We start from the raw sequence: 72089 nt of genomic DNA, 5'->3' as shown, positions 1-72089 counted from the left end.
ACAGTAAACCTGATGTGAAGCATCGGAATTTAAAACTGGACTCACAGGAGTGGTTCAAATCATAGACAGTTAGAGGGTCAGTCCTCTTGTACTTAAATCGGCATTGTGCCTTTTGAATTTAATTCCGATGCAATATCTGCGTTTCATCGTCAATAATAAGGTGCAAGGTATACAGTGAACCTGAAGTGAAGCATCGGAATCTAAAACTAAACTCACAGGAGAGGTTCAAATCACAGAGAGTTAGAGTGTCAGTCCTCTTGTACTTAAGTCGGCATTCTGCCTTCTGAACTAAATTCCGATGCCATTTCTGTGATCCATCGTCAATAAGAATGTGCAAGGTATACAATAAACCTGAAGTGAAGCATCGGAATCCAAAACTGGACTCACAGGAGAGGTTCAAATCATAGAAAGAGAGAGTGACAGTCCTCTTTTACTTAAGTCGGCATCGTGCCTTTTGTATTAAATTTGGATGCAATTTCTGTGTTTCATCGTCAATAAGAAGATCCAAGGGATACAGTAAACCTGAAGTGAAGCATCGGAAACTAAATCTGGACTCACAGGAGAGGTTCAAATCATAGATAGTTAGAGTGTCAGTCCTCTTGTCCTTATGTCAGCATTGTGCCTTTTGAATTTAATTCCGATGCAATTTCTGTGTTTCATAGTCAATAAGAAGGTGCAAGGTATACAGTAAACCTGAAGAGAAGCTCCGGAATCTAAAACTGGACTCACAGGAGAGGTTCAAATCATAGAAAGAGAGAGTGTCAGTCCTCTTTTACTTAAGTCGGACTTTTGTATTAAATTCGGATGCAATTTCTGTGTTTCATCGTAAATAAGAAGGCCTAAGGGATACAGTAAACCTGAAGTGAAGCATCGGAATCTTGAACAGGACTCACAGGAGAGGTTCAAATCATAGATAGGGAGAGTATCAGTCCTCTTGTACATAAGTCGGCATTGTGCCTTTAGTATTAGATTCCGATGCAATTTCTGTGTTTCATCGTCAATAAGAAGGTGCAAGATATACAGTAAACCTGAAGTGAAGCAACGGAATCTAAAACTGGACACACAGGAGAGGTTCAAATCATAGAGAGTTAGAGTGTCAGTCCTCTTGTACTTAAGTCGGCATTGTGCCTTTTGAATTTATTTCCGATGCAATTTCTGTGTTTCATCGTCAATAAGACGGTGTAAGGTATACAGTGAAGCTGAAGTGCAGCATCGGAATCCAAAATTGGACTCACAGGAGAGGTTCAAATCATAGAAAGAGAGAGTGACAGTCGTCTTTTACTTAAGTCGGCATTGTGCCTTTAGTATTAAATTCCGATGCAATTTCTGTGTTTCATCGTCAATAAGAAGGTGCAAGGTATACAGTAAACCTGAAGTGAAGCATCGGAATCCAAAACTGGACACACAGGAGAGGTTCAAATCATAGAGAGTTAGAGTGTCAGTCCTCTTGTACTTAAGTCGGCATTGTGCCTTTTGAATATAATTCCGATGCAATTCTTGCGTTTCATCGTCAATGAGACGGTGTAAGGTATACAGTGAACCTGAAGTGAAGCATCGGAATATAAAACTGGACTCACAGGAGAGGTTCAAATCATAGAGAGTTAGAGTGTCAGTCCTCTTGTACTTAAGTCGGCATTGTGCCTTTTGAATTTAATTCCGATCCAATTTCTGTGTTTCATCGTCAATAAGAAGATGCAAGGTATACAGTAAACCTGAAGTGAAGCATCGGAATCCGAAACTGGACCCACAGGAGAGGTTCAAATCATAGAAAGTGAGAGTGTCAGTCCTATTATACTCAAGTCGGCATTGTGCCTTTTGTATTACATTTGGATGCAATTTCTGTGTTTCATCGTCAATTAGAAGGTCCAAGGGATACAGTAAACCTGATGTGAAGCATCGGAATTTAAAACTGGACTCACAGGAGTGGTTCAAATCATAGACAGTTAGAGGGTCAGTCCTCTTGTACTTAAATCGGCATTGTGCCTTTTGAATTTAATTCCGATGCAATATCTGCGTTTCATCGTCAATAATAAGGTGCAAGGTATACAGTGAACCTGAAGTGAAGCATCGGAATCTAAAACTAAACTCACAGGAGAGGTTCAAATCACAGAGAGTTAGAGTGTCAGTCCTCTTGTACTTAAGTCGGCATTCTGCCTTCTGAACTAAATTCCGATGCTATTTCTGTGATCCATCGTCAATAAGAATGTGCAAGGTATACAATAAACCTGAAGTGAAGCATCGGAATCCAAAACTGGACTCACAGGAGAGGTTCAAATCATAGAAAGAGAGAGTGACAGTCCTCTTTTACTTAAGTCGGCATTGTGCCTTTTGTATTAAATTCGGATGAAATTTCTGTGTTTCATCGTCAATAAGAAGGTCCAACGTATACAGTAAACATGAAGTAAAGCATCGGAATCTGAAACTGGACTCACAGGAGAGGATCAAATCATAGAATGGGAGAGTGTCAGTCCTCTCGTACTTCAGTCGGAATTGTGTCTCTTGTATTAAATTCGAATGCAATTTCTGTGTTTCATCGTCAATAAGAAGATCCAAGGGATACAGTAAACCTGAAGTGAAGCATCGGAAACTAAATCTGGACTCACAGGAGAGGTTCAAATCATAGAAAGAGAGAGTGTCAGTCCTCTTTTACTTAAGTCGGCCTTTTGTATTTAATTAGGGATGCAATTTCTATGTTTCATCGTCAATAAGAAGGCCTAAGGGACACAGTAAACCTGAAGTGAAGCATCGGAATCTAAAACTGGTCTCACAGGAGAGGTTAAAATCGTAGAAAGTTAGAGGGTCAGTCCTCTTGTACATAAGTCGGCATTGTGCCTTTTGTATCAAATTCGGATGCAATTTCTGTGTTTCATCGTAAATAAGAAGGTGCAAGTTATACAGTAAACCTGAAGTGAAGCATCGGAATCTAAAACTGGACTCACAGGAGAGGTTCAAATCATAGAAAGTGAGAGTGTCAGTCCTCTTTCACTTAAGTCGGACTTTTGTATTAAATTCGGATGCAATTTCTGTGTTTCATCGTCAATAAGAAGGCCTAAGGGATACAGTAAAGCTGAAGTGAAGCATCGGAATCTTGAACTGAACTCACATTAGAGGTTCAAATCATAGAAAGGGAGAATATCAGTCCTCTTGTACATAAGTCGGCTTTGTGCATTTTGTATTAAATTCGGATGCAATTTTTGTGTTTCATCGTCAATAAGAAGGTACAAGTTATACAGTAAACCTGAAGTGCACTATCGGAATCTAAAACTGGACTCACTGGAGAGGTTCAAATCATAGAAAGTGAGAGTGTCAGTCCTCTTGTACTTAAGTCGGCATTGTGTCTTTTGAATTACTTCCGATGCAATTTCTGTGTTTCATCGTCAATAAGAAGGTGCAAGGTTTACAGTAAACCTGAAGTGAAGCATCGGAATCTAAAACTGGATTCACAGTAGAGGTTCAAATCATAGAGAGTTAGAGTGTCAGTCCTCTTGTACTTAAGTCGGCATTGTGCCTTCTGAATTTAATGCCGATGCAATTTCTGTGTTTCATCGTCAATAAGAAGGTGTAAGGTATACAGTGAACCTGAAGTGAAGCATCGGAATATAAAACTGGACTCACAGGAGAGGTTCAAATCATAGAAAGTGAGAGTGTCAGTCCTGTTGTACTTAAGTCGGCATCGTGCCTTTTGTATTAAATTTGGATGCAATTTCTGTGTTTCATCGTCAATAAGAAGATCCAAGGGATACAGTAAACCTGAAGTGAAGCATCGGAAACTAAATCTGGACTCACAGGAGAGGTTCAAATCATAGATAGTTAGAGTGTCAGTCCTCTTGTCCTTATGTCAGCATTGTGCCTTTTGAATTTAATTCCGATGCAATTTCTGTGTTTCATAGTCAATAAGAAGGTGCAAGGTATACAGTAAACCTGAAGAGAAGCTCCGGAATCTAAAACTGGACTCACAGGAGAGGTTCAAATCATAGAAAGAGAGAGTGTCAGTCCTCTTTTACTTAAGTCGGACTTTTGTATTAAATTCGGATGCAATTTCTGTGTTTCATCGTAAATAAGAAGGCCTAAGGGATACAGTAAACCTGAAGTGAAGCATCGGAATCTTGAACAGGACTCACAGGAGAGGTTCAAATCATAGATAGGGAGAGTATCAGTCCTCTTGTACATAAGTCGGCATTGTGCCTTTAGTATTAGATTCCGATGCAATTTCTGTGTTTCATCGTCAATAAGAAGGTGCAAGATATACAGTAAACCTGAAGTGAAGCATCGGAATCTGATACTGGACTCACAGGAGAGGATCAAATCATAGAATGGGAGAGTGTCAGTCCTCTTGTACTTCAGTCGGCATTGTGCCACTTGTATTAAATTCGAAGACAATTTCTGTGTTTCATCGTCAATAAGAAGATCCAAGGGATACAGTAAACCTAAAGTGAAGCATCGGAAACTAAATCTGGACTCACAGGAGAGGTTCAAATCATAGATAGTTAGAGTGTCAGTCCTCTTGTCCTTAAGTCGGCATTGTGCCTTTTGAATTTAATTCCGATGCATTTTCTGTGTTTCATCGTCAATAAGTAAGTGCAAGGTATACAGTAAATCTGACGAGAAGCATAGAAATCTAAAACTGGACTCACAGGAGAGGTTCAAATCATAGATATAGAGAGTGTCAGTCCTCTTTTACTTAAGTCGGCCATTTGTATTAAATTCGGATGCAATTTCTGTGTTTCATCGTCAATAAGAAGGTGCAAGGTATAAAGTAAACCTGAAGTGAAGCATCGGAATCTAAAACTGGACTCACAGGAGAGGTTCAAATCATAGAAAGAGAGAGTGTCAGTCCTCTTTTACTTAAGTCGGACTTTTGTATTAAATTCGGATGCAATTTCTGTGTTTCATCGTCAATAAGAAGGCCTAAGGGATTCAGTAAACCTGAAGTTAAGCATCGGAATCTTGAACTGGACTCACAGGAGAGGTTCAAATCATTTAAGGGAGAGTGTCAGGCCTCTTGTACATAAGTTGGCATTGTGCATTTTGTATTAAATTCGGATGCAATTTCTGTGTTTCATCGTCAATAAGAAGGTGCAAGATATACAGTAAACCTGAAGTGAAGCAACGGAATCTAAAACTGGACTCACAGGAGAGGTTCAAATCATAGAAAGAGGGAGTGAAAGTCCACTTTTACTTAAGTCGGCATTGTGCCTTTTGTATTAAATTCGTATGAAATTTCTGTGTTTCATCGTCAATAAGAAGGTCCAAGGTATACAGTAGACCTGAAGTGAGGCATCGGAATCTGAAACGGGACTCACAGGAGATGATCAAATCATGGAATGGGAGAGTGTCAGTCCTCTTGTACTTAAGTCGGCATTGTTCCTTTTGTATTAAATTCGGATGCAATTTCTGTGTTTCATCGTCAACAAGAAGGTGCAAGGTATACAGTAAACCTGAAGTGAAGCATCGGAATCTAAAACTGGACTCACAGGAGACGTTCAAATCATAGAAAGTGAGAGTGTCAGTCCTCTTGTATTTAAGTCGGCATTGTGTCTTTTGAATTACTTCCGATGCAATTGCTGTGTTTCATCGTCAATAATAAGGTGCAAGGTATACAGTAAACCTGAAGTGAAGCATCGGTATCTAAAACTGGATTCACAGTAGTGGTTCAAATCATAGAGAGTTAGAGTGTCAGTCCTCTTGTACTTAAGTCGGCATTGTGCCTTCTGAATTTAATTCCGATGCAATTTCTGTGTTTCATCGTCAATAAGAAGGTGCAAGGTATACTGTAAATCTGAACTGAAGCATCGGAATCTACAACTGGACTCACAGGAGAGGTTCAAATCATAGAAAGAGAGTTTCGGTCCTCTTTTACTTAAGTCGGCATTGTGCCTCTTGTATTTAATTCAGATGCAATTTCTGTATTTCATCGTCAATAAGAAGGTCCAAGGGATACAGTAAACCTGAAGTGAAGCATCGGAATCTAAAACTGGACTCACTGGAGAGGTTCAAATCATAGAAAGTGAGAGTGTCAGTCCTCTTGTTCTTAAGTCGGCATTGTGACTTTTGAATTTAATTCCGATGCAATTTCTGTGTTTCATCGTCAATAAGAAGGTGCTAGGTATACAGTAAACCTGAAGTGAAGCATCGGAATTAAAAACTAAACACGCAGGAGAGGTTCAAATCATAGAAAAAGAGGGTGTCGGTACTCTTTTACTTCAGTCGGCATTGTGCCTTTTGTATTAAATTCGGATGCAATTGCTGTGTTTCATCGTCAATAAGAAGGTCCAAGGGATACAGTAAACCTGAAGTGAAGCATCGGAATCTAAAACTGGACTCACAGGAGAGGTTGAAATCATAGAAAGTGAGACTGTCTGTCCTCTTGTACTTAAGTCGGCATTGTGCTTTTTGTATTAAATTCCGGTGCAATTTCAGTGTTTCATCATCAATAAGAAGGTGCAAGGTAAACAGTAAACCTGAAGTGAAGCATCGGAATCTAAAACTGGACTCACAGGAGACGTTCAAATCGTAGAAAGAGAGTGTGTCAGTACTCTTTTACTTAAGTCGGATTTTGTATTAAATTCGGATGCTATTTCTGTGTTTCATCGTCAATAAGAAGGTCTAAGGGATTTAGTAAACCTGAATTGAAGCATCGGAATCTAGAACTGGAGTCACAGGAGAGGTTCAAATCATAGAAAGGGAGAGTATCAGTACTCTTGTACATAAGTCGGCATTGTGGATTTTGTATTAAATTCGGATGCAATTTCTGTGTTTCATCGTCAATAAGAAGGTGCAAGGTATACAGTAAACCTGAAGTGAAGCATCGGAATCTAAAACTGGACTAACAGGAGACGTTCAAATCATAGAAAGTTAGAGTGTCAGTCCTCTTGTAGATAAGTCGGCATTGTGTCTTTTGAATTACTTCCGATGCAATTTCTGTGTTTCATCGTCAATAATAAGGTGCAAGGTATACAGTAAACCTGAAGTGAAGCATCGGAATCCAAAACTGGACACACAGGAGAGGTTCCAATCATAGAGAGTTAGAGTGTCAGTCCTCTTGTACTTAAGTCGGCTTGTGCCGTTTTAATTTATTTCCGATGCAATTTCTGTGTTTCATCGTCAATAAGACGGTGTAAGGTATACAGTGAACCTGAAGTGAAGCATCGGAATCTAAAATTGGACTCACAGGAGAGGTTCAAATCATAGAAAGAGAGAGTGACAGTCCTCTTTTACTTAAGTCGGCATTGTGCCTTTTGTATTAAATTCGGATGAAATTTCTGTGTTTCATCGTCAATAAGAATGTCCAACGTATACAGTAAACCTGAAGTGAAGCATCGGAATCTGAAACTGGACTCACAGGAGAGGATCAAATCATAGAATGGGAGAGTGTCAGTCCTCTTGTACTTCAGTCGGCATTGTGCCACTTATATTAAATTCGATGGCAATTTCTGTGTTTCATCGTCAATAAGAAGGTGCAAGGTAAACAGTAAACCTGAAGTGAAGCATCGGAATTTAAAACTGGACTCACAGGAGAAGTTCAAATCATAGAAAGTGAGAGTGTCTGTCCTCTTGTACTTAAGTCGGCATCGTGCCTTTTGTATTAAATTCGGATGCAATTTCTGTGTTTCATCGTCAATAAGAAGATCCAAGGGATACAGTAAACCGAAGTGAAGCATCGGAAACTAAATCTGGACTCACAGGAGAGGTTCAAATCATAGAAAGAGAGAGTTTCGGTTCTCTTTTACTTAAGTCGGCATTGTGCCTCTTGTATTAAATTCAGATGCAATTTCTGTATCTCATCGTCAATAAGAAGGTCCAAGGGATACAGTAAACCTGAAGTGAAGCATCGGAATCTAAAACTGGACTCACTGGAGAGGTTCAAATCATAGAAAGTGAGAGTGTCAGTCCTCTTGTTCTTAAGTCGGCATTGTGACTTTTGAATTTAATTCCGTTGCAATTTCTGTGTTTCATCATCAATAAGAAGGTGCTAGGTATACAGTAAACCTGAAGTGAAGCATCGGAATCCAAAACTAAACTCGCAGGAGAGGTTCAAATCATACAAAAAGAGAGTGTCGGTCCTGTTTTACTTAAGTCGGCATTGTGCATTTTGTATTAAATTCGGATGCAATTTCTGTATTTCATCGTCAATAAGAAGGTCCAAGGGATACAGTTAACCTGAAGTAAAGCATCGGAATCTAAAACTGGACTCACAGGAGAGGTTCAAATCATAGAAAGTGAGACTGGCAGTCCTCTTGTACTTAAGTCGGCATTGTGCTTTTTGTATTAAATTCCGATGCAATTTCAGTGTTTCATCGTCAATAAGAAGGTGCAAGGTATACAGTAAACCTGAAGTGAAGCATCGGAATCTAAAACTGGACTCACAGGAGAGGTTCAAATCGTAGAAAGAGAGAGTGTCAGTCCTCTTTTACTTAAGTCGGCTTTTTGTATTAAATTCGGATGCAATTTCTGTGTTTCATCGTCAACAAGAAGGTGCAAGGTATACAGTAAACCTGAAGTGAAGCATCGGAATCTAAAACTGGACTCACAGGAGAACTTCAAATCATGGAGAGTAAGAGTGTCAGTCCTCTTGTACTTAAGTCGGCATTGTGCCTTTTGAATTAACTTCCGATGCAATTTCTTTGTTTAATCGTCAATAAGAAGGTGCAAGGTATACAGTAAACCTGAACTGAAACATCGGAATCTAAAACTGGACTCACAGGAGAAGTTCAAATCATAGAAAGTGAGAGTTTCGGTCCTCTTTTACTTAAGTCGGCATTGTGCCTCTTGTATTAAATTCAGATGCAATTTCTGTATCTCATTGTCAATAAGAAGGTCCAAGGGACACAGTAAACCTGACGTGAAGCATCGGAAACTAAAACTGGACTCACTGGAGAGGTTCAAATCATAGAAAGTGAGAGTGTCAGTCCTCTTGTCCTTAAGTCGGCATTGTGACTTTTGAATTTAATTCCGATGCAATTTCTGTGTTTCATCGTCAATAAGAAGGTGCTAGGTATACAGTAAACCTGAAGTGAAGCATCGGAATCCAAAACTAAACTCGCAGGAGAGGTTCAAATCATAGAAAAAGAGAGTGACATTCCTCTTTTACTTAAGTCGGCATTGTGCCTCTTGTATTAAATTCAGATGCAATTTCTGTATCTCATCGTCAATAAGAAGGTCCAAGGGATACAGTAAACCTTAAGTGAAGCATCGGAATATAAAACTGGACTCACTGGAGAGGTTCAAATCATAGAAAGTGAGAGTGTCAGTCCTCTTGTTCTTACGTCGGCATTGTGACTTTTGAATTTAATTCCGATGCAATTTCTGTGTTTCATCGTCACTAAGAATGTACAAGGTATACTGTAAACCTGAAGTGAACTATCGGAATCTAAAACTGGACTCACAGGAGAGGTTCAATTATAGAAAGTGAGAGTGTCAGTCCTATTGTACTTAAGTCGGCATTGTTCCTTTTGTATTAAATTCGGATGCAATTTCTGTGTTTCATCGTCAATAAGAAGGTGCTAGGTATACAGTAAACCGGAAGTGAAGCATCGGAATCCAAAACCAAACTCGCAGGAGAGGTTCAAATCATAGAAAAAGAGAGTGTCGGTCCTCTTTTACTTAAGTCGGCATTGTGCCTTTTGTATTAAATGCGAATGCAATTTCTGTATTTCATCGTCAATAAGAAGGTCCAAGGGATACAGTAAACCTGAAGTGAAGCATCGGAATCTAAAACTGGACTCACAGGAGAGGTTCAAATCATAGAAAGTGAGACTGTCAGTCCTCTTGTACTTAAGTCGGCATGTGCTTTTTGTATTAAATTCGTATGAAATATCTGTGTTTCATCGTCAAGAAGAAGGTCCAAGGTATACAGTAGACCTGAAGTGAGGCATCGGAATCTGAAACTGGACTCACAGGAGATGATCAAATCATAGAATGGGAGTGTGTCAGTCCTCTTGTACTTAAGTCGGCATTGTGCCTTTTGTACTAAATTCGGATGCAATTTCTGTGTTTCATCGTCAATAATAAGGTGCAAGGTATACAGTTAACCTAAAGTGAAGCATCGGAATCCAAAACTGGACACACTGGAGAGGTTCAAATCATAGAGAGTTAGAGTGTCAGTCCTCTTGTACTTAAGTCGGCATTGTGCCTTTTGAATTTATTTCCGATGCAATTTCTGTGTTTCATCGTCAATAAGATGGTGTAAGGTATACAGTGAACCTGAAGTGAAGCATCGGAATCTAAAATTGGACTCACAGGAGAGGTTCAAATCATAGAAAGAGAGAGTGACAGTCCTCTTTTACTTAAGTCGGCATTGTGCCTTTTGTATTAAATTCGGATGAAATTTCTGTGTTTCATCGTCAATAAGAAGGTCCAACGTATACAGTAAACCTGAAGTGAAGCATCGGAATCTGAAACTGGACTCACAGGAGAGGATCAAATCATAGAATGGGAGAGTGTCAGTCCTCTTGTACTTCAGTCGGCATTGTGCCACTTGTATTAAATTCGAAAGCAATTTCTGTGTTTCATCGTCAATAAGAAGGTGCAAGGTATAAAGTAAACCTGAAGTGAAGCATCGGAATCTAAAACTGGACTCACAGGAGAGGTTCAAATCATAGAAAGAGAGAGTGTCAGTCCTCTTTTACTTAAGTCGGTCTTTTGTATTAAATTAGGATGCAATTTCTGTGTTTCATCGTCAATAAGAAGGCCTAAGGGATACAGTAAACCTGAAGTGAAGCATCGGAATCTTGAACTGGACTCACAGGAGAGGTTCAAATCATTGAAAGGGAGAGTGTCAGTCCTCTTGTACATAAGTCGGCATTGTGCATTTTGTATTAAATTCGGATAATATTTCTGTGTTTCATCGTCAATAAGAAGGTACAAGGTATAAAGTAAACCTGAAGTGCAATATCGGAATCTAAAACTGGACTCACTGGAGAGGTTCAAATCATAGAAAGTGAGGGTGTCAGTCCTCTTGTACTTAAGTCGGCATTGTGAATTTAGTATTAGATTCCGATGCAATTTCTGTGTTTCATCGTCAATAAGAAGGTGCAAGATATACAGTAAACCTGAAGTGAAGCAACGGAATCTAAAAGTGGACTCACAGGAGAGGTTCAAATCATAGAAAGAGGGAGTGAAAGTCCTCTTTTACTTAAGTCGGCATTGTGCCTTTTGTATTAAATTCGAATGAAATTTCTGTGTTTCATCGTCAATAAGAAGGTCCAAGGAATACAGTAGACCTGAAGTAAGGCATCGGAATCTGAAACTGGACTCACAGGAGATGATCAAATCATGGAATGGGAGAGTGTCAGTCCTCTTGTACTTAAGTCGGCATTGTTCCTTTTGTATTAAATTCGGATGCAATTTCTGTGTTTCATCGTCAACAAGAAGGTTCAAGGTATACAGTAAACCTGAAGTGAAGCATCGGAATCTAAAACTGGACTCACAGGAGACGTTCAAATCATAGAAAGTGAGAGTGTCAGTCCTTCTGTACTTAAGTCGGCATTGTGTCTTTTGAATGACTTCCGATGCAATTTCTGTGTTTCATCGTCAATAATAAGGTGCAAGGTATACAGTAAACCTGAAGTGAAGCATCGGAATCTAAAACTGGATTCACAGTAGAGGTTCAAATCATAGAGAGTTAGAGTGTCAGTCCTTTTGTACTTAAGTCGGCATTGTGCCTTTTGAATTTATTTCCGATGCAATATCTGTGTTTCATCGTCAATAAAATGGTGTAAGGTATACAGTGAACCTGAAGTGAAGCATCGGAATCTAAAATTGGACTCACAGGAGAGGTTCAAATCATAGAAAGAGAGAGTGACAGTCCTCTTTTACTTAAGTCGGCATTGTGCCTCTTGTATTAAATTCAGATGCAATTTCTGTATCTCATCGTCAATAAGAAGGTCCAAGGGATACAGTAAACCTGAAGTGAAGCATCGGAATATAAAACTGGACTCACTGGAGAGGTTCAAATCATAGAAAGTGAGAGTGTCAGTCCTCTTGTTCTTAAGTCGGCATTGTGACTTTTGAATTTAATTAATATGCAATTTCTGTGTTTCATCGTCACTAAGAATGTACAAGGTATACTGTAAACCTGAAGTGAACTATCGGAATCTAAAACTGGACTCACAGGAGAATTTCAATTATAGAAAGTGAGAGTGTCAGTCCTATTGTACTTAAGTCGGCATTGTTCCTTTTGTATTAAATTCGGATGCAATTTCTGTGTTTCATCGTCAATAAGTAGGTGCTAGGTATACAGTAAACCGGAAGTGAAGCATCGGAATCCAAAACTAAACTCGCAGGAGAGGTTCAAATCATAGAAAAAGAGAGTGTCGGTCCTCTTTTACTTAAGTCGGCATTGTGCCTTTTGTATTAAATGCGGATGCAATTTCTGTATTTCATCGTCAATAAGAAGGTCCAAGGGATACAGTAAACCTGAAGTGAAGCATCGGAATCTAAAACTGGACTCACAGGAGAGGTTCAAATCATAGAAAGTGAGACTGTCAGTCCTCTTGTACTTAAGTCGGCATGTGCTTTTTGTATTAAATTCCGATGCAATTTCAGTGTTTCATCGTCAATAAGAAGGTGCAAGGTATACAGTAAATCTGAAGTGAAGCATCGGAATCTAAAACTGGACTCACAGGAGAGGTTCAAATCGTAGAAAGAGAGAGTGTCAGTCCTCTTTTACTTAAGTCGGCCTTTTGTATTACATTCGGATGCAATTTCAGTGTTTCATCGTCAATAAGAAGGTCTAAGGGATTTAGTAAACTTGAATTGAAGCATCAGAATCTAAAACTGGATTCACAGGAGAGGTTCAAATCATAGATAGTTAGAGTGTCAGTCCTCTTGTACTTAAGTCGGCATTGTGTCTTTTGAATTTAATTCCGATGCAATTTCTGTGTTTCATCGTTAATAAGAAGGTGCAAGGTATACAGTAAACCTGAAGTGAAGCATCGGAATCTAAAACTGGATTCACAGGAGAGGTTCAAATCATAGATAGTTAGAGTGTCAGTCCTATTGTACTTAAGTCGGCATTGTGCCTTTTGTATTAAATTCGGATGCAATTTCTGTGTTTCATCGTCACTAAGAATGTACAAAGTATACTGTAAACCTGAAGTGAACTATCGGAATCTAAAACTGGACTCACAGGAGAGGTTCAATTATAGAAAGTGAGAGTGTCAGTCCTATTGTACTTAAGTCGGCATTGTGCCTTTTGTATTAAATTCAGATGATATTTCTGTGTTTCATCGTCAATTAGAAGGTCCAAGGGATTCAGTAAACCTGAAGTGAAGCATCGGAATCTAAAACTGGACTCACAGCAGAGGTTCAAATCATAGATAGTTAGAGTGTCAGTCCTCTTGTACTTAAGTCGGCATTGTGTCTTTTGAATTTAATTCCGATGCAATTTCTGTGTTTCATCGTCAATAAGAAGGTGCAAGGTATACAGTAAACCTGAAGTGAAGCATCGGAATCTAAAACTGGATTCACAGGAGAGGTTCAAATCATAGATAGTTCGAGTGTCAGTCCTCTTGTACTTAAGTCGGCATTGTGCCTTCTGAATTTAATTCCGATGCAATTTCTGTGTTTCATCGTCAATAAGAACGTGCAAGGTATACAGTAATCCTGAAGTGAAGCATCGGAATCTAAAACTGGACTCACAGGAGAGGTTCAAATCATAGAAAGAGAGAGTGTCGGTCCTCTTTTACTTAAGTCGGCATTGTGCCTTTTGTATTAAATTCGGATGCAATTTCTGTATTTCATCGTCAATAAGAAGGTCCAAGGGATACAGTAAACCTGAAGTGAAGCATCGAAATCTAAAACTGGACTCACAGGATAGGTTCTAATCATAGAAAGTGAGAGTGTCAGTCCTTTTTTACCTAAGTCATCCTTTTATATTAAATTCGGATGCAATTTCTGTGTTTCATCGTCAATTAGAAGGTCTAAGGGATACAGTAAACCTGAAGTGAAGCATCGGATTCCAGAACTGGACTCACAGGAGAGGTTCAAATCATAGAAAGGGAGAGTGTCAGTCCTCTTGTACTTAAGTCGGCATTGTGCCTTTTGTATTAAATTCGGATGCAATTTCTGTGTTTCATCGTCAACAAGAAGGTGCAAGGTATACAGTAAACCTGAAGTGAAGCATCGGAATCTAAAACTGGACTCACAGGAGAGGTTCAAATCATGGAGAGTACGAGTGTCAGTCCTCTTGTACTTAAGTCGGCATTGTGCCTTTTGAATTTACTTCCGATGCAATATCTGTGTTTCATCGTCAATAAGAAGGTGCAAGGTATACAGTAAACCTGAACTGAAGCATCGGAATCTAAAACTGGACTCACAGGAGAGGTTCAAATCATAGAAAGTGAGAGTGTCGGTCCTCTTTTACTTAAGTCGGCAATGTGCCTTTTGTATTAAATTCGGATGCAATTTCTGTATTTCATCGTCAATAAGAAGGTCCAGGGGATACAGTAAACCTGAAGTGCAGCATCGGAATCTAAAACTGGACTCACAGGAGAGGTTCAAATCATATAAAGTGAGACTGTCAGTCCTCTTGTACTTACGTCGGCATTGTGCTTTTTGTATTAAATTCCAATGCAATTTCTGTGTTTCATCGTCAATAAGAAGGTACAAGGTATACAGTAAACCTGAAGTGAAGCATCGGAATCTAAAACTGGACTCACAGGAGAGGTTCAAATCGTAGAAAGAGACAGTGTCAGTCCTCTTTTACTTAAGTCGGCCTCTTGTATTAAATTCGGATGTAATTTCCGTGTTTCATCGTCAATAAGAAGGTCTAAGGGATTTAGTAAACCTGAAGTGAAGCATCGGAATCTAGAACTGGACTCACAGGAGAGGTTCAAATCATAGAAAGGGAGAGTGTCAGTCCTCTTGTACTTAAGTCGGCATTGTGCCTTTTGAATTTACTTCGGATGCAATTTCTGTGTTTAATCGTCATTAAGAAGGTGCAAGGTATACAGTAAACCTGAAGTGATGCATCGGATTCTAAAACTGGATTCACAGTAGAGGTTCAAATCATAGAGAGTTAGACTGTCAGTCCTCTGGTACTTAAGTCGGCATTGTGCCTTCTGAATTTAATTCCGATGCAATTTCTGTGTTTCATCGTCAGTAAGAAGGTGCAAGGTATACAGTAAACCTGAAGTGAAGCATCGGAATCTAAAACTGGACTCACAGGAGAGGTGCAAATCGTAGAAAGAGAGAGTGTCAGTCCTCTTTTACTTAAGTCGGCATTTTGAATTAAATTCGGATGTAATTTCTGTGTTTAATCGTCAATAAGAAGGTGCAAGGTATACAGTAAACCAGAAGTGATGCATCGGAATCCAAAACTGGACTCACAGGAGAGGTTCAAATCATAGAGAGTTAGAGTGTCAGTTCTCTTGTACTTAAGCCGGCATTGTGCCTTTTGTGTTTAATTCCGATGCAATTTCTGTGGTTCATCGTCTATAAGAAGGTGCAAGGTATACAGTAAACCTGAACTGAAGCATCGGAATCTAAAACTGGACTCACAGGAGAGGTTCAAATCATAGAAAGTGAGAGTGTTGGTCCTCTTTTACTTAAGTCGGCAATGTGCATTTTGTACTAAATTCGGATGCAATTTCTTATTTCATCGTCAATAAGAAGGTCCAAGGGATACAGTAAACCTGAAGTGAAGCATCGGAACCTAAAACTGGACTCACAGGAGAGGTTCAAATCGTAGATAGTTAGAGTGTCAGTCCTCTTGTACTTAAGTCGGCATTGTGCCTTCTGAATTTAATTCCGATGCATATTCTGTGTTTCATCGTCAATAAGAAGGTGCAAGGTATACAGTAAACCCGAAATGAAGCATCGGAATCTAAAACTGGACTCCCAGGAGGGGTTCAAATCATAGAAAGTGAGAGTGTCGGTCCTCTTTTACTTAAGTCGGCATTGTGCCTTTTGTATTAAATTCGGATGCAATTTCTGTATTTCATCGTCAATAAGAAGGTCCAAGGGATACAGTAAACCTGATGTGAAGCATCGGAATCTAAAACTGGACCCACAGCAGAGGTTCAAATCATAGATAGTTACAGTGTCAGTCCTCTTGTACTTAAGTCGGCATTGTGTCTTTTGAATTTAATTCCGATGCAATTTCTGTGATTCATCGTCAATAAGATGGTGCTAGGTATAATGTAAAACTGAAGTGAAGCATCGGATTCTAAAACTGGATTCACAGGAGAGGTTCAAATCATAGATAGTTAGACTGTCAGTCCTCTGGTACTTAAGTCGGCTTTGTGCCTTCTGAATTTAATTCCGATGCAATTTCTGTGTTTCATCGTCAATAAGAAGGTGCAAGGTATACAGTAAACCTGAAGTGAAGCATCGGAAGCTAAAACTGGAATCACAGGAGAGGTGCAAATCGTAGAAAGGGAGAGTGTCAGTCCTCTTTTACTTAAGTCGGCCTTTTGTACTAAATTCGGATGCAATTTCTTATTTCATCGTCAATAAGAAGGTCCAAGGGATACAGTAAACCTGAAGTGAAGCATCGGAACCTAAAACTGGACTCACAGGAGAGGTTCAAATCGTAGATAGTTAGAGTGTCAGTCCTCTTGTACTTAAGTCGGCATTGTGCCTTCTGAATTTAATTCCGATGCATATTCTGTGTTTCATCGTCAATAAGAAGGTGCAAGGTATACAGTAAACCTGAACTGAAGCATCTGAATCTAAAACTGGACTCCCAGGAGGGGTTCAAATCATAGAAAGTGAGAGTGTCGGTCCTCTTTTACTTAAGTCGGCATTGTGCCTTTTGTATTAAATTCGGATGCAATTTCTGTATTTCATCTTCAATAAGAAGGTCCAAGGGATACAGTAAACCTGATGTGAAGCATCGGAATCTAAAACTGGACCCACAGCAGATTTTCAAATCATAGATAGTTACAGTGTCAGTCCTCTTGTACTTAAGTCGGCATTGTGTCTTTTGAATTTAATTCCGATGCAATTTCTGTGATTTATCGTCAATAAGATGGTGCTAGGTATACAGTAAACCTGAAGTGAAGCATCGGATTCTAAAACTGGATTCACAGGAGAGGTTCAAATCATAGAGAGTTAGACTGTCAGTCCTCTGGTACTTAAGTCGGCATTGTGCCCTCTGAATTTAATTCCGATGCAATTTCTGTGTTTCATCGTCAATAAGAAGGTGCAAGGTATACAGTAAACCTGAAGTGAAGCATCGGAATCTAAAACTGGACTCACAGGAGAGGTTCAAATCATAGAAAGAGAGAGTGTCGGTCCTCTTTTACTTAAGTCGGCAATGTGCCTTTTGTATTAAACTCGGATGCAATTTCTGTATTTCATCGTCAATAAGAAGCTCCAAGGGATACAGTAAACCTGAAGTGCAGCAACGGAAACTAAAACTGGACTCACAGGAGAGGTTCAAATCATAGAAAGTGAGACTGTCAGTCCTCTTGTACTTAAGTCGGCATTGTGTTTTTTGTATTAAATTCCAATGCAATTTCTGTGTTTCAACGTCAATAAGAAGGTCCAAGGGATACAGTAAACCTGAAGTGATGCATTGGATTCTAGAACTGGACTCACAGGTGAGGTTCAAATCATAGAAAGGGAGAGTGTCAGTCCTCTTGTACTTAAGTCGGCATTGTGCCTTTTGTATTAAATTCGGATGCAATTTCTGTGTTTCATCGTCAACAAGAAGGTGCAAGGTATACAGTAAACCTGAAGTGAAGCATCGGAATCTAAAACTGGACTCACAGGAGAGGTTCAAATCATGGAGAGTAAGAGTGTCAGTCCTATTGTACTTAAGTCGGCATCGGGCCTTTTGAATTTACTTCGGATGCAATTTCTGTGTTTAATCGTCAATAAGAAGGTGCAAGGTATACAGTAAACCTGAAGTGATGCATCGGAATCCAAAACTGGACTCACAGGAGAGGTTCAAATCATAGAGAGTTAGAGTGTCAGATCTCTTGTACTTAAGTCGGCATTGTGCCTTTTGTATTTAATTCCGATGCAATTTCTGTGTTTCATCGTCAATAAGAAGGTGCAAGGTATACAGTAAACCTGAACTGAAGCATCGGAATCTAAAACTGGACTCACAGGAGAGGTTCAAATCATAGAAAGTGAGAGTGTTGGTCCTCTTTTACTTAAGTCGGCAATGTGCATTTTGTACTAAATTCGATTGCAATTTCTTATTTCATCGTCAATAAGAAGGTCCAAGGGATACAGTAAACCTGAAGTGAAGCATCGGAACCTAAAACTGGACTCACAGGAGAGGTTCAAATCGTAGATAGTTAGAGTGTCAGTCCTCTTGTACTTAAGTCGGCATTGTGCCTTCTGAATTTAATTCCGATGCATATTCTGTGTTTCATCGTCAATAAGAAGGTGCACGGTATACAGTAAACCTGAATTGAAGCATCGGAATCTAAAACTGGACTCCCAGGAGGGGTTCAAATCATAGAAAGTAAGAGTGTCGGTCCTCTTTCACTTAAGTCGGCATTGTGCCTTTTGTATTAAATTCGGATGCAATTTCTGTATTTCATCGTCAATAAGAAGGTCCAAGGGATACAGTAAACCTGATGTGAAGCATCGGAATCTAAAACTGGACCCACAGCAGAGGTTCAAATCATACATAGTTACAGTGTCAGTCCTCTTGTACTTAAGTCGGCATTGTGTCTTTTGAATTTAATTCCGATGCAATTTCTGTGATTCATCGTCAATAAGATGGTGCTAGGTATACAGTAAACCTGAAGTGAAGCATCGGATTCTAAAACTGGATTCACAGGAGAGGTTCAAATCATAGAGAGTTAGACTGTCAGTCCTCTGGTACTTAAGTCGGCATTGTGCCTTCTCAATTTAATTCCGATGCAATTTCTGTGTTTCATCGTCAATAAGAAGGTGCAAGGTATACAGTAAACCTGAAGTGAAGCATCGGAATCTAAAACTGGACTCACAGGAGAGGTTCAAATCATAGAAAGAGAGAGTGTCGGTCCTCTTTTACTTAAGTCTGCAATGTGCCTTTTGTATTAAACTCGGATGCAATTTCTGTGTTTCATCGTCAATAAGAAGGTCTAAGGGATTTAGTAAACCTGAAGTGAAGCATCGGAATCTAGAACTGGACTCACAGGAGAGGTTCAAATCATACAAAGTGAGACTGTCAGTCCTCTTGTACTTAAGTCGGCATTGTGTTTTTTGTATTAAATTCCAATGCAATTTCTGTGTTTCATCGTCAATAAGAAGGTGCAAGGTATACAGTAAACCTGAAGTGAAGAATCGGAATCTAAAACTGGACTCACAGGAGAGGTGCAAATCGTAGAAAGAGAGAGTGTCAGTCCTCTTTTACTTAAGTCGGCCTTTTGTATTAAATTCGGATGTAATTTCTGTGTTTCATCGTCAATAAGAAGGTCTAAGGGATTTAGTAAACCTGAAGTGATGCATCGGAATCCAAAACTGGACTCACAGGAGAGGTTCAAATCATAGAGAGTTAGAGTGTTAGTTCTCTTGTACTTAAGTCGGCATTGTGCCTTTTGTATTTAATTCCGATGCAATTTCTGTGTTTCATCGTCAATAAGAAGGTGCAAGGTATACAGTAAACCTGAACTGAAGCATCGGAATCTAAAACTGGACTCACAGGAGAGGTTCAAATCATAGAAAGTGAGAGTGTCGGTCCTCTTTTACTTAAGTCGGCAGTGTGCATTTTGTACTAAATAGGGATGCAATTTCTTATTTCTTCGTCAATAAGAAGGTCCAAGGGATACAGTAAACCTGAAGTGAAGCATCGGAACCTAAAACTGGACTCACAGGAGAGGTTCAAATCGTAGATAGTTAGAGTGTCAGTCCTCTTGTACTTAAGTCGGCATTGTGCCTTCTGAATTTAATTCCGATGCATATTCTGTGTTTCATCGTCAATAAGAAGGTGCAAGGTATACAGTAAACCTGAACTGAAGCATGGGAATCTAAAACTGGACTCCCAGGAGGGGTTCAAATCATAGAAAGTGAGAGTGTCGGTCCTCTTTTACTTAAGTCGGCATTGTGCCTTTTGTATTAAATTCGGATGCAATTTCTGTATTTCATCGTCAATAAGAAGGTCCAAGGGATACAGTAAACCTGATGTGAAGCATCGGAATCTAAAACTGGACCCACAGCAGAGGTTCAAATCATAGATAGTTACAGTGTCAGTCCTCTTGTACTTAAGTCGGCATTGTGTCTTTTGAATTTAATTCCGATGCAATTTCTGTGATTCATCGTCAATAAGATGGTGCCAGGTATACAAAAAACCTGAAGTGAAGCATCGGATTCTAAAACTGGATTCACAGGAGAGGTTCAAATCATAGAGAGTTAGACTGTCAGTCCTCTGGTACTTAAATCGGCATTGTGCCTTCTGAATTTAATTCCGATGCAATTTCTGTGTTTCATCGTCAATAAGAAGGTGCAAGGTATACAGTAAACCTGAAGTGAAGCATCGGAATCTAAAACTGGACTCACAGGAGAGGTTCAAATCATAGAAAGAGAGAGTGTCGGTCCTCTTTTACTTAAGTCGGCATTGTGCCTTTTGTATTTAATTCCGATGCAATTTCTGTGTTTCATCGTCAATAAGAAGGTCCAAGGGATACAGTAAACCTGAAGTGAAGCATCGGAACCTAAAACTGGACTCACAGGAGAGGTTCAAATCGTAGATAGTTAGAGTGTCAGTCCTCTTGTACTTAAGTCGGCATTGTGCCTTCTGAATTTAATTCCGATGCATATTCTGTGTTTCATCGTCAATAAGAAGGTGCAAGGTATACAGTAAACCTGAACTGAAGCATGGGAATCTAAAACTGGACTCCCAGGAGGGGTTCAAATCATAGAAAGTGAGAGTGTCGGTCCTCTTTTACTTAAGTCGGCATGTGCCTTTTGTATTAAATTCGGATGCAATTTCTGTATTTCATCGTCAATAAGAAGGTCCAAGGGATACAGTAAACCTGATGTGAAGCATCGGAATCTAAAACTGGACCCACAGCAGAGGTTCAAATCATAGATAGTTACAGTGTCAGTCCTCTTCTACTTAAGTCGGCATTGTGCCTTTTGAATTTACTTCGGATGCAATTTCTGTGTTTAATCGTCAATAAGAAGGTGCAAGGCATACAGTAAACCTGAAGTGATGCATCGGAATCCAAAACTGGACTCACAGGAGAGGTTCAAATCATAGAGAGTTAGAGTGTCAGTTCCCTTGTACTTAAGTCGGCATTGTGCCTTTTGTATTTAATTCCGATGCATTTTCTGTGTTTCATCGTCAATAAGAAGGTGCAAGGTATACACTAAACCTGAAGTGAAGCATCGGAATCTAAAACTGGACTCTCAAGAGAGGTTCAAATCATAGAAAGAGAGAGTGTCGGTCCTCTTTTACCTAAGTCGGCATTGTGTATTTTGTGTTAACTTCGGATGCAATTTCTGTATTTCATCGTCAATAAGAAGGTCCAAGGGATACAGTAATCCTGAAGTGGAGCATCAGAATCTAAAACTGGACCCACAGGAGAGGTTCTAATCATAGAAAGTGAGACTGTCAGTCCTCTTGTACTTAAGTCGGCATTGTGCTTTTTGTATTAAATTCCGATGCAAATTCTGTGTTTCATCGTCAATAAGAAGGTGCAAGGTATAAAGTAAACCTGAAGTGAAGCATCGAAGTCTAGAACTGAAGTCACAGGAGAGGTTCAAATCGCCGAAAAAGAGATAGTCAGTCCTCTTTTACTTAAGTCGGCCTTTTGTATTAAATTCGGATGCAATTTCTGTGTTTCATCGTCAATAAGAAGGTCTAAGGGATTTAATAAACCTGAAGTGAAGCATCGTAATCTAGAACTGGACTCAAAGGAGAGGTTCAAATCATAGAAAGGGAGAGTCTCTGTCCTCCTGTACTTAAGTCGGCATTGTGCCTTCTGTATTAAATTCGGATGCAATTTCTGTCTTTTATCGTCAATAAGAAAGTACAAGCTATACAGTAAACCTGAAAAGATCTATCGGAATCTAAAACTGGACTCACAGGAGAGGTTCAAATCATAGAAAGTGAGAGTGTCAGTCCTATTGTACTTAAGTCGGCATTGTGCCTTTTGTATTAAATTGGGATGCAATATCTGTGTTTCAACGTCAATTAGAAGGTCCAAGGGATACAGTAAACCTGAAGTAAAGCATCGGAATCTAAAACTGGACTCACAGGAGAGGTTCAAACCATAGATAGTTAGAGTGTCAGTCCTCTTGTACTTAAGTCGGCATTGTATCTTTTGAATTTAATTACGATGCAATTTCTGTGTTTCATCGTCAATAAGAAGGTAAAGGAATACAGTAAACCTGAAGTGAAGCATCGGAATCTTAAACTGAATTACAGGAAAGGTTCAAATCATAGAGAGTAAGAGTGTCAGTCCTCTTGTACTTAAGTCGGCATTGTGCATTCTGAATTTAATTACGATGCAATTTCTGTGTTTCATCGTCATTAAGAAGGTGCAAGGTATACAGTAACCCTGAAGTGAAGCATCGGAATCTAAAACTGGACTCACAGGAGAGGTTCAAATCATAGAAAGAGAGAGTGTCGGTCCTCTTTTACTTAAGTCGGCATTGTGCCTTTTGTATTTAATTCCGATGCAATTTCTGTGTTTCATCGTCAATAAGAAGGTGCAAGGTATACAGTAAACCTGAACTGAAGCATCGGAATGTAAAACTGGACTCACAGGAGAGGTTCAAATCATAGAAAGTGAGAGTGTTGGTCCTCTTTTACTTAAGTCGGCAATGTGCATTTTGTTCTAAATTCGGATGCAATTTCTTATTTCATCGTCAATAAGAAGGTCCAAGGGATACGGTAAACCTGAAGTTGAAGCATCGGAACCTAAAACTGGACTCACAGGAGAGGTTCAAATCGTAGATATTTAGAGTGTCAGTCCTCTTGTACTTAAGTCGGCATTGTGCCTTCTGAATTTAATTCCGATGCATATTCTGTGTTTCATCGTCAATAAGAAGGTGCAAGGTATACAGTAAACCTGAACTGAAGCATCGGAATCTAAAACTGGACTCCCAGGAGGGGTTCAAATCATAGAAAGTGAGAGTGTCGGTCCTCTTTCACTTAAGTCGGCATTGTGCCTTTTGTATTAAATTCGGATGCAATTTCTGTATTTCATCGTCAATAAGAAGGTCCAAGGGATACAGTAAACCTGATGTGAAGCATCGGAATCTAAAACTGGACCCACAGCAGAGGTTCAAATCATAGATAGTTACAGTGTCAGTCCCCTTGTACTTAAGTCGGCATTGTGTCTTTTGAATTTAATTCCGATGCAATTTCTGTGATTCATCGTCAATAAGATGGTGCTAGGTATACAGTAAACCTGAAGTGAAGCATCGGATTCTAAAACTGGATTCACAGGAGAGGTTCAAATCATAGAGAGTTAGACTGTCAGTCCTCTGGTACTTAAGTCGGCATTGTGCCTTCTGAATTTAATTCCGATGCAATTTCTGTGTTTCATCGTCAATAAGAAGGTGCAAGGTATACAGTAAACCTGAAGTGAAGCATCGGAATCTAAAACTGTACTCACAGGAGAGGTTCAAATCATAGAAAGAGAGAGTGTCGGTCCTCTTTTACTTAAGTCTGCAATGTGCCTTTTGTATTAAACTCGGATGCAATTTCTGTGTTTCATCGTCAATAAGAAGGTCTAAGGGATTTAGTAAACCTGAAGTGAAGCATCGGAATCTAGAACTGGACTCACAGGAGAGGTTCAAATCATAGAAAGTGAGACTGTCAGTCCTCTTGTACTTAAGTCGGCATTGTGTTTTTTGTATTAAATTCCAATGCAATTTCTGTGTTTCATCGTCAATAAGAAGGTGCAAGGTATACAGTAAACCTGAAGTGAAGCATCGGAATCTAAAACTGGACTCACAGGAGAGGTGCAAATCGTAGAAAGAGAGAGTGTCAGTCCTCTTTTACTTAAGTCGGCCTTTTGTATTAAATTCGGATGTAATTTCTGTGTTTCATCGTCAATAAGAAGGTCTAAGGGATTTAGTAAACCTGAAGTGATGCATCGGAATCCAAAACTGGACTCACAGGAGAGGTTCAAATCATAGAGATTTAGAGTGTTAGTTCTCTTGTACTTAAGTCGGCATTGTGCCTTTTGTATTTAATTCCAATGCAATTTCTGTGTTTCATCGTCAATAAGAAGGTGCAAGGTATACAGTAAACCTGAACTGAAGCATCGGAATCTAAAACTGGACTCACAGGAGAGGTTCAAATCATAGAAAGTGAGAGTGTCGGTCCTCTTTTACTTAAGTCGGCAATGTGCATTTTGTACGAAATACGGATGCAATTTCTTATTTCATCGTCAATAAGAAGGTCCAAGGGATACAGTAAACCTGAAGTGAAGCATCGGAACCTAAAACTGGACTCACAGGAGAGGTTCAAATCGTAGATAGTTAGAGTGTCAGTCCTCTTGTACTTAAGTCGGCATTGTGCCTTCTGAATTTAATTCCGATGCATATTCTGTGTTTCATCGTCAATAAGAAGGTGCAAGGTATACAGTAAACCTGAACTGAAGCATGGGAATCTAAAACTGGACTCCCAGGAGGGGTTCAAATCATAGAAAGTGAGAGTGTCGGTCCTTATTTACTTAAGTCGGCATTGTGCCTTTTGTATTAAACTCGGATGCAATTTCTGTATTTCATCGTCAATAAGAAGCTCTAAGGGATACAGTAAACCTGAAGTGCAGCAACGGAAACTAAAACTGGACTCACTGGAGAGGTTCAAATCATAGAAAGTGAGACTGTCAGTCCTCTTGTACTTAAGTCGGCATTGTGTTTTTTGTATTAAATTCCAATGCAATTTCTGTGTTTCATCGTCAATAATAAGGTGCAAGGTATACAGTAAACCTGAAGTGAAGCATAATAATCTAAAACTGGACTCACAGGAGAGGTGCAAATCGTAGAAAGAGAGAGTGTCAGTCATCTTTTACTTAAGTCGGCCTTTTGTATTAAATTCGGATGTAATTTCTGTGTTTCATCGTCAATAAGAAGGTCTATGGGATTTAGTAAACCTGAAGTGAAGCATCGGAATCTAGAACTGGACTCACAGGGGAGGTTCAAATCATAGAAACTGAGAGTGTCAGTCCTCTTGTACTTAAGTCGGCATTGTGTCTTTTGAATTTAATTCCGATGCAATTTCTGTGATTCATCGTCAATAAGATGGTGCTAGGTATACAGTAAAAATGAAGTGAAGCATCGGATTCTAAAACTGGATTCACAGGAGAGGTTCAAATCATAGAGAGTTAGACTGTCAGTCCTCTGGTACTTAAGTCGGCATTGTGCCTTCTGAATTTAATTCCGATGCAATTTCTGTGTTTCATCGTCAATAAGAAGGTGCAAGGTATACAGTAAACCTGAAGTGAAGCATCGGAATCTAAGACTGGACTCACAGGAGGGGTTCAAATCATGGAGAGTAAGAGTGTCAGTCCTCTTGTACTTAAGTCGGCATTGTGCCTTTTGAATTTACTTCGGATGCAATTTCTGTGTTTAATCGTCAATAAGAAGGTGCAAGGCATACAGTAAACCTGAAGTGATGCATCGGAATCCAAAACTGGACTCACAGGAGAGGTTCAATCATAGAGAGTTAGAGTGTCAGTTCTCTTGTACTTAAGTCGGCATTGTGCCTTTTGTATTTAATTCCGATGCATTTTCTGTGTTTCATCGTCAATAAGAAGGTGCAAGGTATAAAGTAAACCTGAAGTGAAGCATCGAAGTCTAAAACTGAAGTCACAGGAGAGGTTCAAATCGCCGAAAAAGAGATAGTCAGTCCTCTTTTACTTAAGTCGGCCTTTTGTATTAAATTCGGATGCAATTTCTGTGTTTCATCGTCAATAAGAAGGTCTAAGGGATTTAGTAAACCTGAAGTGAAGCATCGGAATCTAGAACTGGACTCAAAGGAGAGGTTCAAATCATAGAAAGGGAGAGTGTCTGTCCTCCTGTACTTAAGTCGGCATTGTGCCTTCTGTATTAAATTCGGATGCAATTTCTGTCTTTTATCGTCAATAAGAAAGTACAAGGTATACAGTAAACCTGAAGTGATCTATCGGAATCTAAAACTGGACTCACAGGAGAGGTTCAAATCATAGAGAGTAAGAGTGTCAGTCCTCTTGTACTTAAGTCGGCATTGTGCCTTCTGAATTTAATTACGATGCAATTTCTGTGTTTCATCGTCATTAAGAAGGTGCAAGGTATACAGTAACCCTGAAGTGAAGCATCGGAATCTAAAACTGGACTCACAGGAGAGGTTCAAATCATAGAAAGAGAGAGAGTCGGTCCTCTTTTACTTAAGTCGGCATTGTGCCTTTTGTATTAAATTCGAATGCAGTTTCCGTATTTCAACGTCAATAAGAAGGTCCAAAAGATACAGTAAACCTGAAGTGAAGCATTGGATTCTAGAACTGGACTCACAGGAGAGGTTCAAATCATAGAAAGGGAGAGTGTCAGTCCTCTTGTACTTAAGTCGGCATTGTGCCTTTTGTATTAAATTCGGATGCAATTTCTGTGTTTCATCGTCAACAAGAAGGTGCAAGGTATACAGTAAACCTGAAGTGAAGCATCGGAATCTAAAACTGGACTCACAGGAGAGGTTCAAATCATGGAGAGTAAGAGTGTCAGTCCTCTTGTACTTAAGTCGGCATTGTGCCTTTTGAATTTACTTCGGGTGCAATTTCTGTGTTTAATCGTCAATAAGAAGGTGCAAGGTATAGAGTAAACCTGAAGTGATGCATCGGAATCCAAAACTGGACTCACAGGAGAGGTTCAAATCATAGAGAGTTAGAGTGTCAATTCTCTTGTACTTAAGTCGGCATTGTGCCTTTTGTATTTAATTCCGATGCAATTTCTGTGTTTCATCGTCAATAAGAAGGTGCAAGGTATACAGTAAACCTGAACTGAAGCATCGGAATCTAAAACTGGACTCACAGGAGAGGTTCAAATCATAGAAAGTGAGAGTGTCGGTCCTCTTTTACTTAAGTTGGCAATGTGCATTTTGTACTAAATTCGGATGAAATTTCTTATTTCATCGTCAATAAGAAGGTCCAAGGGATACAGTAAACCTGAAGTGAAGCATCGGAACCTAAAACTGGACTCACAGGAGAGGTTCAAATCGTAGATAGTTAGAGTGTCAGTCTTCTTGTACTTAAGTCGGCATTGTGCATTCTGAATTTAATTCCGATGCATATTCTGTGTTTCATCGTCAATAAGAAGGTGCAAGGTATACAGTAAACCTGAACTGAAGCATCGGAATCTAAAACTGGACTCCCAGGAGGGGTTCAAATCATAGAAAGTGAGAGTGTCGGTCCTCTTTTACTTAAGTCGGCATTGTGCCTTTTGTATTAAATTCGGATGCAATTTCTGTCCTCTTGTACAGTAAACCTGAAGTGAAGCATCGGAACCTAAAACTGGACTCACAGGAGAGGTTCAAATCGTAGATAGTTAGAGTGTCAGTCCTCTTGTACTTAAGTCGGCATTGTGCCTTCTGAATTTAATTCCGATGCATATTCTGTGTTTCATCGTCAATAAGAAGGTGCAAGGTATACAGTAAACCTGAAGTGAAGCATCGGAATCTAAAACTGGACTCCCAGGAGGGGTTCAAATCAAAGAAAGTGTGAGTGTCGGTCCTCTTTTACTTAAGTCGGCATTGTGCCTATTGTATTAAATTCGGATGCAATTTCTGTATTTCATCGTCAATAAGAAGGTCCAAGGGATACAGTAAACCTGATGTGAAGCATCGGAATCTAAAACTGGACCCACAGCAGAGGTTCAAATCATAGATAGTTACAGTGTCAGTCCTCTTGTACTTAAGTCGGCATTGTGTCTTTTGAATTTAATTCCGATGCAATTTCTGTGATTCACCGTCAATAAGATGGTGCTAGGTATACAGTAAACCTGAAGTGAAGCATTGGATTCTAAAACTGGATTCACAGGAGATGTTCAAATCATAGAGAGTTAGACTGTCAGTCCTCTGGTACTTAAGTCGGCATTGTGCCTTCTGAATTTAATTCCGATGCAATTTCTGTGTTTCATCGTCAATAAGAAGGTGCAAGGTATACAGTAAACCTGAAGTGAAGCATCGGAATCTAAAACTGGACTCACAGGAGAGGTTCAAATCATAGAAAGAGAGAGTGTCGGTCCTCTTTTACTTAAGTCGGCAATGTGCCTTTTGTATTAAACTCGGATGCAATTTCTGTATTTCATCGTCAATAAGAAGCTCCAAGGGATACAGTAAACCTGAAGTGCAGCAACGGAATCTAAAACTGGACTCACAGAAGAGGTTCAAATCATAGAAAGTGAGACTGTCAGTCCTCTTGTACTTATGTCGGCATTGTGTTTTTCGAATTAAATTCCAATGCAATTTCTGTGTTTCATCGTCAATAAGAAGGTGCAAGGTATACAGAAAACAGAAGTGAACTATCGGAATCTAAAACTGGACTCACAGGAGAGGTTCAAATCATAGAAAGTGAGAGTGTCAGTACTATTGTACTTAAGTCGGCATTATGCCTTTTGTATTAAATTGGGATGCAATTTCTGTGTTTCATCGTCAATTACAAGGTCCAAGGGATACAGTAAACCTGAAGTAAAGCATCGGAATCTAAAACTGGACTCACAGGAGAGGTGCAAACCATAGATAGTTAGAGTGTCAGTCCTCTTGTACTTAAGTCGGCATTGTGTCTTTTGAATTTAATTACGATGCAATTTCTGTGTTTCATCGTCAATAAGAAGGTGCAAGGTATACAGTAAACCTGAAGTGATGCATCGGAATCTAAAACTGGATTTACAGGAGAGGTTCAAATCATAGAGAGTTAGAGTGTCAGTCCTCTTGTACTTAAGTCGGCATTGTGCCTTCTGAATTTAATTACGATGCAATTTCTGTGTTTCATCGTCATTAAGAAGGTGCAAGGTATACAGTAACCCAGAAGTGAAGCATCGGAATCTAAAACTGGACTCACAGGAGAGGTTCAAATCATAGAAAGAGAGTGTCGGTCCTCTTTTACTTAAGTCGGCATTGTGCCTTTTGCATTAAATTCGAATGCAGTTTCCGTATTTCAACGTCAATAAGAAGGTCCAAAAGATACAGTAAACCTGAAGTGAAGCATTGGATTCTAGAACTGGACTCACAGGAGAGGTTCAAATCATAGAAAGGGAGAGTGTCAGTCCTCTTGTACTTAAGTCGGCATTGTGCCTTTTGTATTAAATTCGGATGCAATTTCTGTGTTTCATCGTCAACAAGAAGGTGCAAGGTATACAGTAAACCTGAAGTGAAGCATCGGAATCTAAAACTGGACTCACAGGAGAGGTTCAAATCATGGAGAGTAAGAGTGTCAGTCCTCTTGCACTTATGTCGGCATTGTGCCTTTTGAATTTACTTCGGATGCACTTTCTTTGTTTAATCGTCAATAAGAAGGTGCAAGGTATACAGTAAACCTGAAGTGATGCATCGGAATCCAAAACTGGACTCACAGGAGAGGTTCAAATCATAGAGAGTTAGTGTGTCAGTCCTCTTGTACTTAAGTCGGCATTGTGCCTTCTGAATTTAATTCCGAAGCATATTCTGTGTTTCATCGTCAATAAGAAGGTGCAAGGTATACAGTTAACCTGAACTGAAGCATCGGAATCAAAAACTGGACTCCCAGGAGGGGTTTAAATCATAGAAAGTGAGAGTGTCGGTCCTCTTTTACTTAAGTCGGCATTGTGCCTTTTGTATTAAATTCGGATGCAATTTCTGTCCTCTTGTACAGTAAACCTGAAGTGAAGCATCGGAACCTAAAACTGGACTTACAGGAGAGGTTCAAATCGTAGATAGTTAGAGTGTCAGTCCTCTTGTACTTAAGTCGGCATTGTGCGTTCTGAATTTAATTCCGATGCATATTCTGTGTTTCATCGTCAATAAGAAGGTGCAAGGTATACAGTAAACCTGAACTGAAGCATCGGAATCTAAAACTGGACTCCCAGGAGGGGTTCAAATCATAGAAAGTGAGAGTGTCGGTCCTCTTTTACTTAAGTCGGCATTGTGCCTTTTGTATTAAATTCGGATGCAATTTCTGTATTTCATCGTCAATAAGAAGGTCCAAGGGATACAGTAAACCTGATGTGAAGCATCGGAATCTAAAACTGGACCCACAGCAGAGGTTCAAATCATAGATAGTTACAGTGTCAGTCCTCTTGTACTTAAGTCGGCATTGTATCTTTTGAATTTAATTCCGATGCAATTTCTGTGATTCATCGTCAATAAGATGGTGCTAGGTATACAGTAAAAATGAAGTGAAGCATCGGATTCTAAAACTGGATTCACAGGAGAGGTTCAAATCATAGAGAGTTAGACTGTCAGTCCTCTGGTACTTAAGTCGGCATTGTGCCTTCTGAATTTAATTCCGATGCAATTTCTGTGTTTCATCGTCAATAAGAAGGTGCAAGGTATACAGTAAACCTGAAGTGAAGCATCGGAATCTAAGACTGGACTCACAGGAGGGGTTCAAATCATGGAGAGTAAGAGTGTCAGTCCTCTTGTACTTAAGTCGGCATTGTGCCTTTTGAATTTACTTCGGATGCAATTTCTGTGTTTAATCGTCAATAAGAAGGTGCAAGGCATACAGTAAACCTGAAGTGATGCATCGGAATCCAAAACTGGACTCACAGGAGAGGTTCAATCATAGAGAGTTAGAGTGTCAGTTCTCTTGTACTTAAGTCGGCATTGTGCCTTTTGTATTTAATTCCGATGCATTTTCTGTGTTTCATCGTCAATAAGAAGGTGCAAGGTATAAAGTAAACCTGAAGTGAAGCATCGAAGTCTAAAACTGAAGTCACAGGAGAGGTTCAAATCGCCGAAAAAGAGATAGTCAGTCCTCTTTTACTTAAGTCGGCCTTTTGTATTAAATTCGGATGCAATTTCTGTGTTTCATCGTCAATAAGAAGGTCTAAGGGATTTAGTAAACCTGAAGTGAAGCATCGGAATCTAGAACTGGACTCAAAGGAGAGGTTCAAATCATAGAAAGGGAGAGTGTCTGTCCTCCTGTACTTAAGTCGGCATTGTGCCTTCTGTATTAAATTCGGATGCAATTTCTGTCTTTTATCGTCAATAAGAAAGTACAAGGTATACAGTAAACCTGAAGTGATCTATCGGAATCTAAAACTGGACTCACAGGAGAGGTTCAAATCATAGAGAGTAAGAGTGTCAGTCCTCTTGTACTTAAGTCGGCATTGTGCCTTCTGAATTTAATTACGATGCAATTTCTGTGTTTCATCGTCATTAAGAAGGTGCAAGGTATACAGTAACCCTGAAGTGAAGCATCGGAATCTAAAACTGGACTCACAGGAGAGGTTCAAATCATAGAAAGAGAGAGAGTCGGTCCTCTTTTACTTAAGTCGGCATTGTGCCTTTTGTATTAAATTCGAATGCAGTTTCCGTATTTCAACGTCAATAAGAAGGTCCAAAAGATACAGTAAACCTGAAGTGAAGCATTGGATTCTAGAACTGGACTCACAGGAGAGGTTCAAATCATAGAAAGGGAGAGTGTCAGTCCTCTTGTACTTAAGTCGGCATTGTGCCTTTTGTATTAAATTCGGATGCAATTTCTGTGTTTCATCGTCAACAAGAAGGTGCAAGGTATACAGTAAACCTGAAGTGAAGCATCGGAATCTAAAACTGGACTCACAGGAGAGGTTCAAATCATGGAGAGTAAGAGTGTCAGTCCTCTTGTACTTAAGTCGGCATTGTGCCTTTTGAATTTACTTCGGATGCAATTTCTGTGTTTAATCGTCAATAAGAAGGTGCAAGGTATAGAGTAAACCTGAAGTGATGCATCGGAATCCAAAACTGGACTCACAGGAGAGGTTCAAATCATAGAGAGTTAGAGTGTCAATTCTCTTGTACTTAAGTCGGCATTGTGCCTTTTGTATTTAATTCCGATGCAATTTCTGTGTTTCATCGTCAATAAGAAGGTGCAAGGTATACAGTAAACCTGAACTGAAGCATCGGAATCTAAAACTGGACTCACAGGAGAGGTTCAAATCATAGAAAGTGAGAGTGTCGGTCCTCTTTTACTTAAGTCGGCAATGTGCATTTTGTACTAAATTCGGATGAAATTTCTTATTTCATCGTCAATAAGAAGGTCCAAGGGATACAGTAAACCTGAAGTGAAGCATCGGAACCTAAAACTGGACTCACAGGAGAGGTTCAAATCGTAGATAGTTAGAGTGTCAGTCTTCTTGTACTTAAGTCGGCATTGTGCATTCTGAATTTAATTCCGATGCATATTCTGTGTTTCATCGTCAATAAGAAGGTGCAAGGTATACAGTAAACCTGAACTGAAGCATCGGAATCTAAAACTGGACTCCCAGGAGGGGTTCAAATCATAGAAAGTGAGAGTGTCGGTCCTCTTTTACTTAAGTCGGCATTGTGCCTTTTGTATTAAATTCGGATGCAATTTCTGTCCTCTTGTACAGTAAACCTGAAGTGAAGCATCGGAACCTAAAACTGGACTCACAGGAGAGGTTCAAATCGTAGATAGTTAGAGTGTCAGTCCTCTTGTACTTAAGTCGGCATTGTGCCTTCTGAATTTAATTCCGATGCATATTCTGTGTTTCATCGTCAATAAGAAGGTGCAAGGTATACAGTAAACCTGAAGTGAAGCATCGGAATCTAAAACTGGACTCCCAGGAGGGGTTCAAATCAAAGAAAGTGTGAGTGTCGGTCCTCTTTTACTTAAGTCGGCATTGTGCCTATTGTATTAAATTCGGATGCAATTTCTGTATTTCATCGTCAATAAGAAGGTCCAAGGGATACAGTAAACCTGATGTGAAGCATCGGAATCTAAAACTGGACCCACAGCAGAGGTTCAAATCATAGATAGTTACAGTGTCAGTCCTCTTGTACTTAAGTCGGCATTGTGTCTTTTGAATTTAATTCCGATGCAATTTCTGTGATTCACCGTCAATAAGATGGTGCTAGGTATACAGTAAACCTGAAGTGAAGCATTGGATTCTAAAACTGGATTCACAGGAGATGTTCAAATCATAGAGAGTTAGACTGTCAGTCCTCTGGTACTTAAGTCGGCATTGTGCCTTCTGAATTTAATTCCGATGCAATTTCTGTGTTTCATCGTCAATAAGAAGGTGCAAGGTATACAGTAAACCTGAAGTGAAGCATCGGAATCTAAAACTGGACTCACAGGAGAGGTTCAAATCATAGAAAGAGAGAGTGTCGGTCCTCTTTTACTTAAGTCGGCAATGTGCCTTTTGTATTAAACTCGGATGCAATTTCTGTATTTCATCGTCAATAAGAAGCTCCAAGGGATACAGTAAACCTGAAGTGCAGCAACGGAATCTAAAACTGGACTCACAGAAGAGGTTCAAATCATAGAAAGTGAGACTGTCAGTCCTCTTGTACTTATGTCGGCATTGTGTTTTTCGAATTAAATTCCAATGCAATTTCTGTGTTTCATCGTCAATAAGAAGGTGCAAGGTATACAGAAAACAGAAGTGAACTATCGGAATCTAAAACTGGACTCACAGGAGAGGTTCAAATCATAGAAAGTGAGAGTGTCAGTACTATTGTACTTAAGTCGGCATTATGCCTTTTGTATTAAATTGGGATGCAATTTCTGTGTTTCATCGTCAATTACAAGGTCCAAGGGATACAGTAAACCTGAAGTAAAGCATCGGAATCTAAAACTGGACTCACAGGAGAGGTGCAAACCATAGATAGTTAGAGTGTCAGTCCTCTTGTACTTAAGTCGGCATTGTGTCTTTTGAATTTAATTACGATGCAATTTCTGTGTTTCATCGTCAATAAGAAGATGCAAGGTATACAGTAAACCTGAAGTGATGCATCGGAATCTAAAACTGGATTTACAGGAGAGGTTCAAATCATAGAGAGTTAGAGTGTCAGTCCTCTTGTACTTAAGTCGGCATTGTGCCTTCTGAATTTAATTACGATGCAATTTCTGTGTTTCATCGTCATTAAGAAGGTGCAAGGTATACAGTAACCCAGAAGTGAAGCATCGGAATCTAAAACTGGACTCACAGGAGAGGTTCAAATCATAGAAAGAGAGAGTGTCGGTCCTCTTTTACTTAAGTCGGCATTGTGCCTTTTGCATTAAATTCGAATGCAGTTTCCGTATTTCAACGTCAATAAGAAGGTCCAAAAGATACAGTAAACCTGAAGTGAAGCATTGGATTCTAGAACTGGACTCACAGGAGAGGTTCAAATCATAGAAAGGGAGAGTGTCAGTCCTCTTGTACTTAAGTCGGCATTGTGCCTTTTGTATTAAATTCGGATGCAATTTCTGTGTTTCATCGTCAACAAGAAGGTGCAAGGTATACAGTAAACCTGAAGTGAAGCATCGGAATCTAAAACTGGACTCACCGGAGAGGTTCAAATCATCTAGAGTAAGAGTGTCAGTCCTCTTGCACTTATGTCGGCATTGTGCCTTTTGAATTTACTTCGGATGCACTTTCTGTGTTTAATCGTCAATAAGAAGGTGCAAGGTATACAGTAAACCTGAAGTGATGCATCGGAATCCAAAACTGGACTCACAGGAGAGGTTCAAATCATAGAGAGTTAGTGTGTCAGTCCTCTTGTACTTAAGTCGGCATTGTGCCTTCTGAATTTAATTCCGAAGCATATTCTGTGTTTCATCGTCAATAAGAAGGTGCAAGGTATACAGTTAACCTGAACTGAAGCATCGGAATCAAAAACTGGACTCCCAGGAGGGGTTTAAATCATAGAAAGTGAGAGTGTCGGTCCTCTTTTACTTAAGTCGGCATTGTGCCTTTTGTATTAAATTCGGATGCAATTTCTGTCCTCTTGTACAGTAAACCTGAAGTGAAGCATCGGAACCTAAAACTGGACTTACAGGAGAGGTTCAAATCGTAGATAGTTAGAGTGTCAGTCCTCTTGTACTTAAGTCGGCATTGTGCGTTCTGAATTTAATTCCGATGCATATTCTGTGTTTCATCGTCAATAAGAAGGTGCAAGGTATACAGTAAACCTGAACTGAAGCATCGGAATCTAAAACTGGACTCCCAGGAGGGGTTCAAATCATAGAAAGTGAGAGTGTCGGTCCTCTTTTACTTAAGTCGGCATTGTGCCTTTTGTATTAAATTCGGATGCAATTTCTGTATTTCATCGTCAATAAGAAGGTCCAAGGGATACAGTAAACCTGATGTGAAGCATCGGAATCTAAAACTGGACCCACAGCAGAGGTTCAAATCATAGATAGTTACAGTGTCAGTCCTCTTGTACTTAAGTCGGCATTGTGTCTTTTGAATTTAATTCCGATGCAATTTCTGTGATTCATCGTCAATAAGATGGTGCTAGGTATACAGTAAAAATGAAGTGAAGCATCGGATTCTAAAACTGGATTCACAGGAGAGGTTCAAATCATAGAGAGTTAGACTGTCAGTCCTCTGGTACTTAAGTCGGCATTGTGCCTTCTGAATTTAATTCCGATGCAATTTCTGTGTTTCATCGTCAATAAGAAGGTGCAAGGTATACAGTAAACCTGAAGTGAAGCATCGGAATCTAAAACTGGACTCACAGGAGAGGTGCAAATCGTAGAAAGAGAGAGTGTCAGTCCTCTTTTACTTAAGTCGGCCTTTTGTATTAAATTCGGATGTAATTTCTGTGTTTCATCGTCAATAAGAAGGTACAAGTTATACAGTAAACCTGAAGTGAACTATCGGAATCTAAAACTCTACTCACAGGAGAGGTTCAAATCATAGAAACTGAGAGTGTCAGTCCTCTTGTACTTAAGTCGGCATTGTGCCTTTTGTATTAAATTCGGATGCAATTTCTGTGTTTCATCGTCAATAAGAAGGTACAAGTTATACAGTAAACCTGAAGTGAACTATCGGAATCTAAAACTCTACTCACAGGAGAGGTTCAAATCATAGAAAGTGAGAGTGTCAGTCCTATTGTACTTAAGTCGGCATTGTGCCTTTTGTATTAAATTGGGATGCAATGTCTGTGTTTCATCGTCAATTAGAAGGTCCAAGGGATTCAGTAAACCTGAAGTGAAGCATCGGAATCCAAATCCGGACTCACAGGAGAGGTTCAAATCATAGATAGTTAGAGTGTCAGTCCACTTGTACTGAAGTCGGCATTGTGTCTTTTGAATTTAATTCCGATGCAATTTATGTGTTTCATCGTCAATAAGATGGTGCAAGGTATACAGTAAACCTGAAGTGAAGCATCGGAATCTAAAACTGGATTCACAGGAGAGGTTCAAATCATAGAGAGTTAGAGTGTCAGACCTCTTGTACTTAAGTCGGCATTGTGCCTTCTGAATTTAATTCCGATGCAATTTCTGTGTTTCATCGTCAATAAGAAGGTGCAAGGTATACAGTAAACCTGAAGTGAAGCATCGGAATCTAAAACTGGACTCACAGGAGAGGTTCAAATCATAGAAAGAGAGAGTGTCGGTCCCCTTTTTCTTAAGTCGGCATTGTGCCTTTTGTATTAAATTCGGATGCAGTTTCTGTAATTCATCGTCAGTAAGAAGGTCCAAGGGATACAGTAAACCTGAAGTGGAGCATCGGAATCTAAAACTGGACGCACAGGAGAGGTTCAAATCATAGTAAGTGAGAGTGTCAGTCCTCTTGTACGTAAGTCGGCATTGTGCCTTTCGTATTAAATTCCGATGCAATTTCTGTGTTTCATCGTGAATAAGAAGGTGCAAGGTATACAGTAAACCTGAAGTGAAGCATCGGAATCTAAAACTGGACTCACAGGAGAGGTTCAAATCATAGAAAGAGAGAGTGTCGGTCCCCTTTTTCTTAAGTCGGCATTGTGCCTTTTGTATTAAATTCGGATGCAGTTTCTGTAATTCATCGTCAGTAAGAAGGTCCAAGGGATACAGTAAACCTGAAGTGGAGCATCGGAATCTAAAACTGGACTCACAGGAGAGGTTCAAATCATAGAAAGAGAGAGTGTCAGTCCTCTTTTACTTAAGTCGGCATTGTGCCTTTTGTATTAAATTCGGAAGCAATTTCTGTATTTCATCGTCAATAAGAAGGTCCAAGGAATACAGTAAACCTGAAGTGAAGCATCGGATTCTAAAACTGGACTCACAGGACAGGTTCAAATCATAGATAGATAGACAGTTTGTCCTCTTGTATTTAAGTCGGCATTGTGCCTTTTGAATCTAATTCCGATACAATTTCTGTGTTTCTTCGTAAATAAGAAGGTGCAAGGTATACGGTAAACCTGAAGTGAAGCATCGTAATCTAAAACTGGACTCACAGGATAGGTTCAAAACATAGAAAGTTAGAGTGTCAGTCCTCTTGTACTTAAGTCGGCATTGTGCCTTTTGAATTTAATTCCGATGCAATTTTTGCGTTTCATCGTCAATAAGACGGTGCAAGGTATACAGTAAACCTGAAGTGAATCATCGGAATCTATAACTGGACTCACAGGAGGGGTTCAAATCATAGAAAGTGAGGGTGTCAGTCCTCTTGTAATTAAGTCGGCATTGTGCCTTTTGTATTAAATTCCGATGCAATATCTGTGTTTCTTCGTAAATAAGAAGGTGCAAGGTAAACGGTAAACCTGAAGTGAAGCATCGGAATCTAAAACTGGACTCACAGGATAGGTTCAAAACATAGAAAGTTAGAGTGTCAGTCCTCTTGTACTTAAGTCGGCATTGTGCCTCATGAATCTAATTCCGATACATTTTTGTGTTTCTTCGTAAATAAGAAGGTGCAAGGTATACGGTAAACCTGAAACGAAGCATCGGAATCTAAAACTGGACTCACAGGATAGGTACAAAACATAGAAAGTTAGAGTGTCAGTCCTCTTGTACTTAAGTCGGCATTGTGCCTTTTGAATTTAATTCCGATGCAATTTTTGTGTTTCATCGTCAATAAGACGGTGCAAGGTATACAGTAAACCTGAAGTGAATCATCGGAATCTATAACTGGACTCACAGGAGGGGTTCAAATCATAGAAAGTGAGGGTGTCAGTCCTCTTGTAATTAAGTCGGCATTGTGCCTTTTGTATTAAATTCCGATGCAATTTCTGTGTTTCTTCGTAAATAAGAAGGTGCAAGGTATACGGTAAACCTGAAGTGAAGCATCGGAATCTAAAACTGGACTCACAGGATAGGTTCAAAACATAGAAAGTTAGAGTGTCAGTCCTCTTGACTTAAGTCGGCATTGTGCCTTTTGAATTTAATTCCGATGCAATTTTTGTGTATCATCGTCAATAAGACGGTGCAAGGTACACAGTAAACGTGAAGTGAATCATCGGAATCTAAAACTGGACTCACAGGAGGGGTTCTAATCATAGAAAGTGAGGGTCTCAGTCCTCTTGTAATTAAGTCGGCATTGCGCCTTTTGTATTAAATTCCGATGCAATTTCTGTGTTTCATCGTCAATAAGAAGGTGCAAGGTATACAGTAAACTTGAAATGAAGCATCGGAATCTAAAACTGGACTCGCAGGAGAGGTTCAAATCATAGAAAGAGAGAGTGAAAGTCCTCTTTTACTGAAGTCGGCATTGTGCCTTTGTATTAAATTCGGATGCAATGTCTGTGTTTCATCGTCAACAAGAAGGTCCAAGGGATACTGTAAACCTGAAGTGACGCATCGGAATCTAAAACTGGACTCACAGGAGGGGTTCAAATAATAGAAAGGGAGAGTGTCAGTCCTCTTGTAATTAAGTCGGCATTGTGCCTTTTGTATTAAATTCCGATGCAATTTCTGTGTTTCTTCGTAAATAAGAAGGTGCAAGGTATACGGTAAACCTGAAGTGAAGCATCGGAATCTAAAACTGGACTCACAGGATAGGTTCAAATCATAGAAAGGGAGAGTGACAGTCCTCTTTTACTTAAGTCGGAATGTGCCTTTAGTATTAAATTCGGATGAAATATCTGTGTTTCATCGTCAATAAGAAGGTCCAAGGTATACAGTAAACCTGAAGTAAAGCATCGGAATCTGAAACTGGACTCACAGGAGAGGATCAAATCATCGAGTGGGGAGTGTCAGTCCTCTTGTATATAAGTCGGCATTGTGCCTTTTGTATTAAATTGGAATGCAATTTCAGTGTTTCATCGTCAATAAGAAGGTGCAAGGTATACAGTAAACCTGAAGTGAAGCTTCGGAATCTAAAACTGGACTCACAGGAGACGTTCAAATCATAGAAAGTGAGAGTGTCAGTCCTCTTCTACTTAAGTCGGCATTGTGCCTTTTGTATTTAATTCGGATGCAATTTCTGTGTTTCATCGTCAATATGAAGGTCCAAGGGATACAGTGAACCTGAAGTGAAGCATTGGAACCTAAAACTGGACTCACAGGAGAGGTTCAAATCGTAGATAGTTAGAGTGTCAGTCCTCTTGCACTTAAGTCATCATTGTGTCTTCTAAATTTAATTCCGATGCAATTTCTGTGTTTCATCGTCAATAAGAAGGTGCAAGGAATACAGTAAACCTTAACAGAAGCATCGGAATCTAGAACTGGATTCACAGGAGTGGTTCAAATCATAGAGAGTTAGAGTGGCAGTCCTCTTGTACTTAAGTCGGCATTGTGCCTTCTGAATTTAATTCCGATGCAATTTCTGTGTTTCATCGTCAATAAGAAGGTGCAAGGTATACAGTAAACCTGAAGTGAGGCATCGGAATCTAAAACTGGTCTCGCAGGAGAGGTTCAAATCATAGAAAGTGAGGGTGTCAGTCCTCTTGTACTTTAGTCGGCATTGTGCCTTTTTATTAAATTACGATGCAAATTTCTGTCTTTCATCGTCAATAAGAAGGTGCAAGGTATTCGGTAAACCTGAAGTGATGCATCGGAAACTAAAACTGGACTCACAGGAGAAGTTTAAATCATAGAAAGTGAGAGTGTCAGTCCTCTTTTACTTAAGTCGACATTGTGCCTTTTCAATTTAATTCCGATGCAGTATCTGTGTTTCATCGTCAATAAGAAGGTGTAAGGTATACAGTAAACCTGAAGTGAAGCAACGCAATCTAAAACAGGACTCACAGGAAAGGTTCAAATCACAGAAAGTGAGAGTGTCAGTCCTCTTATACTTAAGTCGGCATTGTGTTTTTTGAATTTTGTTCCGATGCAATTTCTGTGTATCATCGTCAATAAGAAGGTGCAACGTATACATTAAACCTGAAGTGAAGCATCGGAATCTATAACTGGTCTCACAAGAGAGGTTCATATCATAGAGAGGTAGAGTGTCAGTCCTCTTGTACTAATGTCGGCATTGTGCCTACTGAATTTAATACTGATGCAAATTATGTGTTTCATCGTCAATAAGAAGGTGCAAGGTATACAGTACACCTGAAGTGAAGCATCGGATTCTAAAACTGGACTCACAGGAGAGTTTCAAGTCATAGAAAGAGAGAGTGTCAGTCCTCTTTTACTTAAGTCGGCATTGTGCCTTTTGTATTAAATTCGGATGCAATTTCTGTATTTCATCGTCAATTAGAAGGTCCAAGGGATACAGTAAACCTGAGGTGAAGCATCGGTTTCTAAAACTGGACTCACAGGACAGGTTCAAATCATAGATAGTTAGAGTGTCAGTCCTCTTGTATTTAAGTCGGCATTGTGTCTTTTGAATTTAATTCCAATGCTATTTCTGTGTTTCATCGTAAATAAGACGATGCACGGTATACAGTAAACCTGAAGTGAAGCATCGGAATCCTAAACTGGACTCACAGGAGAGGTTCAAATCATAGAGAGTTAGAGTGTCAGTCCTCTTGTACTTAAGTCGGCATTGTGCCTTATGAATCTAATTCCGATACAATTTCTGTGTTTCATCGTAAATAAGAAGGTGCAAGGTTTACAGTAAACCTGAAGTGAAGCATCGGAATCTAAAACAGGACTCACAGGAGAGGTTCAAATCATAGAAAGTTAGAGTGTCAGTCCTCTTGTACTTAAGTCGGCATTAAGCCTTTTGAATTTAATTCCGATGCAATTTTTGTGTTTTATCGTCAATAAGGCGGTGCAAGGTATACAGCAAACCTGAAGTGAAGCATCGGAATCTAAAACTGGACTCACAGGAGATGTTTAAATCATAGAAAGTGAGAGTGTCAGTCCTCTTGTACTTAAGTCGGCATTGTGCCTTTTGTATTAAATTCCGATGCAATTTCTGTGTTTCATCGTCAATAAGAAGGTGCAAGGTATACAGTAAACCTGAAATGTAGCATCGGAATCTAAAACTGGACTCACAGGAGAGGTTCAAATCATAGACAGAGAGAGTGAAAGTCCTCTTTTACTTAAGTCGGAATTGTGCCTTTGTATTAAATTCGGATGCAATTTCTGTGTTTCATCGTCAATAAGAAGGTCAAAGGGATACAGTAAACCTGAAGTGAAGCATCGGAATCTAAAACTGGACTCACAGGAGAGGCTCATATCATAGAATGATCACATAAAACAAATAGTGGGAAAAGCAGGCGCCAGGTTGAGATTCATAGGAAGAATTCTAAGAAAATGTGACTCATCGACGATAGAAGTACCTTACAAAACCCTTGTTCGTCCGAATCTTGAGTATTGCTCATCAGTATGGGACCCTTACCAGGTTGGATTAATAGAAGAGATAGACATGATCCAGCGAAAAGCAGCGCGATTCGTCATGGGGACATTTAGTCAGCACGAGAGCGTTACGGAGATGCTGAACAAGCTCCAGTGGCGGACACTTCAAGACAGGCGTTACGCAATACGGAGAGGTTTTGTATCGAAATTACGAGAGAGCACATTCCGGGAAGAGATGGGCAACAAATTAATACCGCCCACATATATCTCGCGTAATGATCACAACGAAAAGATCCGAGAAATTAGAGCAAATACGGAGACTTACAAGCAGTCGTTCTTCCCACGCACAATTCGTGAATGGAACAGGGAAGGGGGGATCAGATAGTGGTACAATAAGTACCCTCCGTCACACACCGTAAGATGGCTCGCGGAGTATAGATATAGATGTAGAAAGTGAGAGTGTCAGTCCTCTTGTACTTAAGTCGGCATTGTGCCTTTTGTCTTAAATTCGGATGCAATTTCTGTGTTTCATTGTCAATAAAAAGGCCCAAGGGATACAGTAAACCTGAAGAGAAGCATCGGAATCTAAAACTGGACTCACAGGAGAGGTCCAAATCATAGATAGTTAGAGTGTCAGTCCTCTTGTACTTAAGTCGGCATTGTGTCTTTTGAATTTAATTCCGATTCAATTTCTGTGTTTCATCGTCAGTAAGAAGGTGCAACGTATACAGTAAACCTGAAGTGAAGCACCGGAATCTAAAACTGGACTCAGAGGAGAGGTTCAAATCATAGAAAGAAAGAGTGTCAGTCCGCTTTTACTTAGGTCAGCATTGTGCCTTTTGTATTAAATTCCGATGCAATTTCGGTGTTTCATCGTCAATAAGAAGGTGCAAGGTATACAGTAAACCTGAAGTGAAGCATCGGAATCTAAAACTGGACTCACAGGAGAGGTTCAAATCATAGAAAGTGAGAGGTTCAGTCCCCTTTTACTTAAGTCGGCATGGTGCCCTTTGTATTAAATTCGGATGCAATTTCTGTGTTTCATCGTCAATAAGAAGGTCCAAGGGATACAGTAAACCTGAGGTGATGCATCGGATTCTAAAACTGGACTCACAGGAGAGGTTCAAATCATAGAAAGTGAGAGTGTCAGTCCCCTTGTACTTAAGTCGGCATTGTGCCTTTTGTATTAAATTCCGATGCAACTTCTGTGTTTCATCGTCAATAAGAAGGTCCAAGGGATACAGTAAACAAGAAGAGAAGCATCGGAATCTAAAACTGGACTCACAGGAGAGGTTTAAATCACAGAAAGAGAGAGTGTCAGTCCTCATTTACTTACGACGGCATTCTGCCTTTTGTATTACATTCGGATGCAATTTCTGTGTTTCATCGTCAATAAGAAGGTCCAAGGGATACAGTAAACCTGACGTGAAGCATCGGAATCAAAAACTGGATTCACAGGAGAGGTTCAAATCATAGAAAGGGAAAGTGTCAGTCCTCTTGTACTTAAGTCGGCATTGTGACTTTTGTATTAAATTCGGATGCAGTTTCTGTATTTCATCGTCAATAAGAAGGTCCAGGGGATACACTAAACCTGAAGTGAAGCATCGGAATCTAAAACTGGACTCACAGGAGAGGTTAGAGTCATTGAAAGTGAGAGTGTCAGTCCTCTTGTACTTAAGTCGGCATTGTGCCTTTTGTATTAAATTCGGATGCAATTTCTGTGTTTCATCGTCAATAAGAAGGTGCAAGGTATACAGTAAACCTGAAGTGAAGCATCGGAATATAAAACTGGACTCATAGCAGAGGTTCAAATCATAGAATGAGAGAGTGTGAGTCCCCTTTTACTTAAGACGGCATTGTGCCTTCTGTATTAAATTGGGATGCAATTTCTGTGTTTCATCGTCAATTAGAAGGTCCAAGGGATACAGTAAACCTGAAGTGAAGCATCGGGATCTAAAACTGGACTCACAGGAGAGGTCCAAATCATAGAAAGGGAGAGTGTCAGTCCTCTTGTACTTACGTCAGCATTGTGCTTTTGTATTAAATTCAGATGCAATTTCTGTGTTTCATCGTCAATAAGAAGGTGCAAGGTATACAGTAAACCTGAAGTGAAGCATCGGAATCTATACCTGGACTCACTGGAGAGGTTCAAATCATAGAAAGTGAGAGTGTCAGTCCTCATGTACTTAAGTCGGCATTGTGCCTTTTGTATTACATTCGGATGCAATTTCTGTGTTTCATCCTCAATAAGACGGTGGTAGGTATACAGTAAACTTGAAGTGAAACATCGGAATCTAAAACTGGACTTACTGGAGAGGTTCAAATCATGGAAAGTGAGAGTGTCAGTTCACTTACTTAAGTCGGCATTGTGCCTTTTGTGTTAAATTCGGATGCAATTTCTTTGTTTCATCGTCAATAAGAAGGCCCAAGGGATACAGTAAATCTGAAGTGAAGCATCGGAATCTAAAACTGGACTCACAGGAGAGTTTCAAATCATAGATAGTTAGAGTGTCAGTCCTCTTGTACTTAAGTCGGCATGTGTCTCTTGAATTTAATTCCGACGCAATTTCTGTCTTTCATCGTCAATAAGAAGGTGCAAGGTATACAGTAAACCTGAAGTGAAGCATCGGAATCTATACCTGGACTCAGAGGAGAGGTTCAAATCTTAGAGAGTTAGAGTGTCAATCCTCTTGTACTTAAGTCGGAATTGTGCCTTTTGAATTTAATTCCCATGCAATTTCTGTGTTTCATCGTCAATAAGAAGGTACAAGGTATACAGTAATCCTGAAGTGAAGCATCGGAATCTAAAATTGGACTCACAGGAGAGGTTCAAATCACAGAAAGAGAGAGTGTCAGTCCGCTATTACTTAAGTCAGCATGGTGCCTTTTGTATTAAATTCGGATGCAATTTCTGTGTTTCATCGTCAATAAGAAGGTCCAAGGGATACAGTAAACCTGAAGTGAAGCATCGGATTCCAAAACTGGACTCACAGGAGAGGTTCAAATCATAGAAAGTGAGAGTGTCAGTCCCCTTGTACTTAAGTCGGCATTGTGCCTTTTGTATTAAATTCCGATGCAACTTCTGTGTTTCATCGTCAATAAGAAGGTCCAAGGGATACAGTAAACAAGAAGAGAAGCACCGGAATCTAAAACTGGACTCACAGGAGAGGTTTAATTCATAGAAAGAGAGGGTGTCAGTCCTCATTTACTTACAACGGCATTCTGCCTTTTGTATTACATTCGGATGCAATTTCTGTGTTTCATCGTCAATAAGAAGGTCCAAGGGATACAGTAAACCTGACGTGAAGCATCGGAATCAAAAACTGGATTCACAGGAGAGGTTCAAATCATAGAAAGGGAAAGTGTCAGTCCTCTTGTACTTAAGTCGGCATTGTGACTTTTGTATTAAATTCGGATGCAATTTCTGTATTTCATCGTCAATAAGAAGGTCCAAGGGATACACTAAACCTGAAGTGAAGCATCGGAATCTAAAACTGGACTCACAGGAGAGGTTAGTGTCATTGAAAGTGAGAGTGTCAGTCCTCTTGTACTTAAGTCGGCATTGTGCCTTTTGTATTAAATTCGGATGCAATTTCTGTGTTTCATCGTCAATAAGAAGGTGCAAGGTATACAGTAAACCTGAAGTGAAGCATCGGAATATAAAACTGGACTCATAGGAGAGGTTCAAATCATAGAATGAGAGAGTGTGAGTCCCCTTTTACTTAAGACGGCATTGTGCCTTCTGTATTAAATTGGGATGCAATTTCTGTGTTTCATCGTCAATAAGAAGGTCCAAGGGATACAGTAAACCTGAAGTGAAGCATCGGGATCTAAAACTGGACTCACAGGAGAGGTCCAAATCATAGAAAGGGAGAGTGTCAGTCCTCTTGTACTTACGTCAGCATTGTGCTTTTGTATTAAATTCAGATGCAATTTCTGTGTTTCATCGTCAATAAGAAGGTGCAAGGTATACAGTAAACCTGAAGTGAAGCATCGGAAAATATAACTGGACTCACAGGAGAGGTTCAAATCATAGAAAGTGAGAGTGTCAGTCCTCTTGTACTTAAGTCGGCATTGTGCCTTTTGTGTTAAATTCGGATGCAATTTCTGTGTTTCATCGTCAATAAGAATTCCCAAGGGATACAGTAAACCTGAAGTGAAGCATCGGAATCTAAAACTGGACTCACAGGAGAGGTTGAAATCATAGATAATTAGAGTGTCAGTCCTCTTGTACTTAAGTCGGCATTGTGTCTTTTGAATTTAATTCCGATTCAATTTCTGTGTTTCATCGTCGGTAAGAAGGTGCAAGGTATACAGTAAACCTGAAATGAAGCACCGGAATCTAAAACTGGACTCAGAGGAGAGGTTCAAATCATAGAAAGAAACAGTGACAGACCGCTATTACTTAGGTCGGCATTGTGCCTTTTGTATTAAATTCCAATGCAATTTCGGTGTTTCATCGTCAATAAGAAGGTGTAAGGTATACAGTAAACCTGAAGTGAAGCATCGGAATCTAAAACTGGACTCACAGGAGAGGTTCAAATCATAGAAAGTGAGAGGTTCAGTCCTCTTTTACTTAAGTCGGCATGGTGCCTTTTGTATTAAATTCGGATGCAATTTCTGTGTTTCATCGTCAATAAGAAGGTCCAAGGGATACAGTAAACCTTAAGTGAAGCATCGGAATAAAAAACTGGACTCACAGGAGAGGTTCAAATCATAGAAAGTGAGAGTGTCAGTCCTCATGTACTTAAGTCGGCATTGTGCCTTTTGTATTACATTCGGATGCAATTTCTGTGTTTCATCCTCAATAAGACGGTGGAAGGTATACAGTAAACCTGAAGTGAAGCATCGGAATCTAAAACCGGACGCACAGGAGAGGTTCAAATCATAGAAAGAAAGAGTGTCAGTCCCCTTGTACTTAAGTCGGCATTGTGCCTTTTGTATTAAATTCCGATGTAATTTCTGTGTTTCATCGACAATAAGAAGTTGCAAGTTATACAGTAAACTTGAAATGAAACATCGGAATCTAAAACTGGACTTACTGGAGAGGTTCAAATCATGGAAAGTGAGAGTGTCAGTCCTCTTGTACTTAAGTCGGCATTGTGCCTTTTGTATTACATTTGGATGCAATTTCTGTGTTTCATCCTCAATAAGACGGTGGAAGGTATACAGTAAACTTGAAGTGAAACATCGGAATCTATAACTGGACTTACTGGAGAGGTTCAAATCATGGAAAGTGAGAGTGTCAGTCCTCTTGTACTTAAGTCGGCATTGTGCCTTTTGTGTTAAATTCGGAAGCAATTTCTTGGTTTCATCGTCAATAAGAAGGCCCAAGGGATACAGTAAATCTGAAGTGAAGCATCGGAATCTAAAACTGGACTCACAGGAGAGTTTCAAATCATAGATAGTTAGAGTGTCAGTCCTCTTGTACTTAAGTCGGCATGTGTCTCTTGAATTTAATTCCGACGCAATTTCTGTCTTTCATCGTCAATAAGAAGGTGCAAGGTATACAGTAAATCTGAAGTGAAGAATCGGAATCTATACCTGGACTCAGAGGAGAGGTTCAAATCATAGAGAGTTAGAGTGTCAATCCTCTTGTACTTAAGAAGGAATTGTGCCTTTTGAATTTAATTCCGATGCAATTTCTGTGTTTCATCGTCAATAGGAAGGTCCAAGGGATACAGTAAACCTGAAGTGAAGCATCGGATTCTAAAACTGGACTCACAGGAGAGGTTCAAATCATAGAAAGTGAGAGTGTCAGTCCCCTTGTACTTAAGTCGGCATTGTGCCTTTTGCATTAAATTCCGATGCAACTTCTGTGTTTCATCGTCAATAAGAAGGTCCAAGGGATACAGTAAACAAGAAGAGCAGCATCGGAATCTAAAACTGGACTCACAGGAGAGGTTTAAATCATAGAAAGAGAGAGGGTCAGTCCTCATTTACTTACGACGGCATTCTGCCTTTTGTATCACATTCGGATGCAATTTCTGTGTTTCATCGTCAATAAGAAGGTCCAAGGGATACAGTAAACCTGAAGTGAAGCATCGGAATCTAAAACTGGATTCACAGGAGAGGTTCAAATCATAGAAAGGGAAAGTGTCAGTCCTCTTGTACTTAAGTCGGCATTGTGACTTTTGTATTAAATTCGGATGCAATTTCTGTATTTCATCGTCAATGAGAAGGTCCAAGGGATACACTAAACCTGAAGTGAAGCATCGGAATCTAAAACTGGACTCACAGGAGAGGTTAGAGTCATAGAAAGTGAGAGTGTCAGTCCTCTTGTACTTAAGTCGGCATTGTGCCTTTTGTATTGAATTCGGATGCAATTTCTGTGTGTCATCGTCAATAAGAAGGTGCAAGGTATACAGTAAACCTGAAGTGAAGCATCGGAATATAAAACTGGACTCATAGCAGAGGTTCAAATCATAGAATGAGAGAGTGTGAGTCCCCTTTTACTTAAGACGGCATTGTGCCTTCTGTATTAAATTGGGATGCAATTTCTGTGTTTCATCGTCAATAAGAAGGTCCAAGGGATATAGTAAACCTGAAGTGAAGCATCGGGATCTAAAACTGGACTCACAGGAGAGGTCCAAATCATAGAAAGGGAGAGTGTCTGTCCTCTTGTACTTACGTCAGCATTGTGCTTTTGTATTAAATTCAGATGCAATTTCTGTGTTTCATCGTCAATAAGAAGGTGCAAGGTATACAGTAAACCTGAAGTGAAGCATCGGAATCTATAACTGGACTCACAGGAGAGGTTCAAATCATAGAAAGTGAGAGTGTCAGTCCTCTTGTACTTAAGTCGGCATTGTGCCTTTTGTGTTAAATTCGGATGCAATTTCTGTGTTTCATCGTCAATAAGAAGGCCCAAGGGATCCAGTAAACCTGAAGTGAAGCATCGGAATCTAAAACTGGACTCACAGGAGAGGTTCAAACCATAGATAGTTAGAGTGTCAGTCCTCTTGTACTTAAGTCGGCATTGTGTCTTTTGAATTTAATTGCGATTCAATTTCTGTGTTTCATCGTCGGTAAGAAATTGCAAGGTATACAGTAAACCTGAAGTGAAGCACCGGAATCTAAAACTCAACTCAGAGGAGAGGTTCAAATCATAGAAAGAAAGAGTGTCAGTCCGCTTTTACTTAGGTCGGCATTGTGCCTTTTGTATTGAATTCCGATGCAATTTCGGTGTTTCATCGTCAATAAGAAGGTGCAAGGGATACAGTAAACCTGAAGTGAAGCATCGGAATCTAAAACTGGACTCACAGGAGAGGTTCAAATCATAGAAAGTGAGAGTGTCAGTCCTCATGTACTTAAGTCGGCATTGTGCCTTTTGTATTAAATTCGGATGCAATTTCTGTATTTCATCGTCAATGAGAAGGTCCAAGGGATACACTAAACCTGAAGTGAAGCATCGGAATCTAAAACTGGACTCACAGGAGAGGTTAGAGTCATAGAAAGTGAGAGTGTCAGTCCTCTTGTACTTAAGTCGGCATTGTGCCTTTTGTATTGAATTCGGATGCAATTTCTGTGTGTCATCGTCAATAAGAAGGTCCAAGGGATACAGTAAACCTGAAGTGAAGCATCGGAATCTAAAACTGGACTCACAGGAGAGGTTCAAATCATAGAAAGTGAGAGTGCAGTCCTCATGTACTTAAGTCGGCATTGTGCCTTTTGTATTACATTCGGATGCAATTTCTGTGTTTCATCCTCAATAAGACGGTGGAAGGTATACAGTAAACCTGAAGTGAAGCATCGGAATCTAAAACCGGACGCACAGGAGAGGTTCAAATCGTAGAAAGAAAGAGTGTCAGTACTCTTGTACTTAAGTCGGCATTGTGCCTTTTGTATTAAATTCCGATGTAATTTCTGTGTTTCATCGACAATAAGAAGTTGCAAGTTATACAGTAAACTTGAAGTGAAACATCGGAATCTAAAACTGGACTTACTGGAGAGGTTCAAATCATGGAAAGTGAGAGTGTCAGTCCTCTTGTACTTAAGTCGGCATTGTGTCTTTTGTGTTAAATTCGGATGTAATTTCTTTGTTTCATCGTCAATAAGAAGGCCCATGGGATACAGTAAATCTGAAGTGAAGCATTGGCATCTAAAACTGGACTCACAGGAGAGTTTCAAATCATAGATAGTTAGAGTGTCAGTCCTCTTGTACTTAAGTCGGCATGTGTCTCTTGAATTTAATTCCGACGCAATTTCTGTCTTTCATCGTCAATAAGAAGGTGCAAGGTATACAGTAAACCTGAAGTGAAGCATCGGAATCTATACCTGGACTCAGAGGAGGGGTTCAAATCATAGAGAGTTAGAGTGTCAATCCTCTTGTACTTAAGTCGGAATTGTGCCTTTTGAATTTAATTCCGATGCAATTTCTGTGTTTCATCGTCAATAAGAAGGTACAAGGTATACAGTAATCCTGAAGTGAAGCATCGGAATCTAAAATTGGACTCACAGGAGAGGTTCAAATCACAGAAAGAGAGAGTGTCAGTCCGCTTTTACTTAAGTTAGCATTGTGCCTTTTGTATTAAATTCCGATGCAATTTCGGTGTTTCATCGTCAATAAGAAGGTGCAAGGTATACAGTAAACCTGAAGATAAGCATCGGAATTTAAAACTGGACTCACAGGAGAGGTTCAAATCATGGAAAGTGAGAGGTTCAGTCCCCTTTTACTTAAGTCGGCATGGTGCCTTTTGTATTAAATTCGGATGCAATTTCTGTGTTTCATCGTCAATAAGAAGGTCCAAGGGATACAGTAAACCTGAAGTGAAGCATCGGATTCTAAAACTGGACTCACAGGAGAGGTTCAAATCAGAGAAAGTGAGAGTGTCAGTCCCCTTGTACGTAAGTCGGCATTGTGCCTTTTGTATTACATTCCGATGCAACTTCTGTGTTTCATCGTCAATAAGAAGGTCCAAGGGATACAGTAAACAAGAAGTGAAGCATCGGAATCTAAAACTGGACTCACAGGAGAGGTTAAAATCATAGAAAGAGAGAGTGTCAGTCCTCATTTACTTACGACGGCATTCTGCCTTTTGTATTACTTTCGGATGCAATTTCTGTGTTTCATCGTCAATAAGAAGGTCCAAGGGATACAGTAAACCTGAAGTGAAGCATGGGGATCTAAAACTGGAATCACAGGAGAGGTCCAAATCATAGAAAGGGAGAGTGTCAGTCCTCTTGTACTTACGTCAGCATTGTGCCTTTTGTATTAAATTCAGATGCAATTTCATCGTGAATGAGAAGGTGCAAGGTATACAGAAAACCTGAAGTGACGCATCGGAATCTAAAACTGGACTCACAGGAGAGGTTCAAATCATAGAAAATGAGAGTATTAGTCCACTTTTACATAAGTCAGCAATGTGCCTTTTGTATTAAATTCGGATGCAATTTCTGTGATTCATCGTCAATAAGAAGGTCCAAGGGATACAGCAAACCTGAAGTGAAGCATCGGAATCTAAAACTGGACTCACAGGAGAGGTTCAAATCATAGAAAGTGAGAGTGTCAGTCCTCATGTACTTAAGTCGGCAGTGTGCCTTTTGTATTACATTCGGATGCAATTTCTGTGTTTCATCCTCAATAAGACGGTGGAAGGTATACAGTAAACCTGAAGTGAAGCATCGGAATCTAAAACCGGACGCACAGGAGAGGTTCAAATCATAGAAAGGAAGAGTGTCAGTCCTCTTGTACTTAAGTCGGCATTGTGCCTTTTGTATTAAATTCCGATGTAATTTCTGTGTTTCATCGACAATAAGAAGTTGCAAGTTATACAGTGAACTTGAAGTGAAACATCGGAATCTAAAACTGGACTTACTGGAGAGGTTCAAATCATGGAAAGTGAGAGTGTCAGTCCTCTTGTACTTAAGTCGGCATTGTGCCATTTTGTGTTAAATTCGGATGCAATTTCTTTGTTTCATCGTCAATAAGAAAGCCCAAGGGATACAGTAAATCTAAAGTGAAGCATCGGAATCTAAAACTGGACTCACAGGAGAGTTTCAAATCATAGATAATTAGAGTATCAGTCCTCTTGTACTTAAGTCGGCATGTGTCTCTTGAATTTAATTCCGATGCAATTTCTGTCTTTCATCGTCAATAAGAAGGTGCAAGGTATACAGTAAACCTGAAGTGAAGCATCGGAATCTATACCTGGACTCAGAGGAGAGGTTCAAATCATAGAGAGTTAGAGTGTCAGTCCTCTTGTACTTAAGTCGGCATTGTGTCTTTTGAATTTAATTGCGATTCAATTTCTGTGTTTCATCGTCGGTAAGAAATTGCAAGGTATACAGTAAACCTGAAGTGAAGCACCGGAATCTAAAACTCAACTCAGAGGAGAGGTTCAAATCATAGAAAGAAAGAGTGTCAGTCCGCTTTTACTTAGGTCGGCATTGTGCCTTTTGTATTGAATTCCGATGCAATTTCGGTGTTTCATCGTCAATAAGAAGGTGCAAGGGATACAGTAAACCTGAAGTGAAGCATCGGAATCTAAAACTGGACTCACAGGAGAGGTTCAAATCATAGAAAGTGAGAGTGTCAGTCCTCATGTACTTAAGTCGGCATTGTGCCTTTTGTATTAAATTCGGATGCAATTTCTGTATTTCATCGTCAATGAGAAGGTCCAAGGGATACACTAAACCTGAAGTGAAGCATCGGAATCTAAAACTGGACTCACAGGAGAGGTTAGAGTCATAGAAAGTGAGAGTGTCAGTCCTCTTGTACTTAAGTCGGCATTGTGCCTTTTGTATTGAATTCGGATGCAATTTCTGTGTGTCATCGTCAATAAGAAGGTCCAAGGGATACAGTAAACCTGAAGTGAAGCATCGGAATCTAAAACTGGACTCACAGGAGAGGTTCAAATCATAGAAAGTGAGAGTGTCAGTCCTCATGTACTTAAGTCGGCATTGTGCCTTTTGTATTACATTCGGATGCAATTTCTGTGTTTCATCCTCAATAAGACGGTGGAAGGTATACAGTAAACCTGAAGTGAAGCATCGGAATCTAAAACCGGACGCACAGGAGAGGTTCAAATCGTAGAAAGAAAGAGTGTCAGTACTCTTGTACTTAAGTCGGCATTGTGCGTTTTGTATTAAATTCCGATGTAATTTCTGTGTTTCATCGACAATAAGAAGTTGCAAGTTATACAGTAAACTTGAAGTGAAACATCGGAATCTAAAACTGGACTTACTGGAGAGGTTCAAATCATGGAAAGTGAGAGTGTCAGTCCTCTTGTACTTAAGTCGGCATTGTGTCTTTTGTGTTAAATTCGGATGTAATTTCTTTGTTTTATCGTCAATAAGAAGGCCCAAGGGATACAGTAAATCTGAAGTGAAGCATTGGCATCTAAAACTGGACTCACAGGAGAGTTTCAAATCATAGATAGTTAGAGTGTCAGTCCTCTTGTACTTAAGTCGGCATGTGTCTCTTGAATTTAATTCCGACGCAATTTCTGTCTTTCATCGTCAATAAGAAGGTGCAAGGTATACAGTAAACCTGAAGTGAAGCATCGGAATCTATACCTGGACTCAGAGGAGGGGTTCAAATCATAGAGAGTTAGAGTGTCAATCCTCTTGTACTTAAGTCGGAATTGTGCCTTTTGAATTTAATTCCGATGCAATTTCTGTGTTTCATCGTCAATAAGAAGGTACAAGGTATACAGTAATCCTGAAGTGAAGCATCGGAATCTAAAATTGGACTCACAGGAGAGGTTCAAATCACAGAAAGAGAGAGTGTCAGTCCGCTTTTACTTAAGTTAGCATTGTGCCTTTTGTATTAAATTCCGATGCAATTTCGGTGTTTCATCGTCAATAAGAAGGTGCAAGGTATACAGTAAACCTGAAGATAAGCATCGGAATTTAAAACTGGACTCACAGGAGAGGTTCAAATCATGGAAAGTGAGAGGTTCAGTCCCCTTTTACTTAAGTCGGCATGGTGCCTTTTGTATTAAATTCGGATGCAATTTCTGTGTTTCATCGTCAATAAGAAGGTCCAAGGGATACAGTAAACCTGAAGTGAAGCATCGGATTCTAAAACTGGACTCACAGGAGAGGTTCAAATCAGAGAAAGTGAGAGTGTCAGTCCCCTTGTACGTAAGTCGGCATTGTGCCTTTTGTATTACATTCCGATGCAACTTCTGTGTTTCATCGTCAATAAGAAGGTCCAAGGGATACAGTAAACAAGAAGTGAAGCATCGGAATCTAAAACTGGACTCACAGGAGAGGTTAAAATCATAGAAAGAGAGAGTGTCAGTCCTCATTTACTTACGACGGCATTCTGCCTTTTGTATTACTTTCGGATGCAATTTCTGTGTTTCATCGTCAATAAGAAGGTCCAAGGGATACAGTAAACCTGAAGTGAAGCATGGGGATCTAAAACTGGAATCACAGGAGAGGTCCAAATCATAGAAAGGGAGAGTGTCAGTCCTCTTGTACTTACGTCAGCATTGTGCCTTTTGTATTAAATTCAGATGCAATTTCATCGTGAATGAGAAGGTGCAAGGTATACAGAAAACCTGAAGTGACGCATCGGAATCTAAAACTGGACTCACAGGAGAGGTTCAAATCATAGAAAATGAGAGTATTAGTCCACTTTTACATAAGTCAGCAATGTGCCTTTTGTATTAAATTCGGATGCAATTTCTGTGATTCATCGTCAATAAGAAGGTCCAAGGGATACAGCAAACCTGAAGTGAAGCATCGGAATCTAAAACTGGACTCACAGGAGAGGTTCAAATCATAGAAAGTGAGAGTGTCAGTCCTCATGTACTTAAGTCGGCAGTGTGCCTTTTGTATTACATTCGGATGCAATTTCTGTGTTTCATCCTCAATAAGACGGTGGAAGGTATACAGTAAACCTGAAGTGAAGCATCGGAATCTAAAACCGGACGCACAGGAGAGGTTCAAATCATAGAAAGGAAGAGTGTCAGTCCTCTTGTACTTAAGTCGGCATTGTGCCTTTTGTATTAAATTCCGATGTAATTTCTGTGTTTCATCGACAATAAGAAGTTGCAAGTTATACAGTGAACTTGAAGTGAAACATCGGAATCTAAAACTGGACTTACTGGAGAGGTTCAAATCATGGAAAGTGAGAGTGTCAGTCCTCTTGTACTTAAGTCGGCATTGTGCCATTTTGTGTTAAATTCGGATGCAATTTCTTTGTTTCATCGTCAATAAGAAAGCCCAAGGGATACAGTAAATCTAAAGTGAAGCATCGGAATCTAAAACTGGACTCACAGGAGAGTTTCAAATCATAGATAATTAGAGTATCAGTCCTCTTGTACTTAAGTCGGCATGTGTCTCTTGAATTTAATTCCGATGCAATTTCTGTCTTTCATCGTCAATAAGAAGGTGCAAGGTATACAGTAAACCTGAAGTGAAGCATCGGAATCTATACCTGGACTCAGAGGAGAGGTTCAAATCATAGAGAGTTAGAGTGTCAATCCTCTTGTACTTAAGTCGGAATTGTGCCTTTTGAATTTAATTCCGATGCAATTTCTGTGTTTCATCGTCAATAAGAAGGTACAAGGTATACAGTAATCCTGAAGTGAAGCATCGGAATCTAAAATTGGACTCACAGGAGAGGTTCAAATCACAGAAAGAGAGAGTGTCAGTCCCCTTGTACTTAAGTCGGCATTGTACCTTTTGTATTACATTCCGATGCAACTTCTGTGTTTCATCGTCAATAAGAAGGTCCAAGGGATACAGTAAACAAGAAGTGAAGCATCGGAATCTAAAACTGGACTCACAGGAGAGGTTAAAATCATAGAAAGAGAGAGTGTCAGTCCTCATTTACTTACGACGGCATTCTGCCTTTTGTATTACATTCGGATGCAATTTCTGTGTTTTATCGTCAATAAGAAGGTCCAAGGGATACAGTAAACCTGAAGTGAAGCATCGGAATCTAAAACTGTACTCACAAGAGGGGTTAGAATCATAGAAAGTGAGAGTGTCAGTTCTCTTGTACTTAAGTCGGCATTGTGCCTTTTGTATTAAATTCGGATGCAATTTCTGTGTTTCATCGTCAATAAGAAGGTGCAAGGTATACAGTAAACCTGAAGTGAAGCATCGCAATATAAAACTGGACTCATAGGAGAGGTTCAAATCATAGAATGAGAGAGTGTGAGTCCTCTTTTACTTAAGACGGCATTGTGCCTTTTGTATTAAATTGGGATGCAATTTCTGTGTTTCATCGTCAATAAGAAGGTCCAAGGGATACAGTAAACTTGAAGTGAAGCATCGGGATCTAAAACTGGACTCACAGGAGAGGTCCAAATCATAGAAAGGGAGAGTGTCAGTCCTCTTGTACTTACGTCAGCATTGTGCCTTTTGTATTAAATTCAGATGCAATTCCTGTGTTTCATCGTCAATAAGAAGGTGCAAGGTATACAGTAAACCTGAAGTGAAGCATCGGAATCTATAACTGGACTCACAGGAGAGGTTCAAATCATAGAAAGTGAGAGTGTCAGTCCTCTTGTACTTAGGTCGGCATTGTGCCTTTTGTATTAAATTACGATGCAATTTCAGTGTTTCATCTTCAATTAGAAGGTCCAAGGGATACAGTAAACCTGAAGTGAAGCATCGCAATCTAAAACAGGACTCACAGGAAAGGTTCAAATCGATTAAAGTGAGAGTGTCAGTCCTCTTTTACTTAAGTCGGCATTGTGCCTTTTGAATTTAATTACGATGCAATATCTGTGTTTCATCGTCAATAAGAAGGTCCAAGAGATACATTAAACCTGAAGTGAAGCATCGGAATTTATAACTGGACTCACAGGAGAGGTTCACATCATCGAAAGTGAGAGTGTCAGTCCTGTTGTACTTTTGTCGGCATTGTGCCTTTTGTATTAAATTCCGATGCAATTTCTGTGTTTCATCGTGAATGAGAAGGTGAAAGGTATACAGAAAACCTGAAGTGACGCATCGGAATCTAAAACTGGACTCACAGGAGAGGTTCAAATCATAGAAAATGAGAGTATTAGTCCACTTTTACACAAGTCGGCAATGTGCCTTTTGTATTAAATTCGGATGCAATTTCTGTGATTCATCGTCAATAAGAAGGTCCAAGGGATACAGCAAACCTGAAGTGAAGCATCGGAATCTAAAACTGGACTCACAAGTGAGGCTCAAATCATAGAAAGTGAGAGTGTCAGTCCTCTTCTACTTAAGTTGGCATTGTGCCTTTTGTATTAAATTCTAATGCAATTTCTATGTTTCATCGTCAATAAGAAAGTGCAAGGGATACAGTAAACCTGAAGTGAAGCATCGGAATCTAACACTGGACTCACAGGAGAGGTTTAAATCATAGAAAGAGAGAGTGTCAGTCCTCTTTTACTTACGACGGCATTCTGCCTTTTGTATTACATTCGGATGCAATTTCTGTGTTTCATCGTCAATAAGAAGGTCCAAGGGATACAGTAAACCTGAAGTGAAGCATTGGAATCTAAAACTGGATTCACAGGAGAGGCTCAAATCATAGAAAGAGAGAGTGTCAGTCCTCTTGTACTTAAGTCGTCATTGTGACTTTTGTATTAAATTCGGATGCAATTTCCGTATTACATCGTCAATAAGAAGGTCCAAGGGATACACTAAACCTGAAATGAAGCATCGGAATCTAAAACTGGACTCACCGGAGAGTTTCGAATCATAGAAAGTGAGAGTGTCAGTTCTCTTGTACTTAAGTCGGCATTGTGCCTTTTGTATTAAATTCGGATACAATTTCTGTGTTTCATCGTCAATAAGAAGGTGCAAGGTATACAGTAAACCTGAAGTGAAGCATTGGAATATAAAACTGGACTCAAAGGAGAGGTTCAAATCATAGAATGAGAGAGTGTGAGTCCTCTTTTACTTAAGACGGCATTGTGCCTTTTGTATTAAATTGGGATGCAATTTCTGTGTTTCATCGTCAATAAGAAGGTCCAAGGGATACAGTAAACCTGAAGTGAAGCATCGGGATCTAAAACTGGACTCACAGGAGAGGTCCAAATCATAGAAAGGGAGAGTGTCAGTCCTCTTGTACTTACTTCAGCATTGTGCCTTTTGTATTAAATTCAGATGCAATTTCTGTGTTTCATCGTCAATAAGAAGGTGCAAGGTATACAGTAAACCTGAAGTGAAGCATCGGAATCTATAACTGGACTCACAGGAGAGGTTCAAATCATAGAAAGTGAGAGTGTCAGTCCTCTTGTACTTAGGTCGGCATTGTGCCTTTTGTATTAAATTACGATGCAATTTCAGTGTTTCATCTTCAATTAGAAGGTCCAAGGGATACAGTACACCTGAAGTGAAGCATCGGAATCTAAAACTGGACTCACAGGAGAGGTTTAAATCATAGATAATTAGAGTGTCAGTTCACTTATACTTAAGTCGGCATTGTGCCTTTTGAGTTTAATTACGATGCAATATCTGTGTTTCATCGTCAATAAGAAGGTCCAAGAGATACATTAAACCTGAAGTGAAGCATCGGAATTTATAACTGGACTCACAGGAGAGGTTCACATCATCGAAAGTGACAGTGTCAGTCCTGTTGTACTTTTGTCGGCATTGTGCCTTTTGTATTAAATTCCGATGCAAGTTCTGTGTTTCATCGTGAATGAGAAGGTGCAAGGTATACAGAAAACCTGAAGTGACGCATCGGAATCTAAAACTGGACTCACAGGAGAGGTTCAAATCATAGAAAATAAGAGTATTAGTCCACTTTTACATAAGTCGGCAATGTGCCTTTTGTATTAAATTCGGATGCAATTTCTGTGATTCATCGTCAATAAGAAGGTCCAAGGGATACAGCAAACCTGAAGTGAAGCATCGGAATCCAAAACTGGACTCACAGGTGAGGTTCAAATCATAGAAAGTGAGAGTGTCAGTCCACTTGTTCTTAAGTTGGCATTGTGCCTTTTGTATTAAATTCTAATGCAATTTCTATGTTTCATTGACAATAAGAAAGTGCAAGGGATACAGTAAACCTGAAGTGAAGCATCGGAATCTAACACTGGACTCTCAGGAGAGGTTTAAATCATAGAAAGAGAGAGTGTCAGTCCTCTTTTACTTACGACGGCATTCTGCCTTTTGTATTACATTCGGATGCAATTTCTGTGTTTCATCGTCAATAAGAAGGTCCAAGGGATACAGTAAACCTGAAGTGAAGCATTGGAATCTAAAACTGGATTCACAGGAGAGGTTCAAATCATAGAAAGAGAGAGTGTCAGTCCTCTTGTACTTAAGTCGTCATTGTGACTTTTGTATTAAATTCGGATGCAATTTCCGTATTACATCGTCAATAAGAAGGTCCAAGGGATACACTAAACCTGAAATGAAGCATCGGAATCTAAAACTGGACTCCCCGGAGAGGTTCGAATCATAGAAAGTGAGAGTGTCAGTCCTCTTGTACTTAAGTCGGCATTGTGCCTTTTGTATTAAATTCGGATGCAATTTCTGTGTTTCATCGTCAATAAGAAGGTGCAAAGTATACGGTAAACCTGAAGTTTAGCATCGGAAAATAAAACTGGACTCACAGGAGAGGTTCAAATCATAGAAAGAGAGAGTGTGAGTCCTCTTTAACTTAAGTCGGCATTGTGCCTTTTAAATTAAATTCGGATGCAATTTCTGTGTTTCATCGTCAATAAGAAGGTCCGAGGGATACAGTAAACCTGAAGTGAAGCATCGGAACCTAAAACTGGACTCACAGGAGAGGTCCAAATCATAGAAAGGGAGAGTGTCAGTCCTCTTGTACTTACGACGGCATTGTGCCTTTTGTATTAAATTCAGATGCAATTTCTGTGTTTCATCGTCAATAAGAAGGTGCAAGGTGTACAGTAAACCTGAAGTGAAGCATCGGAATCCATAACTGGACTCACAGGAGAGGTTCAAATCATAGAAAGTGAGAGTGTCAGTCCTCTTGTACTTAAGTCGGCAATGAGCGTTTTGAATTTAATTCCGATGCAATACCTGTGTTTCATCGTCAATAAGAAGCTCCAAGGGATACAGTAAACCATGAAGTGAAGCATCGGAATCTAAAACTGGACTCACCGGAGAGGTTCGAATCATAGAAAGTGAGGGTGTCAGTTCTCTTGTACTTAAGTCGGCATTGTGCCTTTTGTATTAAATTCGGATGCAATTTCTATGTTTCATCGTCAATAAGAAGGTGCAAGGTATACAGTAAACCTGAAGTGAAGCATCGGAATTTAAAACTGGACTCATAGGAGAGGTTCAAATCATAGAATGAGAGAGTGTGAGTCCTCTTTTACTTATGACGGCATTGTGCCTTTTGTATTAAATTGGGATGCAATTTCTGTGTTTCATCGTCAATAAGAAGGTCCAAGGGATACAGTAAACCTGAAGTGAAGCATCGGGATCTAAAACTGGACTCACAGGAGAGGTCCAAATCATAGAAAGGGAGAGTGTCAGTCCTCTTGTACTTACGTCAGCATTGTGCCTTTTGTATTAAATTCAGATGTAATTTCTGTGTTTCATCGTCAATAAGAAGGTGCAAGGTATACAGTAAACCTGAAGTGAAGCATCGGAATCTATAACTGGACTCACAAGAGAGGTTCAAATCATAGAAAGTGAGAGTGTCAGCCCTTTTGTACTTAGGTCGGCATTATGCCTTTTGTATTAAATTACGGGCAATTTCATTGTTTCATCTTCAATTAGAAGGTCCAAGGGATACAGTACACCTGAAGTGAAGCATCGGAATCTAAAACTGGACTCACAGGAGAGGTTTAAATCATAGATAATTAGAGTGTCAGTTCACTTGTACTTAAGTCGGCATTGTGCCTTTTGAATTTAATTACGATGCAATATCTGTGTTTCATCGTCAATAAGAAGGTCCAAGAGATACATTAAACCTGAAGTGAAGCATCGGAATTTATAACTGGACTCACAGGAGAGGTTCACATCATCGAAAGTGAGAGTGTCAGTCCTGTTGTACTTTTGTCGGCATTGTGCCTTTTGTATTAAATTCCGATGCAATTTCTGTGTTTCATCGTGAATGAGAAGGTGCAAGGTATACAGAAAACCTAAAGTGAAGCATCGGAATCTAAAACTGGACTCACAGGTGAGGTTCAAATCATAGAAAGTGAGAGTGTCAGTCCTCTTGTTCTTAAGTTGGCATTGTGCCTTTTGTATTAAAATCTAATGCAATTTCTATGTTTCATCGACAATAAGAAAGTGCAAGGGATACAGTAAACCTGAAGTGAAGCATCGGAATCTAACACTGGACTCTCAGGAGAGGTTTAAATCATAGAAAGAGAGAGTGCCAGTCCTCTTTTACTTACGACGGCATTCTGCCTTTTGTATTACATTCGGATGCAATTTCTGTGTTTCATCGTCAATAAGAAGGTCCAAGGGATACAGTAAACCTGAAGTGAAGCATTGGAATCTAAAACTGGATTAACAGGAGAGGTTCAAATCATAGAAAGAGAGAGTGTCAGTCCTCTTGTACTTAAGTCGTCATTGTGACTTTTGTGTTAAATTCGGATGCAATTTCCGTATTACATCGTCAATAAGAAGGTCCAAGGGATACACTAAACCTGAAATGAAGCATCGGAATCTAAAACTGGACTCACCGGAGAGGTTCGAATCATAGAAAGTGAGAATGTCAGTCCTCTTGTACTTAAGTCCGCATTGTGCATTTTGTTTTAAATTCGGATGCAATTTCTGTATTTCATCGTCAATAAGAAGGTCGAAGAGATACATTAAACCAGAAGTGAAGCATCGGAATCTAAAACTGGACTCACAGGAGAGGTTCACATCTTCGAAAGTGAGAGTGTCAGTCCTGTTGTACTTTTGTCGGCATTGTGCCTTTTGTATTAAATTCCGATGCAATTTCTGTGTTTCATCGTCAATAAGAAGGTGCAAGGTATACAGAAAACCTGCAGTGACGCATCGGAATCTAAAACTGGACTCACAGGAGAGGTTCAAATCATAGAAAATCAGAGTGTTAGTCCACTTTTACTTAAGTCGGCAATGTGCCTTTTGTATTAAATTCGGATGCAATTTCTGTGATTCATCGTCAATAAGAAGGTCAAAGGTATACAGTAAACCTGAAGTGAAGCATCGGTATCTAAAACTGGTCTTACAGGAGAGGTTCAACTAATAGAAAGTGAGAGTGTCAGTCCTCTTGTACTTAAGTCGGCATTGTGCCTTTTGTATTAAATTCGGATGCCATTTCTGTGTTTCATCGTCAATAAGAAGGTCCAAGGGATACAGTAAACCTGAAGTGAAGCATCGGAATCTAAAACTGAACCCACAGGAGAGGTTCAAATCATAAAAAGAGAGAGTATCAGTCTGCTTGTACTTAAGCGGCATTGTGCCTTTTGTGTGAAATTCGGATGGAATTTCAGTATTTCATCGTCAATAAGAAGGTCCAAGGGATACAGTAAACCTGAAGTGAAGCATCGGAATCGAAAACTATACTCACAGGAGAGGTTTAAGTCATAGAAAGTGAGAGTGTCAGTCCTCTTGTACCTAAGTCGACATTGTGCCTTTTGTATCAAATTCGGATGCAATTTCTGTGTTTCATCGTCAATAAGAAGATGCAAGGTATACAGTAAACCTGAAGTGAAGCATCGGAATCTAAAACTGGACTCACAGGAGAGGATCAAGTCATAGAAAGGGAGAGTGTCAGTCCTCTTTTACTTAAGTCGGCATTGTGCCTTCTGTATTAAATCCGTATGCAATTACTGTGTTTCATCGTCAATAAGAAGGTCCAAGGGATAAAGTAACCCTGAAGTGAAGCATCGGAATCTAAAACTGGACTCACAGGAGAGGTCCAAATCATACGAGGGAGAGTGTCAGTCCTCTTGTACTTAAGTCGGCATTGTGCCTTATGTATTAGATTCAAATGCAATTTCTGAGTGTCATCGTCGATAGGAAGGTGCAAGGTACACAGTAAACCTGAAGTGAAGCATCGGAATCTAAAACTGGACTCACGAGAGAGGTTCGAATCATAGAAAACGAGACTGTCAGTCCTCGTGTACTTAAGTCGGCATTGTGCCTTTTGAATTTAATTCCAATGCAATTTCTGTGTTTCATCGTCAATAAGTAGGTGCAAGGTATACAGTACACCTGAAGTGAAGCATCGGAATCTCAAACTGGACTCACAGGAGAGGTTCAAATCATAGATAGTTAGAGAGTCAGTCCTCTTTTACTTAAGTCGGCATTGTGCCTTTTGAATTTAATTCTGATGCAATTTCTGTGTTTCATCGTCAGTAAGAAGGTGCAATTTATACAGTAAACCTGAAGTGATGTATCGGAATCTAAAACTGGACTGACAGGAGAGGTTCAAGTCATAGAGACTTAAAGTGTCAGTCCTCTTGTACTTAAGTCGGCATTGTGCCTTTTGAATTTAATTCCGATGCAATTTCTGTGTTTCAACGTCAATAAGAAGTTGCAAGGTATACAGTAAACCTGAAGTGAAGCATCGGAAACTAAAACTGGACACTCAGGAGAGGTTCAAATCATAGAAAGTGAGAGTATCAGTCCTATTTTTCTTAAGTCGGCATTGTGCCTTTTGTATTAAATTCCGATGCAATTTCTGTGTTTCATCGTCAATAAGAAGGTGCAAGGTATACAGTAAACCTGAAGTTAAGCATCGGAATCTAAAACTGGACGCACAGGAGAGGTTCAAATCATAGAAAGAGAGTCAGGCGCCTCTTTTACTTTAGTCGGCATTGTGCCTTTTGTATTAAATTCCGATTCAATTTCTGTGTTTCATCGTCCATAAGAAGGTCCAAGGGATACAGTAAACCTGAAGTGAAGCATCGGAATCTAAAACTGGACTCACAGGAGAGGTTTAATCATAGAAAAAGAGAGTGTCAGTCCTCTTTTACTTACGACCGCATTCTGCCTTTTGTACTTTTGTATTACATTCGGATGCAATTTCTATGTTTCATCATCAATAAGAAGGTCCAAGGGATACAGAAAACCTGAAGTGAAGCATCGGAATCTAAAACTGGTCTCACAGGAGAGGTTCAAATCATACATAGTTAGAGTGTCAGTCCTCTTGTACTTATGTCGGCTTTGTGCCTTTTGTATTAAATTCGGATGCAATTTCTGTGTTTCATCGTCAATAAGAAGGTCCAAGGGATACAGTAAACCTGAAGTAAAGCATCGGAATCTAAAACTGGACTCACAGGAGAGGTTTAAATCATAGAAAAAGAGAGTGTCAGTCCTCTTTTACTTACGACGGCATTCTGAATTTTGTATTACATTCGGATGCAATTTCTATGTTTCATCGTCAATAAGAAGGTCCGAGGGATACAGTAAACCTGAAGTGAGGCATCGGAATCTAAAACTGGACTCACAGGAGAGGTTCAAATCATACATAGTTAGAGTGTCAGTCCTCTTGTACTTAAGTCGGCATTGTGCCTTTTGTATTAAATTCGGATGAAATTTCTGCGTTTCATCGTCAATAAGAAGGTCCAAGGTATACAGTTAACCTGAAGTGAAGCATCGGAATCTAAAACTGGACTCACAAGAGAGGTTCAAATCATAGAAAGTAAGAGGTTCAGTCCTCTTTTACTTAAGTCGGCATGGTGCCTTTTGTATTAAATTCGGATGCAATTTCTGTGTTACATCGTCAATAAGAAGGTCCAAGGGATACAGTAAACCTGAAGTGAAGCATCGGAATCTAAAACTGGACTCACAGGAGAGGTTCAAATCATAGAAAGTGAGAGTGTCAGTCCTCATGTACTTAAGTCGGCATTGTGACTTTTGTATTACATTCGGATGCAATTTCTGTGTTTCATCCTCAATAAGACGGTGGAAGGTATACAGTAAAACTGAAGTGAAGCATCGGAATCTAAAACCGGACGCACAGGAGAGGTTCAAATCATAGAAAGAGAGAGTGTCAGTCCTCTTGTACTTAAGTCGGCATTGTGCCTTTTGTATTAAATTCCGATGTAATTTCTGTGTTTCATCGACAATAAGAAGTCACAAGTTATACAGTAAACTTGAAGTGAAACATCGGAATCTAAAACTGGACTTACTGGAGACGTTCAAATCATGGAAAGTGAGAGTATCAGTCCTCTTGTACTTAAGTCGGCATTGTGCCTTTTGTGTTAAATTCGGATGCAATTTCTTTGTTTCATCGTCAATAAGAAAGCCCAAGGAATACAGTGAATCTGAAGTGAAGCATCGGAATCTAAAACTGGACTCACAGGAGAGTTTCAAATCATAGATAGTTAGAGTGTCAGTCCTCTTGTACTTAAGTCGGCATGTGTCTCTTGAATTTAATTCCGACGCAATTTCTGTCTTTCATCGTCAATAAGAAGGTGCAAGGTATACAGTAAGCCTGAAGATAAGCATCGGAATATAAAACTGGACTCACAGGAGAGGTTCAAATCATGGAAAGTGAGAGGTTCAGTCCCCTTTTACTTAAGTCGGCATGGTGCCTTTTGTATTACATTCGGATGCAATTTCTGTGTTTCATCGTCAATAAGAAGGTCCAAGGGATACAGTAAACCTGAAGTGAAGCATCGGATTCTAAAACTGGACTCACAGGAGAGGTTCAAATCAGAGAAAGTGAGAGTGCCAGTCCCCTTGTACTTAAGTCGGCATTGTGCCTTTTGTATTACATTCCGATGCAACTTCTGTGTTTCATCGTCAATAAGAAGGTCCAAGGGATACAGTAAACAAGAAGTGAAGCATCGGAATCTAAAACTGGACTCACAGGAGAGATTAAAATCATAGAAAGAGAGAGTGTCAGTCCTTATTTACTTACGACGGCATTCTGCCTTTTGTATTACATTCGGATGCAATTTCTGTGTTTCATCGTCAATAAGAAGGTCCAAGGGATACAGTAAACCTGAAGTGAAGCATCGGAATCTAAAACTGGATTCACAGGAGAAGTTCAAATCATAGAAAGGGAGAGTGTCAGTCCTCTTGTACTTAAGTCGGCATTGTGACTTTTGTATTAAATTCGGATGCAATTTCTGTATTTCATCGTCAATAAGAAGGTCCAAGGGATACACTAAACCTGAAGTGAAGCATCGGAATCTAAAACTGGACTCACAGGAGAGGTTAGAATCATAGATAGTGAGAGTGTCAGTCCTCTTGTACCTAAGTCGGCATTGTGCCTTTTGTATTAAATTCGGATGCAATTTCTGTGTTTCATCGTCAATAAGAAGGTGCAAGGTATACAGTAAACCTGAAGTGAAGCATCGGAATATAAAACTGGACTCATAGGAGAGGTTCAAATCATAGAATGAGAGAGTGTGAGTCCTCTTTTACTTAAGACGGCATTGTGCCTTTTGTATTAAATTGGGATGCAATTTCTGTGTTTCATCGTCAATAAGAAGGTCCAAGGGATACAGTAAACATGAAGTGAAGCATCGGGAACTAAAACTGGACTCACAGGATAGGTCCTAATCATAGAAAGGGAGAGTGTCAGTCCTCTTGTACTTACGTCAGCATTGTGATTTTTGTATTAAATTCAGATGCAATTTCTGTGTTTCATCGTCAATAAGAAGGTGCAAGGTATACAGTAAACCTGAAGTGAAGCATCGGAATCTATAACTGGACTCACAGGAGAGGTTCAAATCATAGAAAGTGAGAGTGTCAGTCCTCTTGTACTTAGGTCGGCATTGTGCCTTTTATATTAAATTACGATGCAATTTCAGTGTTTCATCTTCAATTAGAAGGTCCAAGGGATACAGTACACATGAAGTGAAGCATCGGAATCTAAAACTGGACTCACAGGAGAGGTTTAAATCATAGATAATTAGAGTGTCAGTTCACTTGTACTAAAGTCGGCATTGTGCCTTTTGAATTTAACTCCGATGCAATATCTGTGTTTCATCGTCAATAAGAAGGTCCAAGAGATACATTAAACCTGAAGTGAAGAATGGGAATTTAAAACTTGACTCACAGGAGAGGTTCACATCATCGAAAGTGAGAGTGTCAGTCCTGTTGTACTTTTGTCGGCATTGTGCCTTTTGTATTAAATTCCGATGCAATTTCTGTGTTTCATCGTCAATAAGAAAGTGCAAGGGATACAGTAAACCTGAAGTGAAGCATTGGAATCTAAAACTGGACTCACAGGAGAGGTTTAAATCATAGAAAGAGAGAGTGTCAGTCCTCTTTTACTTACGACGGCATTCTGCCTTTTGTATTACATTCGGATGCAATTTCTGTGTTTCATCGTCAATAAGAAGGTCCAAGGGATACAGGAAACCTGAAGTGAAGCATTGGAATCTAAAACTGGATTCACAGGAGAGGTTCAAATCATAGAAAGAGAGAGTGTCAGTCCTCTTGTACTTAAGTCGTCATTGTGACTTTTGTATTAAATTCGGATGCAATTTCCGTATTTCATCGTCAATAAGAAGGTCCAAGGGATACACCAAACCTGAAATGAAGCATCGGAATCTAAAACTGGACTCACAGGAGAGGTTCAAATCACAGAATGTGAGAGTGTCAGTCCTCTTGTATTTAAGTCGGCATTGTGCCTTTTGAATTTAATTCCGATACAATTTCTGTGTTTCTTCGTCAATAAGAAGGTGCAAGGTACACTGTAAACCTGAAGTAAAGCATCGGAATTTTAAACTGGACTGACAGGAGAGGTTCAAATCACAGAAAGTGGGAGTGTCAGTCCTTTTTTACTTAAGTCGGCATTGTGCCTTTTGTATTAAATTCGGATGCAATTTCTGTGCTTCATTGTCAACAAGAAGGTCCAAGGTATACAGTACACCTGAAGTGAAGCATCGGTATCTAAAACTGGACTTACAGGAGAGGTTCAACTAATAGAAAGTGAGAGTGTCAGTCCTCTTGTACTTAAGTCGGCATTGTGCCTTTTGTATTAAATTCGGAAGCCATTTCTGTTTTTCATCGTCAATAAGAAGGTCCAAGGGATACAGTAAAGATGAAGTGAAGCATCGGAATCGAAAACTAGACTCACAGGAGAGGTTCAAATCATAGAAAGGGAGAGTATCAGTCTGCTTGTACTTAAGTCGGCATTGTGCCTTTTGTGTGAAATTCGGATGGAATTTCTGTATTTCATCGTCAATAAGAAGTTCCAAGGGATACAGTAAACCTGAAGTGAAGCATCGGGATCGAAAACTAGACTCACAGGAGAGGTTTAAGTCATAGAAAGTGAGGGTGTCAGTCCTCTTGTACCTAAGTCGGCATTGTGCCTTTTGTATCAAATTCGGATGCAATTTCTGTGTTTCATCGTCAATAAGAAGATGCAAGGTATACAGTAAACCTGAAGTGAAGCATCGGAATCTAAAACTGGACTCACAGGAGAGGATCAAATCAAAGAAAGAGAGAGTGTCAGTCCTCTTTTACTTAAGCCGGCATTGTGCCTTCTGTATTAAATCCGTATGCAATTACTGTGTTTCATCGTCAATAAGAAGGTCCAAGGGATAAAGTAACCCTGAAGTGAGGCATCGGAATCTAAAACAGGACTCACAGGAGAGGTCCAAATCATAGGAGGGAGAGTGTCAGTCCTCTTGTACTTAAGTCGGCATTGTGCCTTATGTATTAGATCCAAATGCAATTTCTGAGTGTCATCGTCGACAGGAAGGTGCAAGGTACACAGTAAACCTGAAGTGAAGCATCGGAATCTAAAACTGGACTCGCGAGAGAGGTTCGAATCATAGAAAACGAGACTGTCAGTCCTCGTGTACTTAAGTCGGCATTTTGCCTTTGGTATTTAATTCGGATGCAATTTCTGTGTTTCATCGTCAATAAGAAGGTCCAAGGGATACAGTAAACCTGAAGTAAAGCATCGGAATCTAAAACTGGACACACAGGAGAGGTTCAAATCTTACAAAGATAGAGAGTCAGTTCTCTTGTACTTAAGTCGGCATTGTGCCTTTTGAATTTAATTCCAATGCAATTTCTGTGTTTCATCGTCAATAAGAAAGTGCAAGGTATACAGTAAACCTGAAGTTTAGCATCGGAATATAAAACTGGACTCACAGGAGAGGTTCAAATCATAGAAAGAGAGAGTGTGAGTCCTCTTTAACTTAAGTCGGCATTGTGCCTTTTGTATTAATTTCGGATGCAATTTCTGTGTTTCATCGTCAATAAGAAGGTCCGAGGGATACAGTAAACCTGAAGTGAAGCATCGGAATCTAAAACTGGACTCACAGGAGAGGTCCAAATCATAGAAAGGGAGAGTGTCAGTCCTTTTGTACATACGTCGGCATTGTGCCTTTTGTATTAAATACAGATGCAATTTCTGTGTTTCATCGTCAATAAGAAGGTCCAAGAGATACATTAAACCTGAAGTGAAGAATGGGAATTTAAAACTTGACTCACAGGAGAGGTTCACATCATCGAAAGTGAGAGTGTCAGTCCTGTTGTACTTTTGTCGGCATTGTGCCTTTTGTATTAAATTCCGATGCAATTTCTGTGTTTCATCGTCAATAAGAAAGTGCAAGGGATACAGTAAACCCGAAGTGAAGCATTGGAATCTAAAACTGGACTCACAGGAGAGGTTTAAATCATAGAAAGAGAGAGTGTCAGTCCTCTTTTACTTACGACGGCATTCTGCCTTTTGTATTACATTCGGATGCAATTTCTGTGTTTCATCGTCAATAAGAAGGTCCAAGGGATACAGGAAACCTGAAGTGAAGCATTGGAATCTAAAACTGGATTCACAGGAGAGGTTCAAATCATAGAAAGCGAGAGTGTCAGTCCTCTTGTACTTAAGTCGTCATTGTGACTTTTGTATTAAATTCGGATGCAATTTCCGTATTTCATCGTCAATAAGAAGGTCCAAGGGATACACCAAACCTGAAATGAAGCATCGGAATCTAAAACTGGACTCACAGGAGAGGTTCAAATCACAGAATGTGAGAGTGTCAGTCCTCTTGTATTTAAGTCGGCATTGTGCCTTTTGAATTTAATTCCGATACAATTTCTGTGTTTCTTCGTCAATAAGAAGGTGCAAGGTACACTGTAAACCTGAAGTAAAGCATCGGAATTTTAAACTGGACTGACAGGAGAGGTTCAAATCACAGAAAGTGGGAGTGTCAGTCCTTTTTTACTTAAGTCGGCATTGTGCCTTTTGTATTAAATTCGGATGCAATTTCTGTGCTTCATTGTCAACAAGAAGGTCCAAGGTATACAGTAAACCTGAAGTGAAGCATCGGTATCTAAAACTGGACTTACAGGAGAGGTTCAACTAATAGAAAGTGAGAGTGTCAGTCCTCTTGTACTTAAGTCGGCATTGTGCCTTTTGTATTAAATTCGGAAGCCATTTCTGTGTTTCATCGTCAATAAGAAGGTCCAAGGGATACAGTAAAGATGAAGTGAAGCATCGGAATCGAAAACTAGACTCACAGGAGAGGTTCAAATCATAGAAAGAGAGAGTATCAGTCTGCTTGTACTTAAGTCGGCATTGTGCCTTTTGTGTGAAATTCGGATGGAATTTCTGTATTTCATCGTCAATAAGAAGTTCCAAGGGATACAGTAAACCTGAAGTGAAGCATCGGAATCGAAAACTAGACTCACAGGAGAGGTTTAAGTCATAGAAAGTGAGAGTGTCAGTCCTCTTGTACCTAAGTCGGTATTGTGCCTTTTGTATCAAATTCGGATGCAATTTCTGTGTTTCATCGTCAATAAGAAGATGCAAGGTATACAGTAAACCTGAAGTGAAGCATCGGAATCTAAAACTGGACTCACAGGAGAGGATCAAATCAAAGAAAGAGAGAGTGTCAGTCCTCTTTTACTTAAGTCGGCATTGTGCCTTCTGTATTAAATCCGTATGCAATTACTGTGTTTCATCGTCAATAAGAAGGTCCAAGGGATAAAGTAACCCTGAAGTGAAGCATCGGAATCTAAAACTGGACTCACAGGAGAGGTCCAAATCATAGGAGGGAGAGTGTCAGTCCTCTTGTACTTAAGTCGGCATTGTGCCTTATGTATTAGATCCAAATGCAATTTCTGAGTGTCATCGTCGATAGGAAGGTGCAAGGTACACAGTAAACCTGAAGTGAAGCATCGGAATCTAAAACTGGACTCGCGAGAGAGGTTCGAATCATAGAAAACGAGACTGTCAGTCCTCGTGTACTTAAGTCGGCATTTTGCCTTTGGTATTTAATTCGGATGCAATTTCTGTGTTTCATCGTCAATAAGAAGGTCCAAGGGATACAGTAAACCTGAAGTAAAGCATCGGAATCTAAAACTGGACTCACAGGAGAGGTTCAAATCTTACAAAGATAGAGAGTCAGTTCTCTTGTACTTAAGTCGGCATTGTGCCTTTTGAATTTAATTCCAATGCAATTTCTGTGTTTCATCGTCAATAAGAAAGTGCAAGGTATACAGTAAACCTGAAGTTTAGCATCGGAATATAAAACTGGACTCACAGGAGAGGTTCAAATCATAGAAAGAGAGAGTGTGAGTCCTCTTTAACTTAAGTCGGCATTGTGCCTTTTGTATTAATTTCGGATGCAATTTCTGTGTTTCATCGTCAATAAGAAGGTCCGAGGGATACAGTAAACCTGAAGTGAAGCATCGGAATCTAAAACTGGACTCACAGGAGAGGTCCAAATCATAGAAAGGGAGAGTGTCAGTCCTTTTGTACATACGTCGGCATTGTGCCTTTTGTATTAAATACAGATGCAATTTCTGTGTTTCATCGTCAATAAGAAGGTGCAAGGTGTACAGTAAACCTGAAGTGAAGCATCGGAATCTATAACTGGACTCACAGGAGAGGTTCAAATCATAGAAAGAGAGAGTGTGAGTCCTCTTTAACTTAAGTCGGCATTGTGCCTTTTGTTTTAAATTCGGATGCAATTTCTGTATTTCCTCGTCAATAAGAAGGTCCAAGAGATACATTAAACCAGAAGTGAAGCATCGGAATCTAAAACTGGACTCACAGGAGGGGTTCACATCATCGAAAGTGAGAGTGTCAGTCCTGTTGTACTTTTGTCGGCATTGTGCCTTTTGTATTAAATTCCAATGCAATTTCTGTGTTTCATCGTCAATAAGAAGGTGCAAGGTATACAGAAAACCTGCAGTGACGCATCGGAATCTAAAACTGGACTCACAGCAGAGGTTCCAATCATAGAAAATCAGAATGTTAGTCCACTTTTACTTAAGTCGGCAATGTGCCTTGTGTATTAAATTCGGATGCAATTTCTGTGATTCATCGTCAATAAGAAGGTCAAAGGGATACAGTAAACCTGAAGTGAAGCATCGGAATCTAAAACTCGACTCACAGGAGAGGTTCAAATCATAGAATGTGAGAGTGTCAGTCCTCTTGTATTTAAGTCGGCATTGTGCCTTTTGAATTTAATTCCGATACAATTTCTGTGTTTCTTCGTCAATAAGAAGGTGCAAGGTATACTGTAAACCTGAAGTAAAGCATCGGAATTTTAAATTGGACTGACAGGAGAGGTTCAAATCACAGAAAGTGGGAGTGTCAGTCCTTTTTTACTTAAGTCGGCATTGTGCCTTTTGTATTAAATACGGATGCCATTTCTGTGTTTCATCGTCAATAAGAAGGTCCAAGGGATACAGTAAACCTGAAGTGAAGCATCGGAATCTAAAACTAGACTCACAGGAGAGGTTCAAATCATAAAAAGATAGAGTGTCAGTCCTCTTGTACTTAAGTCGTCATTGTGTGTTTTGTATTACATTCGGATGCAAACTCTGTGTTTCATCGTCAATAATAAGGTCCAAGGGATACAGTAA

Source organism: Schistocerca americana, unplaced genomic scaffold (genome assembly GCF_021461395.2).
Source record: "Schistocerca americana isolate TAMUIC-IGC-003095 unplaced genomic scaffold, iqSchAmer2.1 HiC_scaffold_23, whole genome shotgun sequence".
Taxonomy (NCBI): Eukaryota; Metazoa; Arthropoda; class Insecta; order Orthoptera; family Acrididae; genus Schistocerca; species Schistocerca americana.
This window is presented reverse-complemented; position numbering follows the sequence as displayed.